The following is a 64,087-nucleotide window of genomic DNA, read 5'->3' as shown; positions in this document are numbered from 1 at the left end:
ATAGACTAACATCTGGTCTCCCAGGAATGAAGAGAGAGCTTGGCTATATTTACATCGATCGGTAAAAGAGCAAAACTAGTAATATTAATTACAGTAACTATTGGCATTTTAGCATACAATTGTATTTTCAATAAGTTCGATCCGTATTCTGCAATTAAATGTTACTGAAGAAAAAACATTAAACCATTTGCTAATTATATTTTTCTTAGTGATAATAAACAAATCAACTATTTTTATAAGTTAGCGTGGAGGGAAAACAGATGTTACTCCGGTGAAAAATTGAATTCACTGGATGTGTACTACACGTTATTAAAACTATCGGGGAGAACATTTATACCGCGATGAATGATCGACAGATGTGTTTTTTATTAAATAAAGGAATGGTTAAACAGAGTGTCCGTTCTTGGTATTTAGATATCGAAGAAAGACTCTTTAATTTGCCAGTCTCACCTTGTCTCAAATACAGACGTTGGCATACTAAGTCTAGGTAAAGTATCAATTTGTATAGTGTTTCATACACGTGTGTAGGGGTTAGAATCGCACCCTTCCCTTCCAAAATGATTTTACCTCGCTCACCCCTATACTTCCATGTTGTTCATAACTGATAGTGATATAATGCCTATCTTGAATACTTTACTCCTATGTCACGTGACCGAATAGTGACATCATTTTAAAAGATATTGGTGACAACAAATAAAAATACTAAAATGCGCCTGTGATATGGAGTCAGGATGGGCGAATGGTTAGAGTGGCCGGCTTGGTATCTGCAGGTTTCAGATTGTGGGAGCGAATGGTTAGACTGGCCGGCTTGGTATCTGCAGGTTGCAGGTTAACCGGTTCGAGCCCCATCGCTGCCGTTTGTTTCTGAGTGGCTAAAGTCCTTGGGCGAGATTTGAACCGCGACTGTGCTATAGATCCGTGCTGGGGGTAATAATTATAATTAAAGCGATGTTAGCACAAATGGGAAAGCCCTATAAAATCAAGTATTATTATATGCAGGAATTAACCGGATTTCGATAATTCACCCTGAAGGTCAAAGCCAAGGTCAAAGTCTCATAAAAAGTTTACACCTAAACATATGGCAATAGACACTTGACTGTAATCTCTGTGTATTAAAATTTTGAGTTGTAAATCATGATTGTTCACAATTATGGCTACCATTTAGTAAATAGTTATATGGACATCAAAAAAGTACGACATGCGTATGTTTCTCTTGTTCTGCATTACCCTTTTGACATGACTTTGGCCGCACATAAATGCTAGGTTGACATTTGTCTGCACTATGCCAGAACGATTTTACCCTTAAGGTCACGATCAAGGGTAAAGTAAGTAAACTTGCATGTGGTCATATGGGGTTAGACACTTGTATGGAGTCTCTGGATACTCAGGTTACCGTGGTTATGCACTAATATATTAATTGTTCTTTCAAATATGGCCGCCATTCAGTAAAGAGTGATATGAGTACTTATAGTAATCGTTGTATATGGTTATTTTGAACATGATTTAAAAGGAATTGGCAACAAATAAATACTACAATGTGTCTGTGATAGGCAAGAATTGGCTAGATTTTGATAATTGATCCTGAAGATCAAGTTCAAAGTCAAATCTCAAAGTTAATTAGAATTAGTTTATAATTGTACACTGGAAGATACAATGGAGATCACGAACGACATATTGCAAAGTTGCCATTTTATTTCCATATTGTCGGGCTTTAAAGCAAATCATACACTGTGACTTGTTAATAAATATTCTTATCCAAAAAACTGCAAAAGAATTCAATACAAAAATATACAGTGATAATTTCTCGATGGGAGAAAAAATATAAGCACATAACCAGTATCATCTACTATTGTTTTGTAGTTGTACCATAGGTTTCATTCATTTATTTGTTCATTCATCCATTTGCTCATTCATTCATTCATTCATTCGTTCGTTCGTTCATGACTGGCAAAGACAAAGGGGGTTTATCCCTGCAAGTTTTGAGTAGTGGACAAAGTGAAGGAAAGAAGAGAAAAGTATGCAATCTATAACGTCATACATATATATATATATATATCCTACATATTGAAAATATGCTAATGTATACATGTATACCCTACATATTGAAAATATGCAAATGTTACATCACAAAGTCTGGTTTGTAATAATGAGTACACCATCTTGACAATACGTATGTAAATTATTTAGAAAACGTACAATCTTATGCATAAATTATCTTCAAAACATGCAGAAATTTGAAAGATAATTCTTGCACAAATATTTTTTTCATTTTACACATATTTCCTGAATACTAGAGAATAATAAAGTAGACACCTAGTATAATATCGGGCAGAGAAAATTCCACAAAACAAAATTGAAAAACAATGACATGAAAGACTGTATACATGCCAACAAGATCCTTGGAAACACTGAAACATTCAGTGTGGTTCTATTACAGATTCTATTCCTTGGCTGTGGTTCCATATAATAATATCTCTTTAGATAGTCACATTTATGTTCTGGTAAAGGCAGATATTTCTTTCTGAGGCTAAATATATTTCCAATGTATTCTTTTCTCTCAAATAAAATTCACCGTAACAGCAGCAGCCAAAACATTCCTTATGAAGTGGGCCTTACAACATGCGATAGCAGAGAACTGGGGCCTGATATCTGGTATCAAAACATTCCTTGTGAAGTGGGCCTTACAACATGCCATAGCAGAGAACTGGGGTCTGATATCTGGTATCAAAATATTCCTTATGAAGTGGGCCTTACAACATGCCATAGCAGAGAACTGTGGTCTGATATCTGGTATCAAAACATTCCTTATGAAGTGGGCCTTACAACATGCCATAGCAGAGAACTGGGGTCTGATATCTGGTATCAAAACATTCCTTATGAAGTGGTCCTTACAACATGCCATAGCAGAGAACTGGGGCCTGATATCTGGTATCAAAACATTCCTTATGAAGTGGGCCTTACAACATGCCATAGCAGAGAACTGTGGTCTGATATCTGGTATCAAAACATTCCTTGTGAAGTGGGCCTTACAACATGCCATAGCAGAGAACTGGGGTCTGATATCTGGTATCAAAACATTCCTTGTGAAGTGGGCCTTACAACATGCCATAGCAGAGAACTGGGGCCTGATATCTGGTATCAAAACATTCCTTGTGAAGTGGGCCTTACAACATGCGATAGCAGAGAACTGGGGTCTGATATCTGGTATCAAAACATTCCTTGTGAAGTGGGCCTTACAACATGCCATAGCAGAGAACTGGGGTCTGATATCTGGTATCAAAACATTCCTTGTGAAGTGGGCCTTACAACATGCCATAGCAGAGAACTGGGGCCTGATATCTGGTATCAAAACATTCCTTATGAAGTGGGCCTTACAACATGCCATAACAGAGAACTGGGGTCTGATATCTGGTATCAAAACATTCCTTGTGAAGTGGGCCTTACAACATGCCATAACAGAGAACTGGGGTCTGATATCTGGTATCAAAACATTGTTTATGAAGTGGGCCTTACAACATGCCATAACAGGGAACTGGGGTCTGATATCTGGTATCAAAACATTCCTTGTGAAGTGGGCCTTACAACATGCGATAGCAGAGAACTGGGGTCTGATATCTGGTATCAAAACATTGTTTATGAAGTGGGCCTTACAACATGCCATAACAGGGAACTGGGGTCTGATATCTGGTATCAAAACATTCCTTATGAAGTGGGCCTTACAACATGCGATAGCAGAGAACTGGGGTCTGATATCTGGTATCAAAACATTGTTTATGAAGTGGGCCTTACAACATGCCATAACAGGGAACTGGGGTCTGATATCTGGTATCAAAACATTCCTTGTGAAGTGGGCCTTACAACATGCGATAGCAGAGAACTGGGGTCTGATATCTGGTATCAAAACATTCCTTATGAAGTGGTCCTTACAACATGCCATAACAGAGAACTGGGGTCTGATATCTGGTATCAAAACATTGTTTATGAAGTGGGCCTTACAACATGCCATAACAGGGAACTGGGGTCTGATATCTGGTATCAAAACATTCCTTGTGAAGTGGGCCTTACAACATGCCATAGCAGAGAACTGGGGTCTGATATCTGGTATCAAAACATTCCTTATGAAGTGGTCCTTACAACATGCCATAGCAGAGAACTGGGGTCTGATATCTGGTATCAAAACATTCCTTATGAAGTGGGCCTTACAACATGCCATAGCAGAGAACTGGGGTCTGATATCTGGTATCAAAACATTCCTTATGAAGTGGGCCTTACAACATGCCATAGCAGAGAACTGGGGTTTGATAACAGAGAACCGAGGTGTTGTATCAAAAGATTTCTCATGAAACCAGATTCCCTTTTCTTTCCTTTTTTTACAGACCACGATAATTGGACACATCTAGCCCATGACATTCACAAGCCATTAACGGTCCAAGTGCAACAAACCCGCGGGCTTGCCTGACGAAAACGGGTGTCATAAAAGTTGTTTGCATCTCTAAAGCTGTTTGTAGTGTTACTTATAATAGCCTAATAAATTGATAACAACTGATATAAGACGGAGATAAGGTTTGCCTCAATTGACCCACTCCTTAGAAATGATCTTACGCTGTGAACTACACTGTTTACTTGTGTTATGTAAGAGCCCATCATCACATGTGTAAATATTGGTACTCTTTGATAACAAGTGGACTTGCTTCTTTAATGGCTTGTCCCAGTAATGCTTACATCCTTGTGTCTGGATTTGATATGTTGGGTTGCCCTTTTTTATTCGATTTGCCATCTTACTGGAAGTATCAAATCAATTCATATCAATGCACTGAAGCTAAATTTGTCACATCCTTGTTTTGTTTTGCTTTTTGCTTGTGCAGACTTTAATAATTTGTAAATACGGTAGAAACTTGTCATTGAGTTTTAAGAAACTTGTAGTTTAAAGACCTCTTTTGCCTGATTTTAATAGTTTTTAACAATTTCAATCCAATTTTGTCTTGATATTTGTTTTTGTCTCTGAAAGTGTGTTACTTCCTAATTCAGTATCTGTGATTACTTGTACACTGCAGAAAAGAACTTTGCTTGAATATTGATAATTAGAAAACATTGGAAGAAAGGCATGATTGTATCTTTACTATTCATGTGATACACAGTTGTACATAAATTGTAAACGACTACACATTTGTAAACGTTCTCTCCAATGTCCATGAGAGGTATGGCACTGTCATTGAAGAGCCCCTATAAGTTTGACAGCTTGAAGTGATACACTGTTAGTACAGTGTGAAAAACATGACAAGACATTAATATTGGCTACATTCATGAGGCACACATTTACTGAGACTTGAACAACACAACTACAGACAATTTGATATCAGAGAGACAGGAAGAAGACTTTTAAAGAGAAAACATTGATATTTTGGATCACATTATTTGCATCCTTTCCATACATACATATTCAAATTCAAATTTGTTGGAAGTTAGTTTGCAATGCTTACCTGTTTATATTCAACAATGCAACATTTGTGGTTCATACTCAAAGATAAACACAAATAACTATGGTGATGGCTATGACTGTGATCCAAAGGTAGGACTAAATATGATACCAAAACATAATAACTTTAGCTTTGTATCCATCCACTGTTTAATATACAAGATATCACGTTACACTAACCAAGTCTTAAATAACATGATACAGTACTATGAATGACCATGCCTTGTTTTGGAGTTTTGGCCTGGATATCACTTGTTCTACCTTGTATATAGCCTTGCTGCTAGACCCGTCACACTATTGTGCTCACTGTGAAGGTGACCAAAGGTTACTAGTGAGGGAGATTGTTCACCCTCGATTGCACCTTTCAGAAGTAAGCCCAAGGTCTAACAGCTAGACTAAGCCCAAGGTCTAACAGCTAGACTAAGCCAAAGGTCTAACAGCTAGACTAAGTCAAGGTCTAACAGCTAGACTAAGCCCAAGGTCTAACAGCTAGACTAAGTCAAGGTCTAACAGCTAGACTAAGTCCAAAGTCTAACAGCTAGACTAAGTCCAAAGTCCAACAGCTAGACTAAGTCAGCGATCTAACAGCTAGACTAAGTCCAAAGTCTAACAGCTAGACTAAGTCACAGATCTAACAGCTAGACTAAGTCAAGGTCTAACAGCTAGACTAAGTCAAGGTCTAATAGCTAGACTAGGCACAAGGTCTAATAGCTAGACTAAGTCAAGGTCTAACAGCTAGACTAAGTCAAGGTCTAATAGCTAGACTAGGCACAAGGTCTAACAGCTACACTAAGTCAGAGATCTAACAGCTAGACTAAGCATGAGGTCTAACAGCTAGACTAAGTCCAAGGTCTAACAGCTAGACTAAGCCCAAGGTCTAACAGCTAGACTAAGTCCAAGGTCTAACAGCTAGACTAAGTCCAAGGTCTAACAGCTAGACTAAGCCCAAGGTCTAACAGCTAGACTAGGCACGAGGTCTAACAGCTAGACTACGTCCAATGTCTAACAGCTAGACTAGGCATGAGGTCTAACAGCTAGACTACGTCCAAGGTCTAACAGCTAGACCATGCCCAAGGTCTAACAGCTAGACTAAGCCCAAGGTCTAACAGCTAGACTAAGCACGAGGTCTAACAGCTAGACTAAGTCCAAGGTCTAACAGCTAGACTAAGTCCAAGGTCTAACAGCTAGACTACGTCCAAGGTCTAACAGCATGCAGCTAGAGAGTTTATGATGAATAATGCATTGGATATTTTCTAAAGACTGTCTATTCATTCAGTAAAACATCAAAACAATAGACATGCAGATACTGATAATTCCTGAGTGTTATGAACCCTATATTTGTTTTCTAAAAATCCCTACAGATCATTGTTATGGTATAAAGCCATTGTTTTCTGACCGTGGAAGAGTCCACCTCTTAAAAAGGGGAGACATCATCACCTAACTTGCAAGTTGATGACCAGGAATAAGAGAAAGGTAACTTCTGCATTAAAAGCTTGGATTTATGTCTCCCTTTTTTCCAGGAATAGTGATGGTTTGCGTGTATAAAGCTAATAACTCATCAATAAATAAACAGAATTATGTCATATATATATATATGTATCATTATTTATTAATCAAGAATCAAAATAATAGAAATTGAATAACATAAATTACAAAATTAAACTTTTCAAACTGTTTCCATCACATAGAAATAATAAAATGAAAAATACAAACTATAATGATATGATTTTAAGCAGATGATAGCAATAGTGCTTCTTATACATACACAGACCATCCATCCATTTTATTTATTTTTACATTCATATCCATCCATTTCAAGTATCCATACATTGAAATCTGTCACAGATTTCTTTGTAATCATAGAGAAAATTACAACACAATGTTGTTTTTATGTGAATTTCTCATTCTTCTACAATTTTCTGAGAAGCACACTGCATCAAGATTCGGGTTAATATTAAGAGCAGTATAAGTTTATGTTATGGTCATATTTTGGTTAATCAACAGAAATCTATATAAATCAATATTATCTGAAAAAAAAGCATTTAGAGAAAAGCACAGCAAAAACACTAGACCTATCTCTCTGAGAAAGACACACATGCTAACCTACAATCCGTGTATCTTTATATAGCTTGCACCAATTAGGGTACATAGTAACCTGTCCATATCATTATGTGGACATGTGTCTGTGATTCCGTATAACAATCACCCTAATCTTAGTCCTTTGCTGAGTAGGAATGCATCCTGAGAGGGTTCTCTGCCCAAGAAATTCTTCAGCATATCAATGGCATCCTGCAAAAGTAAACATATAGAAATATGAAATGCATTTTTCTGATAACAATTTCTAACTATTAAACATGCCCACAATGTAAAGCCTGGTAAGGCCTAAAAATAATTGTTTGGTTCCGGTTACCCAACCCCACCTAGCTTTTCACTGCTGACCCTAAACTTTTTTTACGTATTCAAGAAAAAAATAATAAAATCGCAAAAATTGTGAAGTCTAATGAGAAATAGTGGATGCGGAAACTGCCATCAACTTAAAAAGACACTCTAAAACAGTTCTACCAATCTGTAATGGCTGTACATCTGATAGGAAGAAATAACAACACTGAGAGACCATTTGGAAAACAATGGAAAACCTGAACTAGACACTCACACTGAAAAAAAGTAAAATAAAATAAATTGAAATTCTAAAATTGAGCGTAAACGGAACCACACATTTTTTTTATTAGGCCTAAGTAATACATCAAGGTAGGGATATATAAGAGGGTGTAGGTGTTTGTACAGCACTAGTAATGGGTAACTGCCATTCATGGATTTGCAATTGCATGCCTCTAATTCAGATTGTTTTATACCATCCCTTCAACCCAACCATCCCACCCCACCCCTCCACCACCCTTCACTGACAACTTACCATTGAACCACCTGGTTCCAAAATATATCTTCTGTAATCCATACCAACTTTACGATCCATAATACCTTCTTTCTTGAAGCGGGAATAGAACATGTCCATGCAAAACACTTCACTCCACTGTAGTGAAATTAAAACGGAAACAATTTCTTCAATGTTTATTGATAATTTCTCTAAACTTTACAACTACTCTGGTGTACAATGGTCTTATTCTAGATAGTTGTTCTAAATACATTCTTTATATGAACAAGTTAAATGATTTCAAAGAATAAACCTTTACACAAAAGTGAATCAACTTTGTGCATTTTTGTATGAAAAGTGGCTCCAATAAAACTAAGGCTAAATTTACAGTACAAGAACTAAACGGAACAAAATTATTATACAGTATGATTGAAGTACTTGTCCCAGAAAATACAAGTCTACTCGGCTATAATTGACTACTTTCCCACAAATTGAGAACACATAGCTGATAGTGGAATATTATCAAGTGATAAGGTCAATGAAAAAATGTAGTAGTTACTTACAAGGTAACCATAGTACTGTGCATCATAGCCGTCAGCTAGATGACCAAAGGAGGCACACATGTTAGTCCCAGGGGTGGCAGGAATACCAAGTATTTCATCTGACAACTTGGCATATATACTCTTAGTATCTGCCTGCAATAATTCAACATTTACAAGTTAGGAAATAAAATTATAGTAAAAGTAGTGTATGTGGATAAACTGAATTGTGGACAAATACCTTGCTGAACTCATTCTGTGTAACAAACTCTGTGTACCAATCACAAACTACATTCCAAGAACATATCGCAATCATCAAATAAAATATCATCAGCTATGCTGCTTCAACTCTTTGGAACAATTGCAGTCAATCAATCAATCAATCAATCAATCAATCAATCAATCAATCAATCAATCAATCAATCAATCAATCAATCAATCAATCAAAATCCTATAGCACTGCTCTGCTTAGTACTGCTGAATGGCTAAAACATACTATAGGCTCTTTAGTGAACAAGCAAGTCTCCACTTCTGTTAGACAAGTTATCCTAACTAACAAGAAAGTTCAACTAACACTGGCCTGGCCTGGCTGGTTCATTGCAGCACAGTAGAAATGGCTATCACACAGTATTTCTGCTACTTGAAGTATTTACATACCAAGGTATATCTAACCTTTAATTGTTTGTCACAGAACATATTATACCCCACGACATAACACAAGCTCAGAATCCTCTGATAACCTATTTTAGTATGTGAATACTAAAAGTTGATGAAACACTTCAACTAAGCTAACAAAGCTACTGAAATTTAAGGCCAGAATTGACATTAACATTATAATAGAATTATAGGTAATCAAACTGTCATGTACATTTTTTCACCTGACTAGAGATTCTTATAAAGTCAGCTTGTGCCATTTCAATTTTTATTGACAAAAGTACGATGTCATTTTACCTTGACTGATGTATGTATAGATTGGTCAAAGGAACCAAGTAAGATTTGCCTGAGATTGAAAATACCAGCATTAGCATTACGAGCTTTTACTAAGGTGTCAATCATGTCATCAGGTAATGGAATGTTGGTCTTGTAGTGTGATGACATGCGTTGTAGTGGTTCTTTCTCCCAGCACCAATTCTCCAACATCTGTGAGGGAGCTTCAACAAAGTCCCTCTCCACTCTTGTGCCACTGTAAAGAGTAGTTATTGTAAAAGGAGAGTGAAGATTGTGATGATAGTTTACAAGTCATCTGTACAGTATGTCTTAGATAGTAGAAAGGTAGGGAAACAAGATTACAACCACACAATAGAATTTAACATGGCTCTAACACACATACATTCAAATTGTTCAGAACATATGTAGTTGGACAACATAATGATGTCCCTTATCTAACATCTCAGCTCAATCAAAATTGGTGGCATAATCATATCATTTAATTTCAGTGATGAAAGTCAAACCCCCTCCATGGAACCCCCCCCCCCCCCACCTGTCCATGGTATAAGTTAGTAACTCATTACAACAGTAACTTCTATCCAATACCTGAATTGTATGAATTATCACAATAGTGTAAACACTGGAATGGTATTCTAATGGTTAAAAGTTACAGTGTGTTGTGTTAGTTAAGTCTTGCATGGCCCAGGGTCCTCCTACCTTGATAGTGTGTACACTAGTATAGCATTCTAAGAGTTAACAGTGTTGTGATAGTGAAAGACTTGCATGGCCCAGGGTCCTCACTGTCTTGATAGTGTGTACATTAGTATAGCATTCTAAGAGTTAACAGTGTTGTGATAGTGAAAGACTTGCATGGCCCAGGGTCCTCACTGTCTTGATAGTGTGTACACTAGTATAGCATTCTAAGAGTTAACAGTGTTGTGATAGTGAAAAGACTTGCATGGCCCAGGGTCCTCCTACCTTGATAGTGTGTACACTAGTATGACATTCTATGAGTTAACAGTGTTGTGATAGTGAAAGACTTGCATGACCCAGGGTCATCATTGCCATGATAGTGTGTACACAAGTATAGCATTCTAAGAGTTAACAGTGTTGTGATAGTGAAAAGACTTGCATGACCCAGGGTCATCATTGCCATGACAATGGAAACAATAGTGAAGTATTCTGAGGGTTCGATATGAAATGTTTATTATGAAAAAATACACATATTTTTTTCTAAAAATTTGGATGTAGCTAGCAATGTGCAACAGATATGCAAAACAAGTAAAATCAGGTATGTTGTTTCCAATAATCCGGTACACGACAGAAAAAATTATAAACTGACCTGAAAAACACCATATTGGTTTTGCCACAAATATCATGCATGACATGGCCAAACTCATGAAAGAAAGTTTCAACCTAAAAAAACACAAATAACGATCAAATGAACTATATGGGTGGTGTATGTATGTGTGTCAGTATGGCTAGTGCAAGCAGAAAGGGGTCTGAAAAGTGGCTGGGGTTTTACAGTTAGCACGACCTTTCACCTCACCTCATTACAATAATATACATGCTAATGATCTCATTTGCATATATGTTGTTGTTTTGTGTAAATCACACAGCTACATTTTCAAAATAAATGTGGAACTGGGCAGACTTCTTATGCCTGTTTACATGAAAATAATATCAAAGACACAGCTTTGTTGGAGGATTTGATATGAGGGGTGAAAATAACAAAATGTTATATGCCAAACAGTAAACACCCGCCGACAATATCATAATCCTTTGTAACAATGCTCAAGTGAGTATGGTTGCCATCTACACCCCCTCTGATTATACTACAGTCTGTTGTATGATTTCATTCAACTGTCAGTATTATATTGCTTCAACAGGTCTGTTAGTTGTTGGGGGGCTTTCTACATGATGTACTTGACAACCATCAAAATCAAATGCCATGACAGAAGGAACATATCATGTTCATTCATTCTTTCATTTCTTGCCAATTTAAAGTAAGTGACAATTACATAATGACAGGAAATAAATAAACAAATTGGCATATTTGTTGGAAACACATTTCAATGTACAATCTTGATGCAAACATCCAAATTGCAAAAAGTTTGTTTTGAGGATCAGTTTTCCAAATTTTATGCAACTTAGTGAAATGTCATCAATGCATGGTACATCTGGTTGTTAGTAACATTATGCAAAGTGGCGAGACTACATTTGTGCTACTCCTTAGTATTGAAATCAGACAACCAGTCTCCCTTGAGCATTTAGTTTTGGCAAGCTGCCAAAAATGAGTACCTGAAGAGGCGATACTTGGCTTTGGCACATATCTGGTGCATTACGTGACCAAATTCATGGAAAAATGTTTCTACCTGCAATGATGATAAAGCAGATTTGAATATGTCAATACAATAATTTTACACACTGTCTTATTACTGTTGTCTTATTTATTGTGACATAGAAAGGAAGGACATGCCAGGTGCACTCTAATTTCACAGACTGTGAAAGAAAACTTGCTGCATTCACTGCTTTGCTGCATCTGCCATAACAACTAAATATAGAAGTATGACACATCTGTACAAATTTTACTTTGGTTAATGTTAAAAAATGTTTAGGGTGCACTTAAACTAGGATCGGTCGAGTTATTGTGAACACCCAACTATTTTTATTTTGTCCATTTATACCTATGTACGATTATATATGTTGCGCCTTATATGAATGCAAGAAACAATTGTTGCACCTGATATGAATGCAATAAATGATTATTGCACACAGTTACTTTGTATTACTTGGGTATTATTAAACAAGTACCTCGTCATGAGTTAGAAGGGACGGCTTTTCATCAGTTGGCTTGGTGAAATTAGCCACCATAGCTGCAGCTGCAGGTTGACGTTTACCATCAGCAAGAAGACAGCTGGGTTGAAGACCAAAACATGCTGCATGACCAAATTTACCTTCTCTTGGATAAAGATCTAGGTAAAAATGACCCATGAATTCACCAGTAGCTTGGTCATTAACACTGAACTGTAAAGAGAATGAAAGAGATATGCAATGTCATTTTTTCCCCTTTCCAAATATTGTTGTTTGGGGAACACCTAGCAAGTGATAGTGAAGACGTGAATATGTGGTGTGATGTGATGCGATGTGAAGGGATGTGATGGGATGTGATGTGATGTGATGTGGTGTGGTGTGGTGTGGTGTGTGGTGTGGTGTGATGTGATGTGATGTGATGTGATGTGATGTGATGTGGTGTGGTGTGGTGTGATGCAACGTAGAATTCAACTGGCATTAACACATCATTTAAATCACACAACCACATAACTTGATAGTGAGTTGATCACTGAGTGAACAAATATTGATGAGTGCACCACTTGTACAAATTGTGCCACAGTGTGATACAGAAAATTACTGCATAGGTTCAATACTCTCAATAGGCTCTCAACTAAATTAGATTGGAAGCAATACTGGGTATATGATAGGATAATATACTTCTAATAAACTTGTTTATAGACAAGTGTCACCTTGCTAAAATGACACAAAAACAACAAAAATATGAAAATCACCCAAAAATAAAATCAAATTTTCATTATAACTGAAGTCAACAATAGCAACGTGTGTATAAGTGACATACCATTTTTACTTCTTTATCCCAAACAGGTGGATTCTTTATTTCTTTAAATATTAGACCGAGAAGTTCCTGAAAAAAGGCACACAAAAATCGTCAAAATAGCAAATTCAGTAGAGATGTTTTGGAGTGGTTTAAGAATGTTGGGTTGAATGTACCAGTCAGCTGACAAAGTCTCATTATCTATGCAATTCACTAGAAATTTCACATGGGAGTATGGCTAACATGCAGGCACACCTTGCATTAGATTGGAGGGGGGGGGGAAATGGGCGGCGAACAGTATGGTCTGTCACTTTTCTTACCTGATATATATCTAGAAGTCCTTTAGTAACCACTTCCATAGGAAAATATTCCTTTAATGTATTTTGATCTACAGCATACTTTCTCTCCTCCACCATTGTCATATAATATCTCATATCCCATAGATTAATCTTTTCATCATTGTCTAGGTTGTACTGCTCACTCTAATCAAAATAGAATCACATCAAACAATCAATATCTTATATCCAATTTTCAAAGGTTTGGTGGAAGCATGGTATAAAAATTCAAGACTAAGACGTTAAAAAAACAAGTAAATACATGCTGACTGATTATTGAATTTTGTAGAATAGCACATAGTTGATGTTTAGTAGAGAACAAATTCTATTGGCTATCAGCACATCACATGACACACAATATGCTAATATGCCCAGTGCATGATGGGTCAGTGACTGCTGGGAGTAATCACATACCTCTTCCTTCTTATACATAGTTGATGTTTAGTAGAGAACAAATTCTATTGGCTATCAGCACATCACATGACACACAATATGCTAATATGCCCAGTGCATGATGGGTCAGTGACTGCTGGAAGTAGTCACATACCTCTTCCTTCTTATACATAGTTGATGTTTAGTAGAGAACAAATTCTATTGGCTATCAACACATCACATGACACACAATATGCTAACATGCCCAGTGCATGATGGGAGTAGTCACATACCTCTTCCTTCTTATACTGTAGCATGACATCCAATTCTTCTTTTTGGAGAGGTCGTAACCTTTCAGCTAAGTCTTTCAGGAAATCTGAAACTGCAGTAGGATTCTTAGCCATACGAAGTTCAAGTATAAAATCGGCATGGGTTTTGTATCCTAGAAGGTCCGCTTTCTGTAAGTCATCAAATGATGAAAAATGAATATGCTAATATTTCCACAGTCAGATAAAGGGGAATGCCATGCCAGGAAATAAAGGTATTATTTTTTATAAACTTTGGGTTCTGGAGAGTCATTTCATGATTTCATGTTACATATATTTCACTCAGCTGCCAAGCAACACCAAATTGAAACTCTTTTTCACCTCTAGTGTTCTTTCAGTGTAACACCATTACATTATGGGTACTTAGCAGACATGAATATTTATTAGATACACACTGAATATTCATGAATCTTAAGAAGTTTTTCAGATATCTATAACACAGCAGGGTTCAGTATAAGTGATAACCATGAAATCTTTTACAGGCCTTGATTACACTTTTGGACATTCTCTGATTGTTAGTATATTTCTACTTGCAGTGATTCTACAAGTTTTTCATACTTTCACACTTACTATAATGTATTTCACATGAATTGTTTTCAAGTTGAAATGGGACATAATATTATAGGGGTCAGATTAAGATGACAAAGTTTAATTTGCAAAATAAATTCCATGAATTTAAGTGTTTGTAATAAGAAACTGTGATACAAGGAACTGCATATGGAAGATACAAAAAAGACGTCACACCGACACTGAAAAATAAGCCATTATTCTAGATAGAGGGCGCACTTCAACAACTACCAAGTAGTGGCATGAAAACTATACATGTTGTCTAAATATATTCATACCTTCTGTCTTATTTCTACAAGCTCTTCCAAAATCTTGGTATTTTCCTCAATACACCTAGAAAGAAAATAAAAGCACAACTGATATTCACAAATTATTATAATGTAAGTTTTTAGATTTTACTCATAATCCAAGATGGAGACCTGTAAGGTAAACACCTCAAAGTTACATTGGTAAAATACTGTAGACTGTAAGATACATCGTGTCGTTCCACCCTCAACAGCCTCCTCTCTGAGAGGGCCGACTGATGTGTAAGAGTGCCCCATCACAGCATACCTGTACAGACTATAAACACTGCTGGTTAAGAATATTTGTGTTGTAAAGTAAGGGCATTCTCTATCATGGAACCTAGGAATATTCTGTATTGAACAATTAACATGACCTTTCAACCTTGACCTGTGCCCTGTTTGTATGTACAACCCTCTGAGCATGCATGGTATATTTATGGGAAGCATGCAATGCATCATGGAACCAACAGACTTCCTTATTACAAAACTTCAATGCCTTTCCTTGTTTCTAAAACTCACCTAGAATTAAAAGCATGTTCCATTTTCTGTCTGGTTTCTGGAACACGGCATTTTCTCATGATTGGGAAATAATCCGGGTATTTCAGTGACACTTTACATCTCTTTTCAGCATTCTGGAAAATAAGTGACAAAAATTTGAATTGGCTGAGAACATTCACATTAAAAAAAATTCTGACATTTGACCCAAGGTCTTACATCCTGGTACTTGCAGTCACATGTAAATCACATGACAAACAAAGACATGGCAAGATGGAGTTATTTTCATGAAGGATGATATGTTGGTTTGGTTGATTCCAAACTTAGTCAAGGTTTTGTAATATCTCTGGATCTGGCTGATATAAATTGGAAAGGTAACTTTGACTTGTGGAATTAGTAAAGGCATGCAAAAAGCATGCATTCAGTAAATGATGTATGAATAGAAGGGAGGGACTACAACACCTCTTACAATGTTTATGCTTGGCAATGAACAAACAGTCAAACATCAAATTAAATGAAAGATCACAATTGTTGTCAAAGTGAAATTGGAAAATCTGTCGTATTTTACAAAATTGCAAAGTTTCCACACAAAAATTTTTGATACAAAGAAAATGATATATTTTAAATAAAATTGTATATTGACATTTTCATATTTCAGAAGTTGTCTTAACATTTTGACATATGATCTTTGACCTTTGACATTTGACCTTCGACAACTAGGCATAAGCATATTTAAGAGAGGACATTATATCTAACACTACCACAAGTAGGAGATGAAGTAAAAGTGGAGAGTTGAGAACTAAGTAAAACTACCACTACCTACTTGCTGTTGGTATTTTCGAAAGCAGTCCCAGAAATATCCACGGGGGAATTTCTTGCAAGGGAAAGGTATCTGAAGGTGTAGTATATTGAAGGCCAGTGGAAGCAGAGAAAGACAGAGTAAAGGAATAGACCCTGTTAGCTAGTGATATACTTACCACCACCTAAATACAGTACATGGTGACATGAAGTAAGATAGAGATTGTCAATGTTGGACATTAAAGAATGTATGTATGGGTCCAACTATTTTTAATACTATACGATATGTTTAGTCCTGAACAGTTCGATCTTTCTAAAACCATTGGCTGATGCGCGAGGACGCCCCAGCACAGCGTAATTTGTCTGGGTTCAACCATTTTTTGTAATGGGGGACATTACAAAATGTATACCTGGGTTCAACCATTTTTTGTAATGGGGTATTAAAATTGTATGTCTGGGTTCAACTATTTTAGGAATGGGACATGAAAAAAGTATTAGAGTTCAAACATTATGGGCATTAAAATGCATGTCTCGGTTTAACAATTATTTCATAAATGGGTATTAGAAACTATGATTGGGTTCTATTTAAAATGTGCTGAATCAAAGTATTGATAAAAAAACACTGAGGTGTCTTTGATTTTCATTTCAAAAAAGAAATTTTCAATAATTTTCAATCAGTATTGTCATTTGTATTGACTAGTCAGTGTCATGGCAACATGCAAATTATGAGGTTGAGTTAAAAGTAAGTACATATGTGCTGGTGTAATTCAACTGTTGTAGACTCATGAATACTAAAATTGTGACATGATCATAAATAGCGCCCTCTATCATGGAGTGAACAAGACTGACTGCAGTCGAGAGCTCTCAGCTTATCAACAGTATGTTGTGTGTATTCAATTGGTTGAAATGTTATCACTCATGTACATTCTGAAATGTTTATATGGAATACAGTATTAAATGCACTCTAACTTGTCAATTGGTATTATTGTAAAAGACAGTTCTGAGTTGCTGTCTACTATCCATAATAACTTCACTACATTAAAATCTAAATCTGAATTTGTCACTAATAAATGTCGTGATTTGAATGGGGTCATAACTCAACTAAAAGGGTCCACACAGTGAGATGATGAGTTCTAACAGAGTGATACAGACATGATAAGATTTAGTAGGAATCCAATTATGATAGGTCCACTTGTGTTGTAGAGATGACAGATATAAGTAAGAACACAGAATCACTCAACTGAGAGAAAGGTTATCTTAAAAAAGAAGTAAGGAATTCTGAATGAAGATATGCACAGTTTCACATACAGTATCATATCTTCATCTGCTACAAGTGAGATCAAGGTGACTTGTGCTCTCTAGTAGCCAGAGTACCAGTTGCCAAGCAACCAACGGGTGAGTTCTGGATAAAAGCCATTAGCAATCTGTTAGCTAGCCTGTCCACACAGTGCTTGAACTGTAACTATGATAACCCTCATAGCTGATGAGAGTGAGCATAGACACAGATTCAGCACCATTCTACCAGATCGCTAACTACTTTTATCCTGAACATGCCCATAAAATTTGTCTAAAATATGTAAAAGAGCTATCCTTCTAGTCATGTGAGAGATGAATAGTGCCCTCTAGTGGTGGGTGTTACATATGACAAATACCCTCTTTTGGTCATGTACATAATGGGCATAATGTGCCAGCTAGTGGTATTGCATAAAATATTGGTAGCACCTTACAACAGTCAAGATTTTAACAGATATGAGTAAAGTTGAAAATTTGAATATTAATGCTATATTCATGATGGTGGTATCTGTTCTTATTTTGAGCTGCTTTCCTTCTTTAACGTCGCTTGGTGAAAGCTTCTGTCAAAAGTTCAGATATGTTAGAGGGCGCTATTCACTGGAGAGGACTATGTTGTCAGTCAGTGCTGTCAAAAACATGTCTGTGATTGACTGTGATTCTATACACACTTGTTTTACAGTGGCAAACCTACTTATCCAATCACAGGTTGCAACTCATATAAAAAAGGAACACAATTCATTGATGTATTTGTACTTGATATCAATATCTATGGTTACTTGATATCAGTATCTATGGTTACTTGATATCAGTATCTATGGTTACTTGATATCAGTATCTATGGTTACTTGATATCAGTATCTATGGTTACTTACTCTATCTAAACGCTTGATAAAATCTTCAGGTAAACCAGCTATTTAAAAACAAAAATAAAATCATTATTTTTCAGTCATGACAGTAAACCATCATAAAGATTATATTTAGTTATTCCAATATTCCTCATATTTTGAGTACTACAGAACACATCATGATGGAGAAGTGAGTTGTTCATATGACACAGAATGACCAGGCTATAAAACCCATATTTTTGTTTGAGCACCTTCAACCTAGCTTGTGTGTGATTAAAAACAATGGAAATAAAAGGGTGTATATACATAACATCAACTGGAACATTTTCATGTACTCTCTCTCAAATTTTAATTATGTTACATGTTTGTTTGTTAATTTCAGTTTTGCGTTAATTTATGTTACAACATCTCTTGTAACTGGCTGTAAAAACCTCTTAATACCAAGTTAAGTAATTCTAACCAATCATAGAATGTCTTACATCAAGCACAGCCTTGTATTTACCTACCTAAGTCTTCATCCACAAAGTCAAGGACAGTATTTTCTTCATTCAGATTTTTGTTGAAGTCGATACTGATGTCACTTTCTCTTTTTTTCAGAGTTTTAATTTGGTCTTGAACGTCCTTTGGTTGATGTAGACCTGAGTTTAAAAAACACACAGTAGACATTTTAGACATACAGACGATGAAGAATTATCATTCTCTCTTTTTATGTTTTATGTTTTGAGATGACAGATTGTTGATGCTTTCTCTTCACAACTTTCAGTTATTTCAAACATTTGACTGACATTTTATGAAATATGAAAAACTGTTGTGTACTATAAGTAATACACAATTGCTGTAAGACATATCTCTTGACATTGAGCACCTTACAGGCACCTCACAGAGGCAACCCAGTGGCCTCCTTCCTAATGGCAACACCTGAAATCCTCCAATGACACATCTTATATCATTTGTTTATTCAAAGATAAAATACTAAGTGAGAATGTACACAGCCAAATGTCTACAACATTGTAGCAACACTGTGGAATCAGCCTAGTTACATGGCTGTAGTTGCTATGCCATGACATTGATGTACAACAGCACTGGTACAGTAATGTTTACATGCCTGCTAGACTTTAGCAGTGTAGAATGTATGTATGTACAGTTCACTCATTACATGTAACAGACAGAAATGCAAAACATTACTACATGTATTAAACAGTGAATATTTCCTTAAAGCTTACCATTTCTTGTGCCCAATTTAATCAATTTCTCCAAGTATCGTTTAGCTTCTGGTTCCAGTTCATCGACATTAACTTTAGCTTTTAAGGCAACTAGGTTGTCATACACATCCTGACGCATACTACATAGACAGTAAAGAAAACACATACATTGCATTGAGATTGGGTTGACCTTTACCTGTGGTGTCAATCAATCATAATTTGAATAATACCAGCATACAGCCCATTACAAGTTCACTGTTGACCAGCTCTGTTTTGGTCCAACCACCCAGAAACAATTAACATGCTACACTTTTAGATAGTGATAGTTTGTGTCTAAATGAAAAGAACAACTGTGCCACCATGAAGACATCCAAACATTGGCACCTGTGTGTCTGTGTCTAGTTGCAATATGTCTAATTACTTTATTTCATTTAGACAAAATGCTTGATGAATCTTGAAGTGTAACGTGTACATTTACTTCTTATAGGTTTGTGTGTGGTTGTATCAAACAGGGCCAGTGAACTGCACTATGGCTGTTACAGTAAAGACACAAATGTGATGTTTTTCAAATGTTCCATCATTTTATGCACATGTAGATCATGTCAGAGGATATATATTTGCCAATGGTTATTTTAATAATTATGGTAGCAAGTCAGGAACCAATTTTCCTACAAATCTTTCCAAACTATGTCATATAAAACCTTGCTCTGACATATTTTGAAATGATAAAATTTGGGATTCATAATTTTCTTTAGTTAAGATTCTAAAATATGCTAATTTTAACATCATATTCCACCCTGTCCTATAGATTTGCATGACGATCTCTGATTTTTTTCTGAATTGGAGATTTCTCGAACAAGGTAAACCATAAACCTTTTCTGAGGCCTATAACATTGCTGAATACATAGTTTGTATGTACTTAGCGACAGTGACATCCATAATCAAGCAATCAGGGACCCATGTGTGTGTCATGTCAACTTGGTGATCCCTAGTAATAATTTATACCTCTATAATGACTCACTTTGACCATTTCCTTGGCTTTAATCTCATTAAATCAAACACACCTCTTTAGATTAAGTGTATAAGGCAAGTATCTGATGTATGACAATGGCCTTCATATAAGTGGCATGGCTGCTGAAAAAATAATGCCATCTCAATGAGAGATCTCTTTTAGAAAGTCATTATTCATTATTCTTCTACACACGTAATAAATACATCAATGGTAATATCCATGTTTGTTACACCATAAACTGTAGAGTTTGAACATTTTTATGATGATCAATGGACCATTTTTACTGTGTAGCTATCATACAGTTGCACTACAATAAAAAAGGCAGCCATCTGTGATATGCAAATGAGGTGCAGGTGTAAAGAATTTATGAATGGCCTAAGGGATATAAGAACATGGGAAGCATTATAAGTACAGCACTTGGGGGGACCTTTTTCTTTCAAATCACTGCACATCTATATTGTTTGTACTGTCGCCTGGACAGGATACTTATTTTATATTTTTTTCTTTGAAAGTAGGCTCAGATACAAATGATTACTTTTTGACTGACTATGAATCAAAATTCCCAACACACATAAACCTGTCTGGAATGAGTTCCTCCCAATACAATATCCACATTTCTGTACAGATATAGATTTACTGCCATTTAATAGTTGTTTATTGAAGATATCATAATTCCATTTAATGAAACCATTGGGTGTAATAAATTTAAAATGTTTTTTGTTTTTTTTCATTTTGAAAAAATTCCTTCTTAAAGATTCTTCATTTCCTATTTTCTCAAAATAAACTCAATTCACATCACTTTCAACAGTAGCATCTCTAAAGTCTCCATTGCTATTATGTTGTACCAGTGTCTATAAACTTAGAAATAAGTAAAATGGTGACAATACTGGGTCAAAAAGAACTACGATAATTTACTAATACTATCCCTATTAGCCAAGCATTCACATCTTTCTTGTAACTTTTGTTATGAAAAAAATATAGCACAAAGTCATAAATATACAAATTATGCATGCAACTTACAAAGTTGCTTACAATTGCTTAATACGCATGAATCAAGCAAGGCAACTTAGAGACTGGTCAGTATGCAAATTAAATCATTTGATATGCATGAATCAAGCAACTGAAGTGAACAAATATGCAAATTAAATATGTAAATTTAAATATGCAAATTTAAAAGAAACACAAGTGAAAAAAATATTAACAGATAGAGAATAAACATTAACAGGTCTCGGGGTCAAAATATCATATTCATTGGCAAAATTTATCAAACTTGTGCCACACTTTTTCATTTTCTACAAAATGTAATAACAAAGTTACTGTGCAGATGATGGGTGAAAATAAATTGGCACCTGTCATATTTTGCCACTGAAATTGGGATGTGTCAAACAAATTAAGTAATAAATCTTCATTTTAACTCTGCTATTTGTTTGTAAAATAATGATGACACAAGAGAAGATAATCACATACAGAATATTGCAGACTTAGAATAAACCGTGAAATATGATGACATAGAGGAAAATGTCAGACTTTAGCAGGATTTTACAATTACTGCCCTTTTATTATCAAAAGACCAATATAACCATGTACACAACAACAATAAAAAAAGATACAACATTTTAGGACAAAAGTACATTATTGCATGTTTATTATCAACATACTAACAGAATAATCATGTATACAATGACAATAAAAAGCAGATGTAAGATTTTAGCATTGACTTACATTTATTGCATTTTTATCACCAATAGGCTAATGTAATAACCATGGCAACGATAAAGACAGATGTCTCTAAATGAAGCTCATAAACAATGATAAGAAGAAAGTGACGTGATAAAACTCACCTCATTTCAACGTCAAAATCTGATAACTTCTTATCTGCCTCAGTGCTAGCTTCTCTAATGTCTTTATCAGGTGACACATGTTGTGGGAAATCAAGCATATTACGGTCCACGCTATAGTCGACATCATTATCAGCCAAAGCCTGCAGATAAGAAAGACAACAATATAAACTTAGTCTTATAAATTACAATTTACAACATCTTAAGTTTTCACCAATGTACAAAAGACAAGTCATGTGCCATGAGCATGATGATGCAGTTTGCATATATATTAATGAAACTAAGAACAAATTCTCTTGAAGTCTGCATGTATGAATAACTGTAACCTTGTGAGTACAACATCCTGGTCAGACACAGTAACCTTGTGAGTACAACATCCTGGTCAGACACAGTAACCTTGTGAGTACAACATCCTAGTCATACACTGTAACCTTGTGAGTACAACATCCTGGTCAGACACAGTAACCTTGTGAGTACAACATCCTGGTCAGACACAGTAACCTTGTGAGTACAACATCCTAGTCATACACTGTAACCTTGTAAGTACAACATCCTGGTCAGACACTGTAACCTTGTGAGTACAACATCCTGGTCAGACACTGTAACCTTGTAAGTACAACATCCTAGTCATACACTGTAACCTTGTGAGTACAACATCCTGGTCAGACACAGTAACCTTGTGAGTACAACATCCTGGTCAGACACAGTAACCTTGTGAGTACAACATCCTAGTCAGACACAGTAACCTTGTGAGTACAACATCCTGGTCAGACACAGTAACCTTGTGAGTACAACATCCTGGTCAGACACAGTAACCTTGTGAGTACAACATCCTGGTCAGACACAGTAACCTTGTGAGTACAACATCCTGGTCAGACACAGTAACCTTGTGAGTACAACATCCTGGTCAGACACAGTAACCTTGTGAGTACAACAGCCTAGTCATACACTGTAACCTTGTGAGTACAACAGCCTAGTCATACACTGTACCATTATTTAGAAAGTATACGAAATATGGTATTATTTCAATCCTTGAAAAACAAGTAATATTTAAACAGATGTTTTGAGCTACTTGTCTCACCCTTAGTGTCAAGGCTATATCAGCACTGGAATTCTAGAAACCACACAAAACCAAGCAACCACTAGTACATTGAACACACTATATATATGCACCCACAAAACATGTGCTAACAAGTGGAAGTTATACTACTTGGTGAATGCTGTAAATTTTTTGTTGATTCCAAATGACTCTTAATGTCCAAAACAGAAAATTATTTCCTCCCCAGTCTACCTAAGACAGTCTTCATGACAAGATTTCTGCAAATGCCTGAAACAGACATATTTGACAGACTATGATCGTTTGAATTAAAATGCACAGATGTAGAGATCAACACTCAGATGTTATCCCCCAATATTTTTCTTCATTCAGCAAAGAAAAATATTAGTGACCTAAGGGGCCTTTATCAATATGAGTTGATTCTGGCTGAATAAAGAAAAATATTAGTGACCTAAGGGGCCTTTATCAATATGAGTTGATTCTGGCTGAATTAAGAAAAATATTGGAGAAGAACATAATTATACCAGTGCCAGCAATAGCAAAGAAAAATTGGAGGGAAATAATGACAATTTTAAATGTTTTGACTCATATTTCAAATACAGTAGAACCATTGACGTAGATGTGTATTGTCATGATGTAGAACAACCAGACCATATATTCCATATTTCTTGTTCAACTTGGCGCGTGCATTGTATAAAAATGAATAATAATGTTTGCCACACCTTGTATAATGGGGCAATGTGAAGCTATCACAAGGTTGCTACTGATTGGAAAACATACTTTATAACTCATTACCAATTGCCATGCCAACAGATGTGCTTGTTTCCTTTGTTTTCAGACCAATCAGAATGAACTTTGTAAAGTACTTCAAGTTATCTGGGTACAATGGAGATGTTCTGCAAATTCGTCAGGTAGAAATAAGCAATTTACAAGTGATGTAGGTTCTTAACTCTCAAAGCTGTATGGATCGATGCATTACAAGCCAACATTTATTTTCAGTATAAATGCATTTTATGCATTACGATATCTGGAAAACCTTATACATAAATTATACATAACTTATACATAAATTTTCCATGTATATACATGTGTATATTAATTTACCATTTTGCATCAAAATAAACAAATTTGCAAGTTCATATTTTATTTGTTATTTATACATTTCTTTGCAAACTACAAATCATTGTTGAACTGTTTGCTGTGCTGTGCTATTCCCATCCCAAGGGTACACAACTACAGTAGTGCACTGTTTATGCCTTACTGCCTTCACTGTGCTATTCCTATCCCAAGGGTACACAACTATTATAGTGCACTGTTTATGCCTTACTGCCTTCACTGTGCTATTCCCATCCCAAGGGTACACAACTACAGTAGTGCACTGTTTATGCCTTACTGCCTTCACTGTGCTATTCCCATCCCAAGGGTACACAACTATTATAGTGCACTGCTTATGCCTTCCGGCCTTCATAATTTAATTCAAGTCTTTCATAAATAATTTACTTCATTCACTAAGTAACCAGTACTAGATAACATTTTTAAAAAAAAGCCACTATTCTGTTATCTCATTTTCCAGCTCATTCCATCTAGGCTACACAATACTGAGAAAAACTCCTTCCCGGGGGATTCATTGCTGATATCTCATGGTTTCAAAAATTGAACATAATCATCTTTGCACAACTTTGCCAGCAGCTATACCCCACATGAGAGAAAATTACATTGTCTATGTAATATCTGTCCCTAGGGTTGTAAATAATGGAATGGATAAAATATTACTTAATAAAAAGGGATGGTGTGAAATTGTCTTTACATTGTTGATTGAACGATACCAAGTATCCTTCAAATCAATACCAGAAGTCTATCATTTCCCCTGCATGAAAACATACATGTACACATTTCTTTGAAATTCAATAGTAGCTTTATACCAAGCTCCTGAGCATTGATAACCACAAGTATTGCGACCACCAGTGGCAGCCATATTTGATTTCTATTTGCAAAAATATTCAATTGGCCTTTCCAAAATTTGCCATGGTGGCGCTCTACTTCCTGTCTGTGTGTACCATGGTGGCACTCTACTTCCTGTCTGTGTGTACCTTGGGGTATACATGGTATAGGTTACTTAATCATAGAACACTGCTACTTTCCTCGATGTCTGAACAACACGACAACTTCCCTGATTTACAATTCCAGAGAATACCAAGGGACAAAGCTGATAACTCTATTACAGCTGTAGCTATGTACAGGTAACTCTATCACAGCTGTAGCTATGTACAGGTAACTCTACCACAGCTGTAGCTATGTACAGGTTACTCTACCACAGCTGTAGCTATGTACAAGTACAACTCTATTACAGCTGTAGCTATGTACAGGTAACTCTATAACAGCTGTACTGATAACTCTATAACAGCTGTAGCTATGTACTGATAACTCTATAACAGCTGTAGCTATGTACTGGTAACTCTACCACAGCTGTAGCTATGTACTGATAACTCTATAACAGCTGTAGCTATGTACAGGTAACTCTATAACAGCTGTACTGGTAACTCTACCACAGCTGTAGCTATGTACTGATAACTCTATTACAGCTGTAGCTATGTACAGGTAACTCTACCACAGCTGTAGCTATGTACTGGTAACTCTACCACAGCTGTAGCTATGTACAGGTAACTCTACCACAGCTGTAGCTATGTACAGGTAACTCTATTACAGGTAACTCTAACAGCTGCTGCACCAGTAGATTGAATCTACCTGAAATATAAATTTTTCAGTTAATTAAATCAGGCAACTTCCTCATGGGAAACTTGTCATATACTGAAAAGAGTATAAGTTTGCATTTTCTAGTTTAATAAGACATAGAATTTTCCTTCAAAGTGTCTTGGGGCTGTTATTGTACTGATTTCCGAGAAGGCATCTCAGGAATCAAAAATCGGATTAATTTCTCCTTTTCACTTCAGTCAGCGACTGAAATTCAATCTTGTAATTAGTTGGGATTGGTGTACATGCCGATCGATATGCAAATACCGTTAAAAGAGTTGAACTAAAGGTCACCTGACCTTTGAGGTCACACTATTATTTTGAAGGGAGTTCAGACAAGCAGGAAAGCTGCAGAGTCTCTCACCATAATTACATTAACACACCAGGCAATCAATAACACTATAGATACATGTTTACTAACTAGAGCTAATTGCATTAAAGTGTTTCCATTTTATAAAAACAAAATGCATTACTTGATGAAGGCAAGAATCATGGGATCATGTTACACAAATAATATAGTGGTGAACCTGTGCCAACTTATTTGATTAACAAATTGAGCACGCAGATTTGTAAAACTATGTTTGTGAAGTACTGTACTTCATAAAGTAGTTTCAAACACTTCTTTAAAAATTTGTTCTGACAAAAATACAGTGAGTAGGAAATTATGTTTGCATTCCCAATGGGTTGGGTTGATTTACAACCCAGATCAGTGTCTATGTTCCCAGTGGGTTGGTATACAACCCAGATCAGTGTCTGTGTTCCCAATGGGTTGATTTACAACCCAGATCAGTGTCTATGTTCCCAATGGGTTGGGTTGATTTACAACCCAGATCAGTGTCTATGTTCCCAATGGGTAGATTTACAACCCAGATCAGTGTCTATGTTCCCAATGGGTTGATTTACAACCCAGATCAGTGTCTATGTTCCCAATGGGTTGGGTTGATTTACAACCCAGATCAGTGTCTATGTTCCCAATGGGTTGGGTTGATTTACAACCCAGATCAGTGTCTGTGTTCCCAATGGGTTGGGTTGATTACAACCCAGATCAGTGTCTATGTTCCCAATGGGTTGATTTACAACCCAGATCAGTGTCTATGTTCCCAATGGGTTGGGTTGATTTACAACCCAGATCAGTGTCTGTGTTCCCAATGGGTTGGTATACAACCCATATCAGTGTCTATGTTCCCAATGGGTAGATTTACAACCCAGATCAGTGTCTATGTTCCCAATGGGTTGATTTACAACCCAGATCAGTGTCTATGTGGGTTGATTTACAACCCAGATCAGTGTCTATGTTCCCAATGGGTTGATTTACAACTCAGATCAGTGTCTATGTTCCCAATGGGTTGATTTACAACCCAGATCAGTGTCTATGTTCCTAATGGGTAGATTTACAACCCAGATCAGTGTCTATGTTCCCAATGGGTTGGGTTGATTTACAACCCAGATCAGTGTCTGTGTTCCCAATGGGTTGGGTTGATTTACAACCCAGATCAGTGTCTATGTTCCCAATGGGTTGGGTTGATTTACAACCCAGATCAGTGTCTGTGTTCCCAATGGGTTGGGTTGATTTACAACCCAGATCAGTGTCTATGTTCCCAATGGGTTGATTTACAACCCAGATCAGTGTCTATGTTCCCAATGGGTTGATTTACAACCCAGATCAGTGTCTGTGTTCCCAATGGGTAGATTTACAACCCAGATCAGTGTCTGTGTTCCCAATGGGTTGGGTTGATTTACAACCCAGATCAGTGTCTATGTTCCCAATGGGTTGATTTACAACCCAGATCAGTGTCTGTGTTCCCAATGGGTAGATTTACAACCCAGATCAGTGTCTGTGTTCCCAATGGGTTGGGTTGATTTACAACCCATATCAGTGTCTATGTTCCCAATGGGTTGGGTTGATTTACAACCCATATCAGTGTCTGTGTTCCCAATGGGTTGGGTAGATTTACAACCCAGATCAGTGTCTGTGTTCCCAATGGGTTGGGTTGATTTACAACCCATATCAGTGTCTGTGTTCCCAATGGGTTGGGTAGATTTACAACCCAGATCAGTGTCTGTGTTCCCAATGGGTTGGGTTGATTTACAACCCATATCAGTGTCTATGTTCCCAATGGGTTGATTTACAACCCAGATCAGTGTCTGTGTTCCCAATGGGTAGATTTACAACCCAGATCAGTGTCTGTGTTCCCAATGGGTTGGGTTGATTTACAACCCAGATCAGTGTCTATGTTCCCAATGGGTTGATTTACAACCCAGATCAGTGTCTATGTTCCCAATGGGTTGATTTACAACCCAGATCAGTGTCTATGTTCCCAATGGGTTGATTTACAACCCAGATCAGTGTCTATGTTCCCAATGGGTTGATTTACAACCCAGATCAGTGTCTATGTTCCCAATGGGTAGATTTACAACCCAGATCAGTGTCTGTGTTCCCAATGGGTTGGGTTGATTTACAACCCAGATCAGTGTCTATGTTCCCAATGAGTTGGTTTACAACCCGGATCAGTGTCTATGTTCCCAATGGGTTGGTATACAACCCGGATCAGTGTCTGTGTTCCCAATGGGTTGGTATACAACCCAGATCAGTATCTATGTTCCCAATGGGTTGGTATAAAACCCGGATCAGTGTCTATGTTCCCAATGGGTTGGGTTGATTTACAACCCAGATCAGTGTCTATGTTCCCAATGGGTTGATTTACAACCCAGATCAGTGTCTGTGTTCCCAATGGGTTGGGTTGATTTACAACCCAGATCAGTGTCTGTGTTCCCAATGGGTTGGTATACAACCCATATCAGTGTCTATGTTCCCAATGGGTAGATTTACAACTCAGATCAGTGTCTATGTTCCCAATGGGTTGATTTACAACCCATATCAGTGTCTATGTTCCCAATGGGTTGGGTTGATTTACAACCCAGATCAGTGTCTATGTTCCCAATGGGTTGATTTACAACCCAGATCAGTGTCTATGTTCCCAATGGGTTGATTTACAACCCAGATCAGTGTCTATGTTCCCAATGGGTTGGGTTGATTTACAACCCAGATCAGTGTCTGTGTTCCCAATGGGTTGGTATACAACCCATATCAGTGTCTATGTTCCCAATGGGTTGATTTACAACTCAGATCAGTGTCTATGTTCCCAATGGGTTGATTTACAACCCATATCAGTGTCTATGTTCCCAATGGGTTGGGTTGATTTACAACCCAGATCAGTGTCTATGTTCCCAATGGGTTGATTTACAACCCAGATCAGTGTCTATGTTCCCAATGGGTTGATTTACAACCCAGATCAGTGTCTATGTTCCCAATGGGTTGGTATACAACCCAGATCAGTGTCTATGTTCCCAATGGGTTGATTTACAACCCAGATCAGTGTCTATGTTCCCAATGGGTTGATTTACAACCCAGATCAGTGTCTATGTTCCCAATGGGTTGATTTACAACCCAGATCAGTGTCTATGTTCCCAATGGGTTGATTTACAACCCAGATCAGTGTCTATGTTCCCAATGGATTGATTTACAACCCAGATCAGTGTCTATGTTCCCAATGGGTTGATTTACAACCCAGATCAGTGTCTATGTTCCCAATGGGTTGATTTACAACCCAGATCAGTGTCTATGTTCCCAATGGGTTGATTTACAACCCAGATCAGTGTCTATGTTCCCAATGGGTTGGGTTGATTTACAACCCAGATCAGTGTCTGTGTTCCCAATGGGTTGGTATACAACCCATATCAGTGTCTATGTTCCCAATGGGTAGATTTACAACCCAGATCAGTGTCTATGTTCCCAATGGGTTGATTTACAACCCAGATCAGTGTCTATGTTCCCAATGGGTTGATTTACAACCCAGATCAGTGTCTATGTTCCCAATGGGTTGATTTACAACCCAGATCAGTGTCTATGTTCCTAATGGGTTGGGTTGATTTACAACCCAGATCAGTGTCTATGTTCCTAATGGGTAGATTTACAACCCAGATCAGTGTCTATGTTCCCAGTGGGATGAAGTATGTAAAGTCTGATACAACATGGTGACTCAATGTTCTGTCTTAAGAGTGTAGAAATACAGTGGATGAAGTACGTAAAGTCTGATACAACACAGTGTCTCAATGTTCTGCCTAAAAGTGTATAGAAATACAGTGGATGAAGAAAGAGTAATTAAAGCCCGACAACATTATATTTATAACCTGATAATAACTTTTTAATTACTAAAACCATGTCACATCCGGTGCAGTTTATTTTCTTAAATTCTGTTTCTATTTATGTCAGATTTGATTCGGTCCCAGATGTTCTGGAAGTTTGAATGATAGCATACACACTTTATAAAGCTTATCACATCATACGCCATTGTGCACATTTACCGGATGAAATCATCAAAGCTTATCTCTACTCATTCACATACAAGACTTATAAGGATAGGAGTCTAGAGTCTTGCAATCCCTGCTAAGAAATGATTAGTTGTGTTGGTTTTTATATCAAGTCATTAATTTTGATATGTACATGTACACTGTAATTCATTGCTATGACTCACCAATTGTGTAGTGTGTATGACTTGAATTTATAATATGATAACATTGATATATAAAAAATATTTATTTCACTTTTCGGGGGTTTTTTGCCAAGGTTTTGGACCCCTTGTAATCCTGAGAAGGGAATATATAATAAAGGTAAAAAAAAAGTTAGAATGGCTTGTTTAAGACATATGAACTTGAAGTTCATATTATACATATAATGATATGAGGGGAAATGTCAACCATATCCCATAATATGGGGTAGACACACATACACATGTATGGTTCATGAGCTTTTGTACAAACATGACAAACATGGCTACCATTCCATTCAGTAGTTTATATAACCATCTACAGCTAAGACAGGGTTAGCTGTTGCTATGTACAGGATTTAGTTACTCTGGATAATGACAATAATTATGGTTACCCAAAAATGAAAGTAAAAAGTCTGTGGCACGTCAAGGGGGGGGGGGGGGGGGGGTGAAATTGAAGATGAAGTTGAAGATTTTAGAATTGAAATGGCAGCATTTGGTGACCAGAAATAGAAAGCCTCCTCCATTCATTGCCTTCATGTAGGGTGTATGGAAACACTGAATACAGTTGTTGACATCACAAAATGTGAACACACACACAAAATATGTTTTAAGGTTGTACAGAGAGGCATTTTGACACTGAGTCAATTACTTTTAATAGACTTTTCAATTGCTGGATATGTCTTGGTATTACCCTTTCTTAATGGACTAGAATTGGTCATGCAAACCTTACATTTCATCCTTCACTGTCAACACTTTCATATATATTTATATATTATATTTACTCATGGCAGGTGCCAACATTTCCTGAATATTACTCATTAAATTATATACATCACTACATACTATTATGAAAGCAGGAAATGTATTCACACTATTAGACAGACAATTTTTTATTAGTGTTTCCTCACATCTACGATTCCTGATTTTCTGTAAAGCAAAATAAATCTTGTAAAATTCTAAATATCTAAAAATTTGGTGTTCGAGATTCAACCAGTCTTGACTTTTCTAACAGATTTTTTTAAATTCTAAAAATCTGGACCAACTAAAATATTTTCACCAAAAAAACAGTAATGTCTGAGTCAGTCTTTCTGAGTCTTTCTATTACTGTGTCAAAATGTAAATCTGGTGAAATCATGGCATTTACAGCAAATAACACGTATTAAGAAAAAAAATGTAGAAATAAGTCTGAATGTCAACAATTCACTCACAATGAGGCAAACTGAAAAGAAATATATTGTTTGCCATTACTACAATTGTATTATACATTTACAGTAATTCAACATGTATCTCTGGTGAAATAATATCTACAGAAAATATTTATCTCGGTCATCACAGTCACACCATAGGGCTGCAAGGTTGAATCAGATCTAAAGAATTAGTAAGTTTTCTTTCCAGTTCTTCAGTTGTTCTGTACTACTGGCAGGAAATACTAACTAATGCAATATTTTCTATAGTATTATCAGTAACAATGTGTTTGCAAAAGCTCAGAAACCACAGTCACAGAGGGGGAAATATATAGTAAAAGAAACTTGGCCTGACTTCAATACATTGTGGCATTTACATGTAGGTAGGGTACTATGGTAAAATGCCTAGGGAGATCACATAGATTTGACTTACAATGTATTCACTACCCTTTCACCAAAACACATTATATATCAGCTACATGTACATGTGTATACTCAAGTACTGTACTCCTTGGTATCCATGACTACCTTCGTTTATCAAAATTGAATATTCTTTGTAAAGAAAAAATTACATCACCACAATGGGTTCAAATTGTTAGTATTAGAAATTACTTATTTTCCAATTATATAACCCATCATGTTCAGAAGCTAAGGGTTGAAAATGTAGTATGTGAAATTTTAAGTAAAAATTAATTTGCATATGGAGAGGGTGAGGTCTTTGTATTGACTGGTGTAACACTTCATACAATACTATTCAGCTCAACTAGTACTCAACTCGTCTCTATATGCCATCTCACTAAAGAATCTGAATAAATGAAACATTGCCAAATATGTACTCAAAATTGAAAAATTCCATGACTACTCTAAAATCTCTTGGAATATTTCTTGTAAGCAGTGAAGCAAGTAAATTCAAAATAAATCTGTTAGTGTCTCTAAGAGTTGATGATGACGCAGACTTCACTAGACAGTTTTTACCAACACCTGGGTCTTACCTTCAACATTACTTATCATCAATGATTCATGCTATTAATTCTAAATTTTATTTGACAGTATAAACCAATGCTCAGCTGCAGCAAATATCAGCTTCTAAAAATATTATGATTTATTTTAAGGTTTGGATGTATTACCTACCAATATGTACAATATACACATGTACTGACTGACTAGAAAGACTACACACAGCTTTAATTAGGCAATACAATATATTTTTATTTTTACATCTCACACATTATTCCTGTACGAATTATTCAAATGAAATACAGGCACTGATAGCGTGCACACACATGAAGTGTTACATTTTATCTCACTGTGAAAATGAATCTTGTGTTTGAATCTTCCTTATTTTATCAGACAGTAATGTTGATTGGTGTTCACAACCGAGATCAAATATATCAAGCAATGTATACTATCACTGTCTGTATTTTGTTTTATATGATTTGTATTATGTTGCCTATTTTCAAATCTATAGTCACTCTAGTTCGGTAGTAACATACTGTAAGGCACTTGGCTACATCTGGACATTTTTCTGTATTATTTTCCTTTCTTTAATAATATGAATTAAGAATGATATTATATTGTTGTACTTATTGAAAACATGTAACAACAAGCCATTGAGAATGACATAGTCCCCGCTATGATTGGGTTTTAAGGAATTAGCACTACTCTGATCACGCAACAACACTTGTGAACCTAAATCAAACAGACTTAGATATGTTGTGTCTGCTTGTCGGACATGGAACATGCCTACAACAATAAAGGATTGGTCGGGTATGGGGGATCATATCAATATGAAAATGGATATGCAAATGTATGTCATAGAACACTGTCCTAATACCAACTCTGAATGAGATCTGTTCAAGCATGTCTGAGTTATGGCTTTGGACATGGAAAATTCACAAACAAAATGGCTGCCAGGCAGCCATATTGGATCGTATCATGACGAAAATGGATATGCACATGTATGTCATAGAACACTGTCCTAATACCAACTTCGAATGAGATCTGTTCAAGCATGTCTGAGTTATGGCTTTGGACATGGAAAATTTGCAAACAAAATGGCTGCCAGGCAGCCATATTGGATCGTATCACAATGAAAATGGATATGCACATGTATGTCATAGAACACTGTCCTAATACCAACTTTGAATGAGATCTGTTCAAGCATGTCTGAGTTATGGCTTTGGACATGGAAAATTTGCAAACAAAATGGCTGCCAGGCAGCCATATTGGATCGTATCACAATGAAAATGGATATGCACATGTATGTCATAGAACACTGTCCTAATACCAACTTTGAATGAGATCTGTTCAAGCATGTCTAAGTTATGGCTTTGGACATGAAAATTCACAAACAAAATGGCTGCCAGGCGGCCATATTGGATCGTATCATGACAACAATGAATATGCACATATATGCCATAGAACACTGTCCTAATACCAACTCTGAATGAGATTTGTTCAAGCATGTCTGAGTTATGGCTTTAGACAGGGAAAATTCACAAACAAAATGGCTGCTAGGCGGCCATATTGGATCGTATCATAAAACAAATTGACGTGCATATGTATGCCATAGCATGTTGCCCCTGTACCAAGTTTGAAAAAAATCGGTACAGGCATCTCCAAGAAACGGCTGCGGACGGACGGACGCACGGACGGACGGACGCACGGACACACGGACGCACGGACGGACAGACGGAACCCAATCCATAAGTCCCCGTTCCGGACTTCGTCCACGGGGACTAATAACTGCTCATTCGTCACCAGTAGCAGGGAGATCTCTAGCAAAACAAATATTACAAACCAACTGATTTACAATGTATGTTTAATCATCACCACTGGCGAATAAATGATTCACTGAGTCAGTGACATAATTTATGGATGCACCCTCAAATTACATTTGACACCAGAATCTTAGAGAATTACTTTTAAATACATGACAAAATCTGTTATTATCTCGGGAGGATTTTAGACTTATTTAATGCCATATACCTTAAGTTGAGTTTTATAAGTATCGAACATTTCAAAATGTCAATCAAATTGGTACCTATGTCACTTAAAGTCAAGGTTTTCAACCAATGCTCAGATTGTTATATACATCATGCAGAATCCAATCTCTCTCTCCTCTATACAATTACTCCTACATTGATCGACATGAACAAGACTTCCTTGTCACTCACATAATGCTTAGAGTCACAGACTCAAGAACACCAAGCACGTACCGAAGACTGAAACGAGAGACTTTCAATTGGTTATATATCTATATGGCACACAGCATCTTAATTCACAGTTTATTAGGAGTTGAAATCAATCAAGTATACTATACACGTACTACATTTATGTACCTTATGTTGCCAGGCAACAATATGACCCTATCACTCAGGCTGTTGACAATACATGTACTTCAAGACATCAAGTTCCCTTGTATTTTTCTCATTTCTTATCAATTTGGCCAAAGCTTCTGACACACACTACATGAAATGTAAACTCAAAATGAAGTGTTTGAGTTTATGCAATAATTAAGCTACAGAGTCTAAGTTTACGCAATAAGCTTTAAATAAAGTGTCTGAGTTTTCAGTTTATGCAATTAAATACATACATGTATCACTACTGAGTTTATGCAATAATTAAGCTACACCGATTGAGTATATGAAATAAGCTACATGCATATAGGAACTCAGTTTATGCAATTAGCTACATAGTATCTGAGTTTAGGCAATTAGCTACATACATGTAGCGTCTGAGTTTAGGCAATAAGCTACATAGTGTCTGAGTTTATGCAATTAGCTACATAGTGTCTGAGTTTATGCAATTAGCTACATAGTGTCTGAGTTTATGCAATTAGCTACATAGTGTCTGAGTTTATGCAATTAGCTATATAGCGTCTGAGTTTATGCAATTAGCAACATAGTGTCTGAGTTTATGCAATTAGCTACATAGTGTCTGAGTTTATGCAATTAGCTACATAGTGTCTGAGTTTATGCAATAAGTTACATTACAATGTCAAGTACACTGTATGTGCAATACAAAATAGATAGTCCAATACATTTCTAAGAACATTCCCTGAGGATACATAGTGAGTAATTTAATATGACATTTCACTTGAAATCTATCTATCCCTTAATGTCCAAATATCTTGACCTTGATTAACTTCCTTTCTCTATATGGATTCTACAACCAATGTCTCTTCTTTACTGACTACCTTATCAAAATGAATGTCTTCCTGAACAAGGCAAAATGAGGTGCCAAGCCATATTGTAATTTTTGAGTACTGTTTTCTCAAACTGAAATTACATTTGAAAATCAAATATTTAAAGTTAATTAAAGCCAAAGTCTTACACGATAACAAACTGTCTGAGTGACCAGATTCAATGGGTAATCATTGAAATTAAAACTACATGTAAATGTCAAAAGGTCCTTCTGAAGAAGGCATGACATGCTCTTCATGGTCTTCAAGTGGCAACTGGCAACTGGCAACCAAACGAGTTATTATCAGTCATATGCTATACTGTTTATGAAAAAAATCTCTCTCTATATATATATATGCAATGTAGAATGTAAAAAGGACTGACACATCCCTGGGGGAGCTCCCCTTATTTGAGTATAGTATAATATGTGGTTTCAGGTAGGAAAACATTGTAAAGATGTTTTACCAATTACTGCTTTTTCAGGAAGGAGGAAAACATTGTAAAGATGTTTTAGCAATTAAAAAAATTCAAAATACATACTCATTTCTATCTTAATTGCTTATTACTGAATGACCTAAATTTGTTAGCTTGATGAAACTTTGACTTAGAATATGATTAATTGTCAGATTTTCAATGCAATATTTGTATGCAATATTTATCAGGAAGACATGCAAATATAGACTGTTTGAGTTTCTACTGTGTCATATACGTTGATCTAATTAAATAATTGAAACTTAACAAATCAAGTTTTAGAAGGAATTTAATCAGAGATGCTGTCTATCTGATGCAATATGATTAAAAATTAATTCACCATGATGTGAACTTGGGTAGAGCACAAGCCAAGCACTGTCTAGAGTTTATTTTATTTTATTTTACTTTATATTATTTTGCGTTCATACATGTATATATGCATTCCATGATGTTATTTGTCGAGTAACATCCGACTAGAATTCAAATTAATACCTGATGGCAAACTGGGTTATAAAATAAAAATATATATTCCATAATATATGATTTGCTATGGCTGGAATTTGAATTAATACCTGGTGGCAAACTGGGTTATAAAATAAAATTATTACTGTAAAATAAATGTGTATCTGTACTAAATGCCACTAACATGACCAGACTACCTCAACTAATCTAAATCTTTAATGAAAATCAAATATTGAAATAACCTCTGGTGAATCAGAAACAATTTTGGTAAATTTTTGTGAATCAACAAGTTAAAGAAACAAAAGATTACTATGATTCATGTATTTTTCTGTGCTATTTTATATGTGATATGTATGAGTCACATGACATTGGAGTCTATGTGTTCATTCAATCACTGTCTTACATGTAGATACAGATGAAGGGCATAGTCTAGAATGCTAGCCTAAATCGACAGTGTTATTTCAATCTAGTATTATTACAGTGAATCACAGACTTGATTATCTCAACTACCGTCTAATACAGTCACTTCCACTGACGCCAACATCATTTATTTGGTCAGGATTTCCTTCAAACTTTGGATGTTGCAATCTGCATATTTTGTACCTGATTTCTATTCCTATCAGACAGTTACATGTACTGTCTCAGTAAGATTAATCAATGGTTTCTGTGGCAGCTTGTCTTGGTCAATAAAACAGACATATATGACAGTCCGTCTTTCTCTAATCAAACCTTTCTTTAATGTTGTTCACACAGACTGATTAATCCTTGGCGATTTCTTGCAAGCAACTAATTTATCTAAATTGTTAATATACCATGGTAATATATAATAATAATAATAATACTTTATAATGCTCAATTTTAGAATAGGTGTGGTAGGTAGATTTTTGTTGTTGATTTTTTAATACTTTCATTCTTTCATGTGTGAGTGTCTAGTTCAGGTTTTCCATTGTTTTCCAAATGGTCTCTGTGTTGTTTATTTATTCCTATCAGATGTAAAGCCATTACAGATTAGAAGAACAGTTTTATATTGTCTTTTTAAGTTGATGTCAGTTTCCGCATCCACTATTTCTCATGAGACTTCACAATTTTTGCGATTTGATTCTTTTTTTCTTGAATTCGTAAGGAAAAGTTTAGGGTTGGCTGTGAAAAGCTAGGTGGGGACAGGTAACCGGAACCAAACTATTTTTTACAGGCCTAAATGATAGAGCATTTATTGATCTCTTTGTTGCTATAAAGCTTAAGACGGAAATATTAACCCTAAATGTGATCAAAATCAACAATTGCGAAATTGATTTTGACTTGTTGCTGTGGATACATCCAAAGGCCTGAAAATATTCCATATGCACACTTTACCAAGGGAAATGTATGTACTACAATGAAGGAGGCGATGTGCTAACAACAACTGACTGAAAGTAAAAACACAGAGAACACTATCAAACCTATTTTGGTTGGTATAAACCATTATATTAGCAGGGAATGTCATGCACCATGTGATATTAGCTACACACAATGCATGCATTATGAACCTGTGTACATTTTTCTTTTGTATACCAGCAATATCTTTTACACACGCAAGCCAATAAATTACATTATTTACATGGGGGGGAGGGGAGGGGGGGGGGGGCATCTTTGTGATTTTCGTATTTGAAATTGTTGACATTTAAACTGATTTTAGTGCTTATAACCTAAAATACAGTCAAACTGAGCCAAAATTTATTACAGAATATTGAATGTAATGTATGACAGCTATAGTGAGTGGTAAATGTTAATATATATATTGATGAAAACTAGTACAATGTATGGTTGATATATTCGTTGTAAAGTGTGCAGAATTAGTCATCAAGTGTTAAATGTTAAGATATATGTTGGTGAAAACTAGTAGTACAATGTACGATAGATATATTAGTTGTAAAGTGTGCAATACCAGTCACCATGGTTAATATATACATGTATGTTGATGAAAACCAATACTTAATCTCTATGGGAAATCCATACTACATGTTCATGTACTCAAAAAGACTGCTCACGTACAACAAATAAATCAGTTTGCTACTGCTCCTACATACTAATACCTCTAGGTATTATTATATTGTCATTGAGTATAAAAGTCCACACATCTAAGTAATCACTAGTTTTTGAGTGACCTCGTACAAAAAAATCCACTCAGAATTAGAAATAAGTTTACATAATATTATGCACTATGTACATGTTTTATTAGAGTGCTGCCATTTTATTTCTGTGTTCCCCATGACCTACCGACCCTGACTTTTTGCTCAATCAGAAGAATTATTTAGCATGTCTTATTATACTGCCTTAGAAATTAGAAATAGTTATCCCTATGGCATGACTAACAATACATTGATTCAATGATTGTTAGAAACTGAAAAGTAAGATGCTACAGCTAGGGAGACTTTTTCACTCTTCTGAACTGGAATCCTAAATCTATCCCTTTGAAAGCTTACAAAAGGAAAAAGAAGTAAAAAAAAACATAGTTAGATTGCATTTCTTAATACTTTCAATTTCAATATGTGGATGAGGATGAACACGTACAGCTGAGATATATGTTCATGTATCATGTATCATCTGCATAAATTTGAATATACCATGGTGACAACAAGTTGATTGGGCAATTATGAGTTCAGATTTTCAAACTGTATCTTTTTGCAATTCTAGTTACAAGTGTAGGTATGATTGAGCAGAATATACAATAAGTGCCATAAACAGGCTAGTGTTCGGCCATCTTGTTCTGAAATAACGATTCCAGACCTTCAATATTGTCTGGAGCACTGTAGCACTGTACAAGAGAAGGAGGATAAAACTTCAAAGATAAAAATAAGCAATGTGGAATATTTACAGCTCTATCTTATTTGAACAAAAATTGACGTAAAAAATAATAAAAATTATGGCAACAATGATTCACCCCACAAGATAAAGACCTAACTGTAATTTTGTACTTTATACTGTTTACCAGTTCCATTTTGGCTCAGATATTTATTTTGTGATTTATCTAAACTCCTCTGGGTAGAGGTTGGACAATCACAGCTGAACCTCATATGGGTAATTGAGACTAAATATACTACACTGCCCCTCAGTCAGAGAAAAGAATCTATGCATAAATGAACTGCTGGGATCTCATTTCAAGTGAAGTCTTCACTCACGAATTCTGTTCAAGTAGGACTGGGAAAGGATAAAGCTCTACACCACATATTTGATGGCTTAGTGGAAAAATAATATTAGAGAACTGTAAATTTTAACATTGATACAATATATTCATAAATGATATTAGGCAGATTTCATAAATCATTAAAATGAGAGACAACAGAATTGATATAATCACGATGCACAAACATAAAACCAATAAATTCATCAACATGGAAATCATATTTTGTAATTATGCAAATCTTAAATATTTACTAGAAAATGCAGATTTATGTCTGTGGAGCAAATAATTTCTAATAATTCTAATATAATAATAATTTGTAATACCAACCATAATTTTGAAATTCAAGTTTTTTGCCAAGGATTGGGAACCCTTAAACAACAGAGAAGGAAAGTCTGGTAATATTGGTATATAGTTTCCCATACATAGTACAAAGTTGTTCAGTACCCATGGCAACTCAGCTAGATTTGTGTTACTTACCCACCTTAACAAAAACACTGAATTCTGCCTGTGCAAGATAGAAAGAATGATATACATAACAAGCTTAACAAGCTTCTTTATTGTTGTTGAGTACTTCTCCATCTCTACGTTAGCTCATATCAAGATCAAAGATCTTTTAACTCGTCAAATACGAGTGACACTGATAAATGCAGAGAGTGAACACAGACTGATGACAAGCTACTATATCAAGCTATACTTGAAAAAAGTCCATATCATGGTAATCAGGAAAGTATGATGGATTTCATGACAGTGTCAATATTATTACGAAAACTTTCCCATATCAAATACTTCACCTGTAAATTAAATGACTACTAGTATGTCAAGGATATAACTTATTGGTAAGATGATGTATTTCAAGCAACAAAACAACTAATAGCCATCTTATGTACATGAATGACAAGTAAGAGGGTGGTGTATTTGTAAAGTGGTTCATTCCTTGGTACAACAGACGATAGTCAGAAAACCAAAAGAGCTTTTCATTCAACCAACCATTCTTGTAATTCTTCTTGATGGTAATGGAACTTTTGACGAGAGGAGAAATATTGTTCTTGCTACATGTATATGATGTAGAACAAATGGTGATGAATATGCTGTATTATGTGAGAACTATCACAATATGGGTGCAAATAGTCTGTAAGACATGACATGTCATGTGATTTGAAAATCCTGATTAACACGACATATTAATACAGTCTTGCCTGACACCAATCCTGTCTTACGGTTAAGCAACACAACATGGATTTGTCCTTCATCATCAGACATATGAATTGAAGAAAATTATTAAATATTTTGTTTGAACCAGTTTGGAATGGTGTGGCAATTATCAGTGTTGTTGTTTGTACTTACATCTGCAGGGAAAACAATTACACTTAAAATACATTTGCATCAATATGAAATCTGATTCATTCAGAGCTACCTTTGTACACATTTACTGTGAATGTTTCAGCTATAGAGATCTGATATATAAATTTTACCTATAAACAAGATTCAATATAAATTCAGCACCAAATACCTGAACACAAGTAATACTATGATTAGGAAATCTTTGATAGTGAGAGTAACTAAATATGATGGACTCGCCCCTTTTTCCCATTGATAAAATAGAAATTAGAAAAGGAAACCCTAGTGAATTGGTGGCAGTGAAAGTAGACTTATAATTCATCCTTTCATCAGTACACATTACTAATGTACAGTGTCATTATATGCAAGTATTGTATTCAAAAAAACAGTCACACAATTTGCTTTGCAAAAAAAGTTGAACCACAAAACAGGTATACAAAATGTATACTCTCCTTTTCAAATGAAAAATCTGTTAACTACATTAACAGTTCCGACAACAGTTTTCCATTATTTTTATACACGTATAAAACATTACATTCTCTGTAAGTGCAAAGTTTAGTGAACCTACGACATCTTGTGTTCCTTGCAAACATTCACTAAACACGCAAGTTCTTCTTTTACGCAAACACTGATAAAAGTGTTAGTATCTTCAGAATTATAGTCATTTCCTGATGTCAGTGGATTTCATTCAGATCTTTAGACATTTCCGTTGAAAGTCTGGCTTCCTTGAATCAGGAAGATTGCCTGACAGACCACTTTAGAGACTTATTGGATGCCATTGTATTGACTGACAGTTGGAATGAAAATGGCTTCCTGTCAAAGGTGGATTATTTAATCTATGTTGAATTGTAGCAATGCAACCACAAATATCTTCACAATTTTCACAAACAACTTCACAAAGTTCACAAGGTTTATGTCTGATGACATAATTTGACTGCTAAAGTTTGTTTCTTGTGGGTGCTACAAAATTCACAAGGTTCATATTGTAACGTATTACTTTAATTGTATTATGAGTTGAATAAATTCATGCGATTTCCATCCACAACGTAATTTATTCCGACTTTAATATGCGCTCAGGTGAGCGATATCGTTTGATCAAATCAGGTTCTAATTGCACATTGTTTAGCTTTAGCATTAAATCGAATCTAACTACTGCCTCTGCTCTACCAACTAAACTTCCTAATGTACATTTCACTTTTCACATACCTTTGAATAAATTGACCTTGTCATAAAACATGCTAAAAGGAACCAGCTATTGAAATGCAGTTGTTTAATATCATGGTGGGTCATTGATAAGATTTCAAGGTCAAAGGTCAATGTCTTAAAAGAAAGTTCATATTTGATAATATGGGTGTAGGAACTTGAATAGAGTCACTACGTATTACCCTACAAAAATAAAGTTGTGATGCATATTGTGAAATTAACAACAAATATGGCTACATTTCAGCCATATTTGATTTGGTCGCAGTACAAAGTGACGTGCATATGTCTCCTCCCATAGCATATTACCTTTGTGCCAGGTTTGGTTGAAATCAGTTGGTGAAACACATACCTAACCCCACCCCCACCCCCACCCCATCCCATCTTCCCACACACACACATACACTCAGACATTCTGCAGATTACTGACCATGGTAAAGTTGGTTGGCAATGTGTTAGTACAGATCCTGACATTACAATCAGCAATGATAAATGACACATCAGATATTGCAAAGGAAAGGTGTGAAGACCTTTTGTCCTTTATAGAAATACCATTTGTTATTCTTGTCAAGAAAATCACACCAATTCTTTGTATCAGTGGCACTGATACAAAGAATTGATTGAACCAGTGGAGCTAAAAATTTGTAGTTTTTCAACTCTTACGTATAATTTCAAATTTTATTCATAATGGCTTGACAAAATTTGCTAGTTCCTTTGTGCATTCAACTTTCCTGATATCGCATCGACTTATATTAGTTGTTTTTTTTAATTTCATTCAAAACAAATTTGAGTCATCAATCTACATAAAACTACAGATTCTTACAAGTGTATTTCTATAAATCCTAATAAAGTGAAACTAAGTGTATAATTTGGAATTATTGGCTAGTAGCTTACGGAAGTCACCTAAAACTGTACATCCTGTCTTGTGTGTCGAGCTTCAAATTGAAATTATTGAATTCAGAATTTTTGCTTTTGGGTTATTATTTCAAATTAATCAAAGATGTACCTGTATGTGTAGTACTGTATTTATTGGAGCATATTGTGTATCAGTTGCTATCAGCAGAACTAAAACCTAAATATTGGCATAATACATAAAATACCATGGAAACTCCTATTATCATGTCATAAACTATAAATGTGCTGACAGGTCAGAAGATGAATGTACTAGAAATATGTACATGTACATCAACTTCTCAGACATGGAAATGTGAAACCATAGCAAAAATGATAGATATACTTTATCGCCATATGTATAAAAACATTGGAATGTAACTACATGTATTCACGAGTGCTCCTAAAATCAGGGTAAAAAATTAAAGAAAGGATAAAAGGATGGATAAAAAAACCACTAATATTAAAAGTGAAAATCAAGACTCATTTAAAATGTGAATTTTAGGTTTTATGACAGAACCTCATGATGTATGGCTGGTAAAAAAACACCCAATACATACATGTTTGACATATTTTTACCCAATTTCAGTAAATTTTCACCCTCTCAGATACCCAGTCTCTCAAAAACCTTGCCAAAAACATCTAATATCAACACATATTTATTTTAGCACTTCTCACCTGATTTATAACCTTAGCAAACAAACAAGGAATGTATACATTTACTCAGATTTCCCCTTCTCAGTTCTGTAGGCTAGAATAGAATTTGAATGTATTCAATATGCATATTTAACCAGATTTCCCCCTACTCAGTTACCAAGGTTCTAAGAACTTCAACAAAACCACTGTGTAAAAGACCATATAACACACTTTGATGCATGTATAGTTAAACACCCCATCATTCTGGTAAACTACATTGATATATAGAGAAGTGACTCAGTGGGAATCAGCTACGGAAAACATATTACTCTTCCTGGTGAACCTGACCCCTTCCCATTATTCCGTGACTCACCATGGTCCCGATATTACGGCATGATTGATAAAACCTAACTTCCCATGTGTATTATCCCAGTAGGTGTAAACTCACCCCATGGAACGATTTTATTATAAAGGATCTGAATTATTCAAAATCAAAGCAAATTTTCCTGGATTTACAACATAAAATATTTCCATTCCAATTTCCATGGAGTCTTTGCCCTCCTGTACATGAGCTACTCAATTATACAGAATAGGGAATACATTTTGTATTTTACTTCCAGGCACTCTCAATTCCACTACAAATGCTTGTCAGTATCTTTTATATTGTGTGAACATATCAACACAGAGAAGACAAAAGGTTCTATTGATTTTTTGATTTTTTAAAACAACAATTTGAACAAATATAAAAAATACAATGTATATAAAGAAAATGGTGCAAATTAAGTATTACCTCACCTGAAGGACTTTGAATCTCAATTTAATAATCTGCCACACTATATTCACATTAGTTATTTTTTCATAAATTGCATGATCACTATACATTGAAAACACAGTTAGAAATTAAAATTCACTGCAGTTGAAGTTTTCACACATAACACTGCTACAGATACTACCTTGAAAGTTTTAATGAGTCAATTAGTCACTATCAGACAAAATTAACCTGCAGATATATTGTACAGTACTTTTAGATTCTAACACATAGTCCACACTGGCTAATTATAAAGGTGTCCACAGTGAAGTAAAAACCCTGTGTCACTTCCTAGGGCCTCTCAACAGATTTTCTTGAAGATTGCATCTCTTGAATACGAATTGAGTGCCTTAGATGGTCAGCCATGGTCATGCATAGTAAACTGTTCTAACCTTGTAAATTGTACTCTTAACAATGGAAAATCAATTCTGATCCAAGAACTTTCCAATCTAGGTCAATCTGTGCTGTGTATGTTAATGTCATATATTCCCATGTGTCCATCACACCCATTTGTACATTTTTGTAATACTTTTACGGTAATAATAATAATAATAAAGTTGATTTTTATATAGCGCTTTCCCACTCTGTACTCAAAGCACTTTATAATTATTACCCCCGGTGTGGCTCTATAGCGGCACAAACTCCCTGGAGAGCATACAATCCATTGCAGCCTTTGTAAGCGCACAGGATTAAAGCATTCACATTGCAACCTATATCCTACTAGGTCCCCAATTCTGGGTTGACTGAGGCACAGTCGTGGTTCAAATCTTGCCAAAGGACTTTAGCCACTCAGAAACAAACGGCACCAATGGGGCTCGAACCTGCAACCTGCAGATTCAAAGCCGGCCACTCTAACCATTCGCCCATCATGACTCCAGGGTACTTCCAAATGTTTCGCTCGATCAAGCCAAAATGAAATTTCTGTGGTAGTCTTTGCTCTTTGTCCTCACTTTAAGTATATTTTTGTATTTGCACCATTTTCCTCGAACAATGCAAGCAAAGCTCTCACAACTTGTATGACCATGTGACATGTAAACTGAATGCCTATCATCTTAATTAAAGGGATGGTGTTCAATTGCTGCACAAGACTAGCAAATGAATATTGCTTGATTTGAATCAAACACATGGAGGACTGGTATTATATTCATGCACGGCATATTTGCATACATTTTTGTATGTATAGCCAACTGTTAGTGTAATGTAAACAGTGCATAATTAGCTGATAAAGCTAACCACATTTGTAGACAAAATAAAATAATACATGTTTTGAGGTAGGTAAAAGGAGACCAGAAAAAATAGCTACTTGCTATCAAGTCTGTCTCCTTAGACACTGTAAATAAAATTTATAAATAAATACATGACAAAGTATAAAGAGGGCAGTGAAAAAACTAAATATCTATGAAAATATATATATTGTACATCAACATGAGTTGCAGTATATTCACGTCAGGTGAAGAAAATCTTTTAGTGAGTTACGAAAAACATTCCTTGATGATTTGGACCTAACATCAAGAGGTAAGTTGTTCCAGTGTATAGCTCCTGTGTATGACATTGCAAATTTACCTATTTCAGTGTTTATCCTTGGAATTGAAATATTGCCCTTAATTTTGTGATGTGTATTATAAGAGTGAGTGGGAAATGAACAATATTGTGTGAAATGATGTGGCAAATTACCGTTGAGAAAGTCGTACATAAAAGTTCAAATCTGAAGTCTATGTTGGTTAAATATATTTAGAATGCGTAATTGATTAAATAATTGATTTGGACATACATGTAACATAACTGCCCCAAATAAACACTAACTTATCATTTGGCAGAATTCTGTGAAGATAATGATGTTAATGACTGTTTGGGTCTGTACACATCTTTCTATGACAAATCCCCCTGAACCTTGGCTTGTAATTGCATAGTGCATTGAACTGTCACAAAAGATGCAACAAGATACATGACAAATGTGTGAAACATAAATCAAGGTGAATCATTGATGTATGAAGTACTGATTCTACCGTGTGAGTCTAACATTAGTAACAAGTCATGTATAGCTGTGTTTAGAGAACTTCATACAGAGAGGGAAACAGGAATAGTGATAATGTCAATGAAATAAACTAAAATTTTAGAGATGAAAATAAACTGTATTCATCACTGCAACGACTTCCATCACTCATACTATGTACAAGTAAAATATCAGGTTATATTACCGGTATATTGCATTACATAAGTCCTGTATTGGTAATTTGTTCTATTAATTAAGTAAAATTTTAATCTACCAGAATTTATCAAATATTTCATTCATTGATACTCCAGATCCCCACAAATTTTATGAGTGAAAACACAATAGGGAAATACAAGATTCCAATCTCTCCTCCCTTCTTATTCTCTTTTTGATATTCAAAAGCCTTCAGAGAAAAGTTCAATACACCATAGACTCTGAAGTGCCACCTGACTCTTCAGTTAAAGCATTGAGGTAAAGTCCTAAAATTAATGTTATACTGACAAGCCTAGCAACATATGACTGACAAAAGTACATATATTCTACTAAGGCAAGTTTAAAAACAGTTCGTTTCTGTTAATAGGACTTCAGAAAATTGGGTAGGTAGGTTGGGCTTTTATTTTATATTACTTTTTTTTAAATGACTTTTACTCAAAGACAAGATACTCCGTGGTCACAATACTTCTGTAACAGTTGATGATGTGTAGAAGAAGTAAACGAAGACATATTATGAGATTCAGAAGTAGACAAACACAATATGCTGACTGTGATGTTATAGGCTGAAATGACATTGTTTCTCTCAGGAATACCATTTTTTTTTCAAATAACTAAGAAAATCTACAGGGAAATAGAAGTAAATTGTCATAATTTTACCTTTTTGAATGTAAAAAATGTTTAGGGTCGGTGGTTTAAAGACTATGGTCTGTCAGGTTATTGGAAAAACACTATTTTACTTAAGTATTATTTCCTACAGAGTTGTCCTTTTCAATTTAATCTTTGATGAATTAGAAAGTGAAATGTCATGGTTGATAAGTAACTATCCACTAGAGTATTATCTATATAGCTATCTAGAGTACACATACTACTCTATATAGATAACTGGTGTCAGGTCTATTATAAATGATATACATATACTAAATTATGTCTTAATTTCAAATGAAATAGATTAAGATACTGATCATGCCAAGATGATTGTATAATAATAAGTAACCATGGCAACCGTATGAAACATTACATGAGATAGAAACCATAGAAAGTAATATTGAAATGATACATGTATGTTCACTGATGACATTTATAATACCTGTATCCTGATATCGATTAGAGAACATCAAGTACAGCATTCATATCAAGACTTGATAGTTATAAAAGAAGACCAATGTATGCAGCCAGAATATTATATCAGATTTGGGATACTTTATCAATCACTCACTTTGTCTACTACATTTACACTCAGCCAATTTCAAGCTGGAGACAGCTAACTGATTGTCTATCGATTTGACATAATACAATCATTTAAACACTGTATATCTGATTTTTTAACTTGGTACGGTAGACTCAGTATATCCACTTTCTGTACTGCCTCACGCCAAGGTTCCACAGGGGCTCCACCACTATCATTTAGTGACAATATGAACTTATTTACATTTCAATACATTCAAATTAGTGTTTCTGTTAAGGCCTAAAAAAAATTTATTCCGGTTACCTGACCCCACCTAGTTTTTCACGCCAACCCTAAACTTTTTTTTTTTTTTTTTTTTACATATTTGAAAAAAAAAATCGCAAAAAATTGTGAAGGCTCGCATGAAATAGTGAATGCAGAAACTGACATCAACTTAAAAAGACAATATATATGGAAATCAATGGAATACATGGTGGTGGTTAAATGTATATAGAATTGACAAGCATTGCTGGCAAAAGTGATGACTGTGACAATATGATTGGATAGAGAGGGTTATCATTTTGAGTGTAGAATTGTTACTGGCAACTTTTGTCAATCAGTAAACATTCTATGAAATGTGTCTCACAAGTAATTATTCTGACTGACTGACTGACTGACTGACTGACTGACTGACTGACTGACTGACTGACTGACTGGTGAGTCATGCTTTGAGTAAAATTACAACTCTGTTACTTTCATCAACACTATAAAACTGACTAGTCTGTTACTTTCATCAACACTACAAAACTGACTAGTCTTTACCTTGATATCATAACACCCCCATCATGTCACTACAGACAATTCAAAATTCATATTAAGCATTTACCACAAATCACAACTTGTTTGCTGTAATAGGAACAGTGTGATTGGGTAAGTTGTGTTTAATACGAACAGTGTGATTGGTGTGTTTAATACGAACAGTGTGATTGGGTAACTTGTTGTGTTTAATACGAACAGTGTGATTGGGTAACTTGTTGTGTTTAATACGAACAGTGTGATTGGGTAACTTGTTGTGTTTAATACGAACAGTGTGATTGGGTAACTTGTTGTGTTTAATACGAACAGTGTGATTGGGTAACTTGTTGTGTTTAATATGAACAGTGTGATTGGGTAACTTGGTGTGTTTAATACGAACAGTGTGATTGGGTAACTTGGTGTGTTTAATACGAACAGTGTGATTGGGTAACTTGTTGTGTTTAATATGAACAGTGTGATTGGGTAACTTGTTGTGTTTAATACGAACAGTGTGATTGGGTAACTTGTTGTGTTTAATACGAACAGTGTGATTAGGTAACTTGGTGTGTTTAATACGAACAGTGTGATTGGGTAAGTTGTTGTGTTTAATACGAACAGTGTGATTAGGTAACTTGGTGTGTTTAATATGAACAGTGTGATTGGGTAAGTTGGTGTGTTTAATACGAACAGTGTGATTGGGTAACTTGGTGTGTTTAATATGAACAGTGTGATTGGGTAAGTTGGTGTGTTTAATACGAACAGTGTGATTAGGTAACTTGGTGTGTTTAATATGAACAGTGTGATTGGGTAAGTTGGTGTGTTTAATATGAACAGTGTGATTAGGTAACTTGGTGTGTTTAATACGAACAGTGTGATTGGGTAAGTTGTTGTGTTTAATACGAACAGTGTGATTGGGTAACTTGGTGTGTTTAATACGAACAGTGTGATTGGGTAACTTGGTGTGTTTAATACGAACAGTGTGATTGGTGTGTTTAATATGAACAATGTGATTGGGTAAGTTGTTGTGTTTAATAGGAACAATGTTATTGGGTAACTTGTTGTGTTTAATATGAACAGTGTGATTGGGTAACTTGTTGTGTTTAATATGAACAGTGTGATTGGGTAACTTGGTGTGTTTAATAGGAACAGTGTTATTGGGTAACTTGTTGTGTTTAATAGGAACAGTGTGATTGGGTAACTTGGTGTGTTTAATAGGAACAGTGTTATTGGGTAACTTGTTGTGTTTAATAGGAACAGTGTGATTGGGTAACTTGGTGTGTTTAATAGGAACAGTGTTATTGGGTAACTTGTTGTGTTTAATAGGAACAATGTGATTGGGTAACTTGGTGTGTTTAATAGGAACAGTGTGATTGGGTAACTTGTTGTGTTTAATAGGAACAATGTGATTGGGTAACTTGGTGTGTTTAATAGGAACAGTGTTATTGGGTAACTTGGTGTGTTTAATAGGAACAGTGTGATTGGGTAACTTGGTGTGTTTAATAGGAACAGTGTTATTGGGTAACTTGTTGTGTTTAATAGGAACAATGTGATTGGGTAACTTGGTGTGTTTAATAGGAACAGTGTTATTGGGTAACTTGTTGTGTTTAATAGGAACAGTGTGATTGGGTAACTTGTTGTGTTTATTTATCACATATCACCTCATGGTAGGCCTGGCAATGTGCCTAACTCTACAATAGTCTGTTGCATTTCAAATTATCTCAACATTTTCAAAATTAGGCATCTCCATCGGGTACTTCATCTCCACCAGGTACTTCATCTTCACCAGGTACTTCATATAACTATATAACTATACAGCTATGACTGACACAAAAAATATTTTCACAGCATATATGTTAAAAATCTACCAAATCCATGACCACCATCATTGTAGGGTTTCTAGTTTGACAGATTGTCATTTTCACCAGATTTTATCAATCTCATCATTTACTTACATTGTATGGAGTCACTAAAATATAGCAAACTCACTTTGGTCTAATGGTATTGATATTCTGTATTGGCATGCTAATTAGTATAATGTGTTTATTCTACCATTGACATTGTTGTTTACATAGCAGGCAAGTCATGGCAATCAAGAGACTTGGCTACCTGGTTCAATATACCATCAAATCACATGCTGAACCTTAAAACATTGATAACATAACTGTGATTGAGTATAGCTCCTCTTTTGCCCATCCCACCCCACCCCACCCCCTGGCAGTTCCAATCTCCAAATAAAACTATTAGTGGTCTGAGTTTTAACACAATTGTAAACTATGCTAATTAACCTTTTAATGAATAGAACATGTAACCTGCAAAATCACTATGATGTAATGTATTCCAAAAACAAACACATTGATTGAAATGTACAGTTTTCCTTTATGTATGTATTGTACATTTCCAACACTAAATAAAGAGAAATCAATGTTATAATTTTGTCTGTAATGGCATAGTCATTTTTTTCATTGCTCCTCTTTCTCTTTTCCTTTTGAAAAAAAATTTGAGTGTTTAAAATTTTGTGTTGATATATTGGTTGAGGTGCCATATAAAGAAACTGCATTTTACTAAATTATAAATACTCAAATTGAATTGATCAAAAGGCTGAGTCAGATTAATAAATACACATGATATGTGTTGGTTGTTTGAAATCTTCTCGAGACGAAAAGAAAATCTAATTTATTCCACAGGCTATATCCAATGACAATCCATTGTTGGAGATCTTGCTTGAGTACAAACAGAATATTTCAAGTGGACTGCTCCTCCAACAAATTCTTGGCAAACCTGTCAAATACTTGTTTACATGTAAACACGACGTTCTTTTGTAGGTCCCCTGAACAAATCGATCATTCGAAAAGACTGCCATTCACATCGTTGAACAAATATTTGTTCACCGCGACATTGACTTGGCAACGAGCAACGCAACATGAACTTGTGTCATCACAAAGGTGCAACGGTTGTCAACTCATTTTGACAGAACAAAACATTACAATGTTTCAAAATCACCGTGTTGAATATATAAACAGTCAGTGACATTTATAAATAGCAGCGACTTTGAATAGCAGTAGCTAACTAGTGGTGTCCATAGATGATAGAGGCTCGTTGGGCTGCGGGATACACGTACAATAGTAATGACTAGAAAGTGAATGTCTTCCCTGTGCTATGTGCTGAGCCGCATAGCGTGTACCATGGAAGTAGTTCTACTTCCATGCGTGTACATACACGTTTTTCTCAGCTTACCCGGCACACCTGGCAGAATCAAATGTCTTGCTTACCTTTAATGTATTTTCGAGCGTCACTTCGTCTTTGCTGAGAGATCCCACTACATCATACACGACTTTAGCTTTAGTAATTAGCTCTCCAGTTCGAGTTTTTATAGTTTCTGGAGTCAAATCCCACCGAAGACGATTCAGATGCAAGTTACCTTCAGCCATGTTGCTTCAGTCGTTCCGGGGGTGCCACAACTTGTACCTATTGGTCTCTAGATATGAAGAAACGGATGAGTTTCACGGAATTAAATCTAAATGAACGGTGGCTTAGTCTATTCTTTTAATATATTTACAAGCAGTAAACAATCATGAATCTTAAATCGTTGCGCATTTGGTGATGAAGCACTCGTACGTCCAAAGGCTAACATAAAGGACGCCACCATCGACTACCAGTTATAACTGTAAAAAATCGTTTTTTTATCAGGCGGGCGTACGAAATTGGACGGTTCGGAAATGAGGGCGTCCCTTAGACCCTGCCAGACCACAGATGGTGAATAAAGCTTATTACTCCATCCCCCACCCCCATCCCCACCCTAATGTAAATGTAATCCTCAATACTGTCATTATCAAACAAATCGTCTAGTATGGAAAATAATCAACCACACGCATTATTCGGCTAATATATGAATGAGTTGTAAAATCTCTAGTTTGTCTTGAGTTTGTCCTGTTTTCGTTAACAATTTTCTAAGGAAGTGAGTTGACAAGTTAATATGCCAGCAAGAACAATTGTCACAATGATTTGTAGCATCTCGACTTTATGCAGTGTTGTTTCTAGATGATTACATTTTAAACAATATCACACGTATTTTGAATATTTTTAAATCTTACTTCGCACTCAGACTCTGCATTCCAGAGTAGAAAAAAGCGACATCAACAATAACCTCCATTCGTTTTATGAAAGACAATGAAATGGGTTGAATTTTTTAACCACACAAAAAAAAAATATCTAGCAAGTAAAAAAGTAAACAATAAGTGTGTGCTCTTTCCCGTCGACAATAATCGAAGGCTTCCAACTACATATCTGCTCATTGCAAGAGGTTTGTGTAGTTCGAATCTTTTCCATTTGCATGATGCTACTGTTCATAAATGGAATATTAACATCTGCAATACTACATATCCATGTAAATTCTGACGATGCATCAATTATACATTTATATCTAGGTTTAAAAAGTTTACCTTCCACTGGTAATTCCGTGTATTTACAATTTTAGTAACACATTCATTTATACATCATGTGCATCCTCCATGGGTATCGAGGTGAATAGCGCCCTCAACATATAGTGACATTTTTCTTTCACACTGCGTTTTCATGTAGTGGTTCGAGAAGAGAAGGCCAAACCTTGCGCCAAAAAAAAAATTGGAGTCTGTTTAAAATGATTCGACGACGCGGATTTTTTTTTAATTCTAAAGAAACCTGTCGCTCAGTCTATTTATGGCAGTTACTGTTCTTTTTATTTACTACTTTAGAGCAAGTGTGTATGTGGAGCAGATGTCATTTGCTTGTTGATTGGCTCTACAGTTGTCTTCACTAAAGTAGGGGTTATTATTATTTCTCCACGGACTGCAGACTGTATGGACTGGACAAGCATAAAAAAGGGACCAATGTGAGGGTATTTAAGTGATGCGTGCACTGACCAGAAACAATTGTTGTTTTTTGCCTCACTAGACAGTAATTACTTTTTTACCTTATCTTTCATTTCAACTTATAAGAATTTTAACTCTTGACGAGAAGTGAGTTATTTATTACTAGTTGAATTAAGGTGTGTACAATTGAATAATATCATTCAGGACTATAGCAACATTTTGGCAGCTCACACACAATTAAGTCACAATGCAATCTTATAATTGCATACCTGTAGTATATCACACAATTAAGTCACAGTGCTGTCTTATAATTGCATACCTGTAGTATATCACACACAATTAAGTCACGATGCTGTCTTATTATTGCATACCTGTAGTATATCACACAATTAAGTCACAGTGCTGTCTTATAATTGCATACCTGTAGTATATCACACACAATTAAGTCACAGTGCTGTCTTATAATTGCATACCTGTAGTATATCACACAATTAAGTCACAGTGTTGTCTTATAATTGCATACCTGTAGTATATCACACGCAATTAAGTCACAGTGCTGTCTTATTATTGCATACCTGTAGTATATCACACAATTAAGTCACAGTGCTGTCTTATAATTGCATACCTGTAGTATATCACACACAATTAAGTCACAGTGCTGTCTTATAATTGCATACCTGTAGTATATCACACACAAGTCACAGTGCTGTCTTATTATTGCATACCTGTAGTACTAGTATATCACACAGGTACTTACAATGCCAGGGGGTTCTGTCACGTTACTACACATTGTACTTATAGGTTTAACCAATTCAATTCAATTCAAAATTTGAACTAGAATGAAAGACAAATACACACTATAAATATTCACACGTCAGTCTCTTTATTTTCTATGGCAAAAGCTGAAGTCAACAAAACAAATTCACAATAAGTGATTTAAAGCTACAAAAAAAGACAAGAAATGAAAGCAAGAAAACTATAAGGAGACAGGCTTCTTCAAAATATACATTTTATATGTGCACAAAGTTATTTCATAATTTAAGCATAGAAAATGTAACAGATGCAAATGGATGAATATGCAAATTATATATATGCAAACAATACGAATTAATCAACTATTGGAAGCATTCTTTCTTGGGGGGGGGGGGGTGAATATTTTGCAGATTTAAGTATCTTATTACAAATGACAAAACATTTATATTAACTTTTACACAAGTCCCACTGCACATACACATTGTGAATGGCCACTGATGTACTCTGCAAGTACTACTGAAATCAGCCACTGATGTGCTCTGTACGAGTTGAGTACTGCCAAAATCAGCCACTGATGCACTCTGTAAGAACACTGTCGAAACTGGCCATTAGTGTGCTCTGTACAAGTACTACTGAAACCAGCCATTGATGTGCTCTGTACAAGAACTGCCGAAATCGGCTAAAATACAAACAATATGACAATAAACGTTTCATAGGAAATAATATATACAAAAGACAAGTGTACAGTAAAGACTGTACATTATTTAGTATTCAAGATCATAGACATGTTATAAATCACGATATAATTTCAGAACTTTTGTGCAGTATGTTTTTTTTACTCTATCACAATTCATTACCTCTGTTGCTAGGGAGACTACAGTTGTCATAGTAACCGATATACAAGTTTTACAATTTGATGCCATGCATGTAACAAGACAAGGTCAAGTTATCAATAGTCTATCTGCATGTCGCATGAATATATCAATCTATCTGTTGTCCTTAATTTGTACAGTCAAATTGACTTTGTTTTGTACAAAAAATTTCATGCAAAAAACCCTGAAACGACAATGGGCAAAGTGTTATTGCAAAGGCACTGCTTGTTCATCATTCGATAGGAAATCTACAACATACAAGTGTACAGCTAAAACAAGACACAAAACTATCAAAACTGTTGTGACATGGTGAAAATTAAAGATGTATCATCAGTGATTTACATATTGCAAAAGAAGTAATCTGATTGGTGAATTTGAATCACATGACATCAATCAGGCCGGGTCGGGTCATGGCAGCAGTGAATGTAATACTAAACTGATAATGATACTTATTTTAGTGAATTAACTATCTCTATGCAGTGCTAATCTACAGACAATAATAAAAATTTAACTGTGTAGTATTCAGTTTCTGCTAAACAATGAAATCAAAGTTTGTAGCAGTACATGTAATACTTGTGCAATAGTCTTTATCACATGGTGACAATGACACACTGGATAAAACTTCGACCATTGTAATATCAATCTGGCCATGCTCTTTACCCTACTTTCCCTTACTTGACTATCATTTTCATTTGATTTAATACCTACAATGGGTTTGTATGGGGTAACTGTAGAAATGTGGACGCTTGTGGTTGGAGACACACAACAGTATAATCTTAAGTATGTTAGGGAGTCTACCATTATTCCTACACCTAATCCTGTCTCCCCAGCATTGATGAAAATGTGTATGTTTTGTAAAGTCAGTCCACTGTTCTATATTGCTGTTGGGTCAAATCTTATTCAGTCTTGCAAGTAGTTGTAATGATAAAACAATTTCATCATTCTTGTACCACAAACTTTAGTTTCTTGGGTATAGCAAAACGTACAACTTGCTAAAAACCTGGTATGTTTGCTTGGCATGAGGTAAGCAGGAATGAGACAAGTTTCATGTAAAGACATACAATGTAATTAATGTCAGTAATTTATCAAAGTATAAACACCACAGGAGCACAGATCCCATGATGCCATTTACTGATAGAATATTACACATTAACATTGAGTATAACTGTTATGTTATAACTTCTACTACAGACATAAAACAATCTGATAAAAGCATTAACTAAACCTACATATCAGAGGCATCCACTTTTGTTTTGGCATCAGTTTTATTGTTGTTTTTACCTAATGTTGTCTTTGCATGAAATCTTTCCTTTTCTCACTTCATTCAAGTAAATGCATCGGCATTTTTTTTTTTTTTTTTGCAGGTTGTAGTCTATAAAACCATGCTGGTCAACACTTCATGTCTGTTTCACTTCACACCATAATATGATGACTGACAAGTTGTATCACACAGACCAAGCTAAAAATTGTGAGTCACACTGACAAAATAAAACTATGAAAGCTTAGCTACACAGTATACATTAATCTCTATTATATATATATTTTGGTAGTTTTGTTATTTTTTACACTATTTCAACCATCTACAAACTACTACTACTACTACTACTACTACTACTACTACTACTACTATACAAGCACACAACCTCACTGAGGTTGGAATATGTCTTATCATCGCATAACAAGTATACCATGGATCAAACATTACAAAAACAAAAATCGCTATTTACATAATAACAAAGACCACTCTGCAGTTTGTATAAAAGTGTACACATCTCTGTTGTATATACAGTGCATGATTTTTTTCCATTAAATAGCAACCTCTTGTGGCAAGTTTTTCCTACAAGAAGTAATATTCTTGACCCAATGAACAGCACCATCTACTATGACAATGTAGTTATGATCACACAGATGTACTTTCCGGAATCAATGCAGCAAATGTTGGCAGAGTATGTACAGGAATGTTGGTCACATGGTTGACATACAATGACTACATTGTACATATACACTGTACTAGACTTTGGTGCAATTGTAACAGGATATATTTCAGAACTGAGTCAATGTATACTATTGATAAATTTAATTATCATCAACCCCCATGAAATTTATTTGTCACAATATACACATCAAACAGTTGCGAACATATGACATACACTCCGTGATATGGCAAATGCAGCTGCCATTGACAGCAGCAATGTCCATATCAGCGATGTTTGGGAGCTTGTATCAACCACCAGATGGTGCTATTCATTTGTCAACACCAATTCACCATTAGGGGGCGGTATTTATACATCACCATCACAGGGTGCTATATCAGAACTCTAATTCACCACTAGAGGGTGCTATTTTACATGCTGAAGGAATCAATAACACAGATCATTTTGCCAGAAACCATACAAAGACTGAATATTGGTCGTACTTTCCTGGAGACTTGAATTGAAAATGTACCTACAGACAAAATTAGCACCTCCTAAATTATGCGAACATCTAGTTGTATTTTCTTGTAATGAGAGAATGAGGTGGGACAATTAGTAATAATTTTGTTCATTATGAAAACAGCATTTTTAAGAACAAAATAGAACCAAAGTCAGAATAACTCAACACTTTCTGTCACAACATGAACTAAACATTAGTCTGTATCAAGCTTGAAGGTGAAAACAATAAATGTACAAAACAACTGCAGTAGTCAATAAAATAAGCACAACTTTGTAAAAATTTGATTCAGTGTTTTCGATACTGGCAAATCAAAGGCAGGCAATATATCTAACAATATCATGTTGGCCAGTATAACCATCAAAAGTCCTGACAGAGTCGGGTTTAGTCTTATTAATATTAATATCAGTCAGCTTGCAAAATGGTCCTTAAATAGAACATATACTTTTGTCTTTTGAAATTCTGTTCACAATGTGAGACAGAATTGGTTGTATTTTTTTTAATTATTATTATACAGTATACCAAGATGTTGGGATTCATTGCAGTCTAGATTTGGCTGTTATTTGTTAGAGAAAGAAGCAGTCATTCAACAACAGCAAATAATATATTAGGAGCAGATTTATATGCAAATCAAACATCCCAGTTACTTAGGAGATAACGATATCAACAAAATAATAATAACAAAAAAGTAATGTCTAAAAGAAGGGTAAATATTTTAATGATATTGTAAATTTGATGAGGACATCACTCCTTGCTTCATTTCATTTCTGTCCTTTGTAGGTTTCATACAGCAGGAGGTCTTTTGATGTTCTTACTAGCCTTTTCTTCTTCTTGGAGTTGTGCTGCAAAGTTGGCCAGTTTACTTCTCAAATCAGTAAAGATCTCTATCTTCCTGGCAAGGATTTCATCTAACCTTGTTGTGTATTCTGTTGAAATCAGTGAAAAGAGAACAATCTTAAGTTACCCGGAATGAACTGAGATGAACTGGATTGACCTTTGAACATAGACTTTTAGCAATATCTAGTTAATATGATATATGATGTGATATGTATGATATATGATGTGATGTGTATGATATATGATGTGATGTGTATGATATATGATGTGATATGTATGATATATGACGTGATATGTATGATATATGATGTGATATGTATGATATATGATGTGATATGTATGATATATGATGTGATATGTATGATATATGATATGATATATATGATATGATATGATATGATATGATAAAAATGATATGATATGTATTATGATATATGTGATATGATATAAGACATGGTATATGTTATGATATGTGATATGATATATATGTGATATATGATTTATGATATGATACAATCATATGATATATGACATGACAATCAAGATTAAACTGATTTATCATCATACATACTACCAAACTAGAGTGACTATAGTTTCAATGAGGCAGCATGGTGTTTTTTACTACCAAACTAGAGTGAGTATAGCGTTTCAATGAGGCAGCATGGTATTTTTTACATCTCTTTTGTTACAGATTACATAAACATAATACAGACAGTGATAGTATACAAGCATATAAATGTTATCTCACTGTGAACACAAATAAACATCTCTGCCAGATAACAAAAGGAAGATTCAAAGACAAAACTGTCTATTTGTGTTCACAGTGAGATAAAATGTAACATTTAATATATATATACATTTCATGTTACTGGGTTCCCCACCATAATTGTGGTAACATTTCATATATATGCATTCCATGTTACTGAGTTCCCCACCATAATTGTGGTAACATTTCATATACATGTATACACATTTCATGTTACTGAGTTCCCCACCATAATTGTGGTAACATTTCATACGCATTTCATGTTACTGAGTTCCCCACCATAATTGTGGTAACATTTCATGTGCATTTCATGTTACTGGGTTCCCCACCATAATTGTGGTAACATTTCATATATACACATTTCATGTTACTGAGTTCCCCACCTTAATTGTGGTAACATTTCATGTGCATTTCATGTTACTGGGTTCCCCACCATAATTGTGGTAACATTTCATATATATGCATTCCATGTTACTGAGTTCCCCACCATAATTGTGGTAACATTTCATATGCATTCCATGTTACTGAATTCCCCACCATAATTGTGGTAACATTTCATACGCATTTCATGTTACTGAGTTCCCCACCATAGTTGTTGTAACATTTCATACACATTTCATGTTACTGAGTTCCCCACCATAATTGTGGTACCAGTCATGGAAATCTATGCCAGCTTTCCCCAATCTGTCTTCAACATTAGCAAAATGGAAGTTTCAATAAGACACACTAGTTTTAGAATTAAGAACTTTTACCTTCCACATCATAGTCTACTTCATCAGTTATTTCTAACAGCTGTATTTCCTCCTCCAGCATCTGTTTATTTTCTTCCACACTATTTTTATGTTCATCTATGACTTGTTCTTCAAGTTCTTGTAGCTGACTCATCACTTCATGTAAAGTTGCCATGTCAGCAGACACTTCCTCTTCCTACAAGACATACAGACATATTTACACTTTAAGTATACCTCATAAACAATCAAACCTTTCATTTCACCAATAATTTTTTTTTCAGCAAATTTATGCTATAACGGCTTCTTTCTCATTACGATAACATGTTCAATTCTTTCCTGAGATTCTTCACAAGATGTGATATGGGAATAGTAGCAAATAATGCTCACCAAGTCCATGGAGAGTAGTAAAATTCTACACAAGACATGACAAAGGGATGGTACAAATTTTAAACGGTCAACAAGTCCTTGGATAACACTATAGGGGAACTGTTAAATACAGATGTGTCTCTGGCTACATTACTAGACATTGAAATGTGATATTTGACAGTTGAACCAAGGCAAGGCAATTGATTGTTGACATGGGCCTACTCCAAAACCAGCAGTGTATACTTTGTGGATATCATGTAATGTGAAGTAGGGAAAATGAACTATGGAAAGACATTTGATTGTTGACATGAGCCTACTCCAAGACCAACAGTGTGTATGTGTACTTTGTGGATATCATGTACTGTGAAGTAAGGAATATGAACTATGGAAAGACATTTGATTGTTGACATGAGCCTACTCCAAGACCAACAGTGTGTATGTGTACTTTGTGGATAACTTGTACTGTGAAGTAAGGAAAATGAACCAATCTTATCATAATATGAAATGTGATTATCAAATCTGATCACAAGTAACTGTACAGATACATCTATGTACATAGCATGTTGTAAGCATTGCATTATCTATCATATACAGACATTACAAGTACATTTCATATATTCCATCAGTTGTTATGACTATTGTCTAGAGATATCAGCAGCAACTACACTATAGATGTTAAGAACACACCTTTCATAAGCAATGGCATACATATATGTGTGTGTGTGTGTGTGTGTGTATATATGCATTTATGTATGTATGTATGTATGTATGTATGTATGTATGTATGTATGTATGTATGTATGTATGTATGTATGTATGTATGTACGTACGTACGTACGTACGTACGTACGTACGTACGTACATGGTACGGATGGATGGATGGATGCATGTATGTATACGTACATACTTACATTTGTATGTATACCCTTCAAGTTCAAGCACTAACCCCTACCATAGGGTATGCAACAACACCTTTGATCACATTTCAACTATTTGTTACAATACTGCATTGTCAATAGCAACAGCAAACTAATCACACCATCAATATACATCAGTTAATAATATGTTACAATTTAGAATGTAAATACAAAGTCAAAACTATCCAATACCAAGAAATTCATCACATCAAACATACATCAAAGAGTTGTAACCATAGCAATTTCATCCAATAGCTGGCAGTGTGTTTTGTCTTCTGCCAGCAATGAATACAATGACTAGCACTTGATACATGTCATGTACATGTACGGTATATCAATAAAGCTGTATGCTTGTAATATTCTGTTGATTCTTTCTCAATGAGTTATAACTCTTAAATTGATAAGCTTGTCTAAGCTTCCTCACAGGCCTCAAGTACTATGTTATTCTGTTCTTACTTTAACTATGGGTACAATTATATATTATGATCTCTCTCTCACACATACACACACACACACACACACACACACACACACACACACACACACACACACACACACACACACACACACACACACACAGGAGCATAAACTTACACATCTCCAGGGATAAAGCTCAGGGTAACAGATCTACAGAAAGAAAGAGGATAGACTCAAAAATTGACTGGAAAAGGGAAAGAGGATGACAGATGAAAGGGTTGAAGAACAAAGCTTACAAACAGACCTCCAGATTGCAGTATTTTAAAACAACCTAGATGACCTAACTGAACGTTTACACACTGAGATGCACTGATTTGTAGGTTTGACACAGGATTGTAATACATGGCACACCTGACTCACACTGAACCAAACCTTCAGTATGGATAAAGCCTACACCAAGACAGCCATTCTTTCAATTTCATCCTGTACTGTATCAGTAAGATCCCTGAACACTAATGACACAGTTTCCATCACTTTATCTGAGTTCTAACAAGACCTATGGTACACAACAACACACAGTAGGCCAAACATTCTTTAGTCTTGAAGGGTTCAAATTGTATCAACCACCAAGATCAATAGCCCCATCTACACGTAGGTCGCCCTACCTGAGGCAGTCCCAAGTCCTACCTGAGGTAGGATAGATTTGTGTCTACACGTAGGAAGGTTACAGCGTGGATATCGCACCTTCCGTCCTGACAGTCATAGGACGAAGTCAGGAGGGTTTCAGGAAACCTCTCAAAGGTGTCCTAAGTCAGGATGCTTTCAGGACAGGTTCAGGACACGTTTGCGTCTACATGGGCTTCAAACTATCCTGAATCCTACCTCAGGTAGGATTTTTAGTGCCGTGTAGACAGGGCTAGTGTGTCAGCTAAATTCATTGATTTCCATTGGTGTACTAGACTACCAGTACCACCTTGGCAGTCTAAATATGATGTTTAGTTGTCTATGTGTCCTGGACTATTGTCGATGTGGTAGTCTAGATACAGTGTTTAGTAGTCTGTGTCCTGGACTACTGCTAATTTGGTAGTCTAGATACAATGTTAGTAGTCTATGTGTCCTGGACTACTGCTACTTTGGTAGTCTAGATACAATGTTTAGTAGTCTGTGTCCTGGACTACTGCTAATTTGGTAGTCTAGATACAGTGTTTAGTAGTCTACGTGTCCTGGACTACTGCTACTTTGGTAGTCTAGATACAATGTTTAGTAGTCTGTGTCCTGGACTACTGCTAATTTCATGCCATGTCTTGTAGATTACACACTTGTAAAGTAATGGTTACTGAGAAGAAAATTCTTGAGATCAAAATGTGGAGAAAATGAGTTACTGGAAATACCTGCAAATAGAGATGATGAAGTACTGTGACAGTTCAAAGTTCAAAGTTCAAAGTGGGAGTGATGGAAATACTTACATTGGCTGTGCATAGAATTGCAAGATCACTACTTTC

At 35.5% G+C, this 64,087-nt stretch overlaps 2 protein-coding genes across 3 annotated transcripts in view; both read right to left on the bottom strand.

Annotated features, from left to right (window-relative positions):
* Positions 1-7,049: 7,049 nt before the first annotated feature.
* LOC144436094 (thimet oligopeptidase-like) lies at positions 7,050-53,167 on the bottom strand. Of its 2 annotated transcripts, none has more exons than XM_078124778.1 (16): positions 52,919-53,167; positions 22,792-22,931; positions 19,960-20,078; positions 19,243-19,374; positions 18,764-18,801; positions 15,825-15,937; positions 15,300-15,354; positions 14,422-14,586; positions 13,742-13,903; positions 13,446-13,511; positions 12,626-12,838; positions 11,154-11,227; positions 9,836-10,067; positions 8,909-9,040; positions 8,388-8,504; positions 7,050-7,765 (listed from the first exon to the last, which is right to left on the bottom strand). In XM_078124778.1, the coding sequence occupies exons 1-16, from the start codon at positions 53,075-53,077 to the stop codon at positions 7,679-7,681; spliced, it is 2,004 nt and encodes a 667-aa protein (XP_077980904.1). In that variant the 5' UTR covers positions 53,078-53,167; the 3' UTR covers positions 7,050-7,678. The 2 variants fall into 2 exon arrangements, with proteins under 2 accessions (XP_077980904.1, XP_077980902.1); XM_078124776.1 differs by lacking the exon at positions 11,154-11,227 and adding an exon at positions 12,113-12,186 and having other exon boundaries at positions 7,129-7,765.
* A 4,561-nt stretch (positions 53,168-57,728) lies between these two features.
* LOC144436059 (kinesin-like protein KIF2A) overlaps positions 57,729-64,087 on the bottom strand; it is a 34,475-nt gene continuing 28,116 nt past the window's right edge. The window contains exons 15-17 of the mRNA XM_078124716.1: positions 64,052-64,087; positions 60,907-61,081; positions 57,729-59,477 (exon numbers count right to left, since the gene is read on the bottom strand). The exon at positions 64,052-64,087 is cut by the window's right edge and continues 94 nt beyond it. Of these exons, the coding sequence (XP_077980842.1) occupies positions 59,335-59,477; positions 60,907-61,081; positions 64,052-64,087 (354 nt within the window). The 3' untranslated portion in view covers positions 57,729-59,334. The remainder of the gene's footprint in view (positions 59,478-60,906; positions 61,082-64,051) is intronic.

The sequence above is a fragment of the Glandiceps talaboti genome, chromosome 6, assembly GCF_964340395.1.
Source record: "Glandiceps talaboti chromosome 6, keGlaTala1.1, whole genome shotgun sequence".
Taxonomy (NCBI): domain Eukaryota; kingdom Metazoa; phylum Hemichordata; class Enteropneusta; family Spengelidae; genus Glandiceps; species Glandiceps talaboti.
The sequence above is the reverse complement of the archived record's forward strand: the minus strand, read 5'-3'. Positions and strand labels throughout refer to the sequence as shown.

What these genes read in the sequence shown, in the direction of transcription:
- LOC144436094 (XM_078124778.1), bottom strand. Translation starts at nt 53,077, where the DNA reads ATGGCTGAAGGTAACTTGCATCTGAATCGTCTTCGGTGGGATTTGACT. An exon ending in GGGATAAAGAAGTAAAAATG is followed by an intron (nt 12,839 to 13,445) that starts GTATGTCACTTA and finishes TTCTCTTTACAG; the next exon opens with TTCAGTGTTAATGACCAAGC. An exon ending in CACAGTACTATGGTTACCTT is followed by an intron (nt 8,505 to 8,908) that starts GTAAGTAACTAC and finishes ATTTCACTACAG; the next exon opens with TGGAGTGAAGTGTTTTGCAT.